Source organism: Natator depressus, chromosome 9 (assembly GCF_965152275.1).
Source record: "Natator depressus isolate rNatDep1 chromosome 9, rNatDep2.hap1, whole genome shotgun sequence".
In the NCBI taxonomy this organism is placed as follows: domain Eukaryota; kingdom Metazoa; phylum Chordata; order Testudines; family Cheloniidae; genus Natator; species Natator depressus.
This window is the reverse complement of record NC_134242.1, coordinates 77,327,992-77,400,080: the sequence shown is the minus strand read 5'-3', so window position 1 is coordinate 77,400,080 and position 72,089 is coordinate 77,327,992. Positions and strand designations below refer to the sequence as shown.

Genomic DNA, 72,089 nt, shown 5'->3' with positions numbered 1-72,089 from the left:
AGTGTAAGAAAAGACAGATTTTTCCTCAGAGAGTCTGGAAGAAGGTGTACATTATACCAGTTTCCTGATTCTCCTTTGCACCACTCTACACACCGCCTATGAATTTGGCCCTGGGTGTCTACACAGGAGTGTGCTTGGCATCTTTGATTTCACATCTCTCATGAGACTGCTGGTTGGGCCCTTGTTCCCACCCTTGCCCACAGTATTAGTCAGGGGATCTGGTTTCCCTCTAGTCCCTCAGCCTGAGATGCACACAAACCACCAGCCAGGGATACATATCCACTTCCTTCTCACCAGAGCAGTTCCAGGTGCATTTCCCACCAGGGAACAGAAGTCTTAAGGGTCAAAAAGGCAGCATTCCTCACCTAAATCCCTTACTACTATGACCCTTCTTTGTCCCTCTCATGTGGCAAGACCATTGTTGTAGCAACTGGGCTTTGCAGAAAGGGTGCAGGTGGGTTCAGAGGCAGAAGATCCATCCTCATCGCCAAAATATTGTAGCAACCAGGCAAGGTACTAACAAACTTCAACAGGACTTTATTTTTTAAAGTGGAAACCTCTTTACCAAGCTGCTGCTGTACCCTCGGTGGCTCTCACTCCGCCTCCTCAACTTCCCCGCCACCTTCCTGTTTCCTGTCCTTTCAGACTCCCAACAGCCAGTGCTCCTAGTTCTAATAATTACAAGCAGCATCTAAAAACCACAACCATACATAGAAGTTTCTTAGTCTGTCACTGCCTCTGAGCTAATGGAGCTGATATTTGGCTTGTGATGCCCCAGGTTTCATCCCCACAGATGACCTGTTCAGGGGCATGAGTAAACTACTTTTAGCGACTTCTCATTTGGGTACGTCACATCCATGGAGGGCCCTATGGTTGCAGCAAGCATGTGTTCCCAGCTAACAGTCTTCAGACCCAACTATCTTAGGTTCCAAATCTTCCCCCAGAGACATCCTTGTCTCACAGGAGGCCAGGAGACGTCACTTCCCTAGGTCCCTCCAGGAGACTCAGCAACCTAAAGTGGATCATCCCAGGGTACCAGGCAGCTTCCTTTGGGAGTCTGGGATCAGCTCTGGGTAGACATGAGATTCATTCCTTTACACTGGTCCATTTGTGACCATGCTGGAAATATCATATGGTCAGCCTTTCCCAGAGGAGGGCAGCACCTCAGCTGTTTCCTCACTCAGAGGGCCAGGGTTGTGACCTTGAACTAAGCTGAAGGTTCAGGCTGGTTGGTCATTGTACCTCCCCCTAACTGTGACACTGCCTTGCAATGCTGCAGGACTCTTGCTCTTCCAGTGAGCCGGGGTGAGAGGGTGTGGGCATATCAGGACTGTCACCCGCAAGTTATGGGAGGGTAGTGACTGAGGTGAGCCACATCCCCTGCGTATGCCTCTTTTAGAGAAAGCACCCATTATCCCCCACCCCCACCGTCCCATGGCAGTGCTGTCAGTCCCTCGCTGTCACAAGTGCTACATTCAAAGGCAAGCTACTGGGGGCACAGAAGAACGTTATGCTCTGGCACTTGGGAGTTGAGCTGAGAAGATTTCATCGGATCCACCTGAACCTCTCTGGTTCCCCAGAAGCCCTCTGCCCACTGATATCACTGGTTGCTCCAAAGCTACCTCACTAATGGCCAACTCCCCACACCACCCGTACAAAATGTTCTGGTGCTGCGCTTCCCTCCAGGAATGTGGCTGCACTAGCTGGATCTGCTGCTGCTGGGGTACTGCTGGTGCTACTGTTTGGGGCTGGAGTGCTATTCAATTGACTTAAAATTCACATTAAGCCTTTCTTAAAATCCCAGAAAATTCAGTCTGGGAGAAAAGTGATAAATGACCCAGCACTCATTTTTGATTCAGATTCATTCTGGGTAGAAAACAGACCCAAAGAGCATTGCACCCCCTTTTACTGTGGGTGCATTTAATACTGTGATCCTGCTTCTCCATTAACACGTGTCATTTACCTCTGTGCACAGTGGGTGTAAAATCCAATCACATTGGGATACTCCATTCATTTACACTGGTGGTAGCAGCGTGCACTGACTTGGAATGGCTGAACAACAGGATGCGATGCAAGGCAGTGGTGAATCAAGCCCTGTAGGTTTGCAGCACTGCATAAAGGAAGGAGGAGTGTGTATTTCAGTAGCTTTGGCTTGCGGAGCAGTTAGCAATTGGGGAAGATGACTCCCTGAGTGACTGCAAAGAGAAATAGGCCTGGGCCTGCAGCCTTCTGAAAGTCCTCCAAGACCCTTGCCATTCCATCTAAACGGGGATTATTTTGTCCTCTGAGAATGGCTTAAGCGCTAATAAAAGCCATTAAAAATTAATTTTCCACGCTGTCTGTTGGAGTTTCTTCCATCCCTGGAATGCGCTCAACAAGCAGAACTGATAAGCAAAACCTAAACAACGTCTTCCATGCTAATGATTCTTTCCCCTTTGCCACCCCCATCACATAGGCACGCTCGCACCAGCCAGGATTTCATTATTAGGGGCTGCTGTGCAATTATTAAAATTCCATCTTTCTTCCTTTCTTATAAAAAGGAGATTTTGTTGGCAGCTCATGCTCCTGAAAAACAGCACATACTAAGGAAATTATATATATACACACACACACTGCGTCTCTGCCTCTTTGATAGGTCTTTCTGCATCTCCACACTACCAGGAGGGAGTTTCGCAGAGGGTAAGGTCTGCAGAAGGAGAAAGGAGCAAAGGAAACAGAAGGGTCCCAGTGTCAGCCATAGGGCTGTGCTACATAGTTCTGCACAGAGAGTAATATTGGCTCAGGTGGACTTTTCATTATGTGTGTTAACAATCCCTGCCATGGGCCAGAAACGCTGCAGGAGGCAAAAAGGGAATCTCCAGCATCCCCATTTGGTCAGCTCTAGGACCAATGTTAATGTCCTCTTTAGCAGTCTGCAAACTGCTCCTTCACACAGAGGGAAAGTCTGCTGCAGTGATGAGAGAAGGTGGAAATAGGGATACTGCCCCTTCAACATTGGCCTTTGGGCTGCACAGTTTAGTAGCAGATGTGAGTAAGTAGCAAGCAGGAAGTGTGAACAAAAATGTCTTTTTTAATTTGCAGAAGAGTGGAAAAAACAGTGACATTTCGTGCACACGAGCTCGCTCAGGAAATAGAAAAGGCCTTGAATTCCCTCTTGTAGCCAGAATAGATACTGTTGTATCCCAGTTCCTGAGATCCTGGTGTAAATATAATATGACTCAAATAACATAAAGAACAGGGGTGGGTCAGGATCACTGTCCCCATTTCTACTGATAGAAAAACCAAGGTGCAGACAGTAGGAAGTGGCTTCCCCCAGGCTGCACAGTCACACTGTGACGAGTGCAAAAGCAAATCTCCCCGGCATAACATCCCCATTACTGCCAGTTTGGAAAATAAAGATGAGTTTTTGTTCACACATTGTATGTGTGAGGGAGGATATGGCAAAAGTTGGTTTTGCAAACATGGCAAACTTTCTCTTTCCTCAAGACACCCTCCCAGGAAGGGAAAGCAACTGCCTGGGCCCAGCTTTCTTGCCTTCCCCGCTAACTCCTTTGTAAAGACTTAGGGAGGGTGTACAGCCAGGGAAAAGCACAGATACCCTATTCCCAGCCATCACCATTTCTGAGGCTGCCTCATTCACCTTGGAGCAACCCAATTAAAACTAATTAGCTTTTCCGCCATAAAACCCCAAAGAGGGAATGGAGAAAAGCCTCCTGCCTTGGACAGTAATGAAGTTAAATAGATATTTATTTATCCTTTTATTAGACAAACCAATTATAATTTTACGCTTGAAAAAGCTAATTTTTAAATGTGGTGTCTGAGCATATGTACATACTAATGTAATATATAGCCAGACGTGGCCTATAACAATCCTGCCTCATTAACAGCATGGTTACGTTTATATTTAAATATACTCTAATGCACCCATTCATAAAACGATAATTAAAACTAAGCTGAAATGCAGCTATTAAGACTAAAATCTCCTTTATGTATAGCCTCTGTTTTTCTTTTGGAATGATAAAACCTGGAGTAATTGCCAGTGTTGGGTGAAGTTTTGCTTTCCCCACTGCTCTGACCTTCTGCGCCTGGGAGATTAAATGTTGCTCTTTCCCATAGATTTTGTTATTGGTCTGATAAAAGATATTCTGCACCTAGGTAAATCTATTTGTGAATATATGCATGGATTTGTTTAATGTATATTTAGTGCTGGTGAAAGCTGCCATATTGGCAGCCCTGGAGACTGAAAGGGCCTGCCTGTCACTTGTTTCCTTTCTGCATTTGGGTAGGAACAGAGAGGGGTAGTATTCTCCAAATGCTACCTGCCTCAGGACTGCTCTAACTTACAGTCTTTTTCCTGGGGCCTCTAGAAGCAGAGAATGCCCATAATGCTCCGGCCATGTCTCTGAGATATCCCTACAGTGGGGCTGGGAGGAGGGCCATGTTAAGTCCTCATGCTCATTCTACACCTGCCACAGAGCCTCCTTGCTCTGGGAATATTCTCAGGGGGCTGTTTTTGCCCACTTTGAGGCCTAAGGGGGCATTAGGGAAAATGAGGGTCAGGCCAAAGGTCTCTAGATAGTCACAGTACAGGAAATGCAGTGTGAGCTTCTCCCACCAATGTGCCTTCTTACCTGCCCTGAGGGGAGAACTCCTAGGTCTGGGAGAGCAGTCTATTCTCCACAGAGCATTTAGTCCTTGGCCTCCTTGTTGAGAGGCCCAGTGAGAGGCACAATTAGTGCCAGCTGTGGTGGTGGCTTTGGGATGTGGACACGCATCCTGCTAGGAACTGACTGACACAGCCAATTTATCTTGCATAGGGGCCACTGAACAGTCATCAACTGCTAGTCACTATAAGCTGTGGATTCATAGGCATCGACTCTGTGGGTGCTCTGGGGCTGGAGCACCCATGGGGGGAAAACGGTGGGTGCTGAGCACCCGTCGGCAGCCCCCCTATCAGCCCCCCCTTCCAACCCCAGCACCTCCTGCCGCCGGTGGGCCCCGCCGATCAGCACCTCCCCCTCTCTCCCTGTGCCTCCTGCCCACCGCAATCACCTGTTTCGCAGTGTGCAGGAGGCTCTGGGTGATGGGGGAAGAGCGAGGATGCAACGCGCTTGGGGGAGGGGGCAGAATGGGGCGGGATGGGGGTGGAGACTTGGGGGAAGGAGTGGAGTGGGGGCAGGGGCTGGGGCAGAGCTAGGGGTCGAGCAGCACATGGGAAAGTTGATGCCTGTGCGTGGATGGATTTTAAAATGAACCACTTAGAGGGGAAAGGCATGATCACCAAACCCAGCTCTAGAATAACAGACCAGCATGTCTGCCTCAAAACTCATCAACAACCTCACAATAACACACCAGTGTGTGAAGCCCAGTACTTACGAGCGACCCAGCAATAACAAACCAATGAACACAGCCCAGGGCATATGAATAACAAGCCAATCAGCCCTACAATAACAAACCAATAACTACAGCCCAATGCCTCAAGAGTGACCGCACAATAACAAACCAACATGTACATACCTAATAGAGAAAAAACATTCCTGTGAGACAAGAAATTTTGGGTTCAAGTTTCCAAAGGTCTATTCTACACGCCAGCAGGTGAAGCAAACATGCTTTAACAACGCTAACAAAACACCTGAATAGTGAGTCTATTAAAGAAAAAAGAAACAGAGAAAAGCCTGTAGATACACAATGTGTTGTTTTGAAGCCTGCAACAAAAGGAATAAGAGAAATGATAATTAAGCCACGCTGGCCCTCAGCATTTGCAAATGCCTAATTGGAAGCTGGAGGCAACTGGTAATGAGGGGGTTTGGTTTTGGTTTTCTTTCAATAATCACATGTTTAGTGTGTCTGTTCCAGGGATGCTGCGCCTTCACCTTTCTCTCCAGGTCAGTGACCAGACTGGCTTGGAGCCAGAAGCACAGAGTGTCTTGGGAGCATAGATCCACTGCATGCTCAAATGATCTCTTCCCGGCACAGACATTGAAGGGGCAGGTCAGTGCACAGAAAACAGAGCCCACAGTACTGTTAGAGTGTTGCAGTCTGGCAGCTGCATTCCTCAGTCATCCGCAGCATTTGATTCCCCATAAAGCACTGTGTCTGGGTCAACAGGCAGCATCCTGGCCTCTGGGGCAAAAAGCGATGAATTCAAGTCCCTGCCTGGAGCCAGGGTTGCTTTCCAATGCTGAAAATATAGGGTAGCACTTTGCAGAGATGCCTCGCTGACAGCCTTTTGGAGCACCTCGGTAGAGCTGCCCAGGGACCAGTTAAAGATCTGTAGGGCACTTTTTGTACAGCGTGAGAGATAATCCTGTTGTCCTCCATGGATCTCAATCAAACAGTGTCTGATGTCCAAGTCCCTGTGTGAGCTATGGCTGAGCACTCAATGGCTGCCACTGACTCTTTGCCCCCACAGTTAGACACTGCCCTGCCAGAATCTGACTTGTGGCTATGAAGATACCTCAAACATGAAGAGCACTCTGTTAACCAAATTCTATTCTGAATGGGGACCTGCAAGTCAGGGCTCAAGTCCAGCTTGAAGTCTTACATGAAATGAGTTTGATGGTCTCAGCTCAGCCCACAAGAGACTTGTCAGATTGGCATCTCTTTGCATAGGAAACTGTGATGGTGGGAGGAGAACTCTCTCTAGCCCTTACTGAGTGTGGAGTCCAGACATAGAAGTGTTGTAATCATTCTTTGCCCAGGATAGAGAAGCTCTCGCTTCCTGTATCTGACCGCATTTGTCCTATGGGAAATAACAGGGAATTAAAACTTTGACTGATGCCTTTGGTTTCACAATTTGCACAGACTTGCTGCAGCTGATCTCATCGAACCTGTGGGCCTACCTCTGTTTTCCCTTCCTGCCCTCATCTTCCCACAACTATCGAGCACTCCTCTCCATCTGGTCACTCTTGGTGAGAGAGCCTTCTCCTCTGCAACTTCTGGAATGGCTTGTCTGCACCTCTCTGGGTCAGCAGCTCTATTTCGTTTTCAAATCTCCTTTGCCTCTTTCTCTTGGTTTCACCCATCCTCAGCTCTCATTTATTATTAAAGTTGTCACTTGCATTATTTAGCTCCGTAGAGCCTTTTGTAAAAGTTTGTAAGAATGAAGACAGACCAAATTAATTGTGTTTGCATGGAGGCTGGTGAAAAGCAGAGAGACCATGCCAGGCCTTGCAGCCGGATGTCACTGTGACTGGGGCACAGCTGGACTAGCACGATGCTGTAACACGAACCGACTTTGATTTTCTTCTAGGTCATCGTTATTTCTACATGTTCGCCAAGTAGTTTAACTACATAAGTATTAGGGTTATGGATTGTTTGGGAACTGTTCGCTTGGACTATTTGCTATTTGCATCATGTGGTGGATCACCTCATTCACATGGCATTGTCTATCGCTCCTTCACTGGATGAATGAAACCTTATAAGCAGACATTTAATGTGGCCAGCATAACAAACAATCCTTCCCTGTCCCACCTCGCAAAATGTACGTTCTCTTATAGAAATTTTTGGATCATGCCTGAAACTTCTGGGATTCACAGACTTTCCCACAAGTACTCTGTGGTTGTACAAATCCTCACAACTACCCATTAACAGTGCGTGAGCAGTAGGAAACAACTCAGAACTTGTATTTGTCAAAATATGACGAATCGGGTTTTCACTATGAGACCAGCTCTCCTGCCTTTGCAGGGTTATTACCCTGCCATGCAAAGGCTTTCACTGCAGTGGGCACTGTTGCTACCCAACACGCAGCTGTTTTGTGACTAAAGAAAGGACTTCACATCTACACAGCCCATGGCAGTGGGCCTCCCAGCCCGTCTGACAGACTTGAGTTTGCAGGGCTCACACTACCGTGCTAAAAGTAGCTGTGTAGATATTGCAGCTCGGGTGGGAGCTTGGGCTCTGAAGTCTAGAGGAGGGGGTGGGGTTCAGAGCCCAAGCTCCAGCCTAAACTGCAACTTCAAAGTGTTGTTTGCACAGCTATTTTTAACGTGGCAGTGCGAATCCTGCGAGCCCAAGTCTGTTGACCTGGGCTGGGAGATTAACTGCCACAGGCTGTGCAGATATACTCAAAGTTCAGGGGTGCTGGAACAATTTGTATAGTGGAGGTGCTGAGAGCCATTGAACCAAACTTTAAACACTGTATATAAGTGGTGGGCAACCTGCGTCCCACGGGCCACATGCGGCCAGTCAGGGTAATCTGCTGGTGGGCCATGAGACAGTTTGTTTACATTGACCATCTGCAGGCAAGGCCACCCAGAGCTCCTAGTGGCCACGGTTCGTTCCCGGCCGACGGGAGCTGCGGGAAGCGGTGCGAGCCACAGGGACATGCTGGCTGCGGCTTCCCACAGCTCCCATTGGCCAGGAACTGTGAACCGCGGCCACTGGGAGCTGCAATGTAAATAAACTGTCTCGTGGTCCGCCAGCGGATTACCCTGACAGACCACATGCGGCCCGTGAGCCACAGGTTGCCCACCACTGCTGTATATGATGAAAACCACTTCAGGCCAGGGGCTGTGGCAGCACCCCCAGTTCCAGCACCTATGCCTAAGTTATAGGGTTGTTGAACAGAAAAAAAGCTGAATGATAGGTCACCTTCTGAGCCGGCCAAGCAAGTCACTATTCCTATCCCATTAGGCCATCGATGCAACTTGCTCCCTTCAAAGTCAGGGTGAATGTGTGTTTCAGTCATTTCCCCCTGGCTGGATTTCCTGCTCCATTTGCTTTCTCTCTGTCTCATTCCAAGGTACACCTGTAGTTTCTCCAGTCCGTGACCCCTCAATCCCAGTTTGGCTGGAGAGAATTCTAATCTCCTAGTGTTTTTCTAACTATTTATACCCAGCTGTGTGGATGTGGGGAAGGGTGGTTGGAGACTATCTAACGTCTCAGCCAAACATGAGACATTACAGACTGTCCAAGAGATTTTTGTAAAATTAATTTTGTTGGCTATAAAGCTCCAGAGAGAGTAATTCAGTGCTCAGCTCAGCTGGCCACTTCTGTTTAGGGCAGCTCCAACGACAATGATACAAGAACACGAGACATTTTAGGGACATCAAGGTCTAGTGGGTCCAAACTTGAAAGCACAAATCCCATCTAGCTCATCGTAGAGGTCCTGTTTCTGCATGATCCTATCTTCCTGCCCTACACCAGATCAGTTCCTCCCTTGAAACAAACCCAGGGATCTCTTGCACTCACTTCTACCCTTTGCTTCACTTTCCTTCTCCAATGACTCATTCCCTGTCTTCACCCTCCTGTGCAGTTAGTAGTTCTGCCTGAATTCTCCATTTTCCTCATTTTGAGATGATGGAACCGAGTTTCTAACCCCTCTTCTCCTGCTGACACCTCCCGTCCCTTTTGTGAAAAATGCATTTCCAACACCTTTCCACATCCCCTTTATCTATGTGAATCCCCTGGCTCTGTCACCCTCTTCTTTTCTAATGAGAATGAGTTTAACTACTTTTACATTTCCCTGAAGCTTAGATTCCTCTGTTCGTCCTCTCTAGGGCAATGATCACCTCTTTGTGGGATAAGGCTTAGTACATGGGTTCCCAAGTGGGGTCTAATAAATGCTTTAGAGTCCCAGTATCACTTAGTTTAGGTCTATCCTCATCCTTCTGTTCATGCAGCCAAATATCTTGTTTGCATTTCTCGTGCATATACGCCCTGAGCTGTTGTTTTAATAATTTCCCTTCTAAAAGATCCTAGTCCTTCTCTTTATCTGTTTGCTCACTGCCCATCAGTTGGCTCACTGAACGAGGTGCTTCCTCCGCTACGTGACACGTATGGAAAGAACACCGTGAAAAAGGGGTCGGGAGACCATGCAGACTGCAGAGGTGGCTATGTGGCTTCCTGCAGCCCATCCTTGTGCAAGCTCAGCACCATGTGACAGGCGCTGTGGCCAGCTGGCGTGCAGGTGGATTCACGGAAGTATGAGAATATCCACTTGGGTTTTTTTCCCCCTCTGGTTATTTCTTGCTTCTTCCTCCGCCTCTTCCTCCCTACTCCATCACTCTCAATCTAACAAAGGCCAAAGAGCCTATTTAAAAGCATGTGTGTGGAAAAAATCCCTCAAATCGATGAAGGAGGGAAGCACCACTAGTCACAGAAATCATATGGAAGCTGGAGATTTGAGAACTAGTTTTGCTTTATGTTACAGGACATAAGTATCCCAAACAGACTCTCCAATGGGAATTCTCTAGGGTTTACTGTGTGAGAGCCAGCAAATGTCAACTTATCTTCCCACTGCCCTACAGCAATTCCAGTCCTTGAGCTCCTGTCACACAGCTCTGTCCATGCATTTCAATCCTGACCAATAGCACCCCCATGCTATCCCACTCATGGGGCTCTCCACCCAGCTATACCAATGCGCCTCAGTCCTGGGCTTCCCACACAGCTCTACCCAGACTCCTCAGCTTTGTTCTAGAGCTTTCCACCCCATTTCAGACCTGCAATTCATGTATAACCTAAATAGGTCTGAGATCCCCAGACATGGTGCGGTACCATCACTTTGTTAATTGGCATCCCGAGTGGGCTTGTTCTGTCTCAGTTGTAACTATTGAATCTATGCATAAATTGATAAGTCACCTCCCAGTAAGTTTTCATCTGGCGAGGCGATGTTAGGAGACAGGTGTCTCCCTTCCTGGGGCTGCCTTTTATCATTTGATGTGTTCACTTGGGTTTGGTATCATGTCCATGTTATCTCTCAGCTTCTGTCAGCCTCCGATGGAGATCTGCTTTTGATTATGACAAGAAGTGCCATCGGCATGCGTTGCAATCAGACACACACCCGAGGGCCTGTCGGGGGGGAAGGAGGAGGGATGTTGTAATTAGAATAATTCTTCAGGAGATGTTCCAGATCTGCCCATATGTGACCACCCGGAAGATACCTTGGTTGTAGTGATTTTAATTGCCTAAATCTCTACTACTTACATTTTTGTGAAAGCAAGCAGCCGGTAGCACTGGCTGGAAGCAGACACAATGAAAGCAGATCCTGGGTATATTTCCACACACTGCTCTGTCAATGCACCTCACTCCTGACCTGCAACAGCTGTTGCTGGGCCAGTCCTGACCTGCTACCCACAGCCAGAGCTCTGCCATTGCCCTCGATCTTACCCTGCTAGACCATTCGTAAGCTCCCCAGTGCAGGTCTGGTAATCCACCTTGCTGCTGACTAACAGTACCCCAGTCCTGTACCCCACAGGACTGAGCCTGTCCTGCTATTCCAGCCCTGTACTTTTCCTGAGCACAATCTGCCTTCAGTTCTAAACTGCTTGAACATTTTGTGGCCTGGTCTAATGTTCTTTAGAGCGAACCTTCTTTTCACTTAGGACCTATTTAGGATTTGAGCCTAGGTCTCTGTAGAGATAAAAGCATTAACCTAGTGAGACACCCACCCTCTTTTGCCTGTTCTGCCCCTGTCCCTACATGGAGTGAAGATGGGAGGGAGCATGATGTCGAAGCCTGCACTTGATTCAGGGGAAGCACTTGTTGCTGGTGCCCCTTTTCCATAGATGTAGGCCATAGCAGCAAGGGAGGTTAGAATTCCTTTTAAACGTGTGAAAGGTGGTGCATACAGCTCTCTCTCTCAGTTAGAGACTGGCTGATCAGCACACCAGCCTCCGTGTGTGTGTGTGTGTGTGTACGCGCACATGTGTGTGTATTGAGATTGCGCAGACCAATCAGTTACTGTTGGGCACTATCACTCTTCCACACAAAAAGAAAAAGGAAGTTTTTAAATGAAAAGGGAGGAGGAATAATACCCTCTCCCAAAGGAGGATCTTTGGGTCGGGCTGTGGGTAACTGGCTCTGCAGCAATGCAAGCCTTGAATCTTGTGGCTGTTGGGCAAGGCACATTCAGGTTAGTGGGGCATGAACTAATCTGTGGGGTTTGAGCAAAATCAAATCAAATGGCAGTGGATTAACTCTAATTCTGCTCTACTGTGGTGCAGCCATTTTTGACCCCTCTGTCACTTCTTTGCACTTCTAAAGAAAGTATCAACAAGGGCTTCACAAACAGGAATTTAATCAAGGCTCTTAGCTCCCCCCGCTCCCCATGAGGTACTTAATGTATTATCCCCCTTTGACAGTTGGGGAAACTGATGCAGTGAGTTTAAGTGAGTTTTCCAGAGTGATACAGTAAGTCAGTGGCAGAGTCAGGAATAGAACCCAGGAGTCCGGACTCCCAGCCTCAGTCAAACCACTAGTCACTCAATACATTTCCTATTGTATTCACTCCAGGCAGAAATCCACCAGCTTTACGTCCTCCTACAGAGCACAGACACACACCACTTAGTGAGCTAAACAGGAACTGCAACGCATCATTTATTAAAGGGATGCTGTCAAGGTTGACAAGCCCCCAAATTAAGTACCTTAAAAATTCCATTAGCTCAGGTCCTTCTGGTGCTGTGTCCTATCTTGCTTTTGTTTATCACCCTTCACGGTTCTGAATATCTAGCAGCAACTCAGCTGTATCAGAACACTAAAGAGCAACAGGAAAAGAGAATTCACACAGAGCAATGAGCAAGCACAAGGATTTTACTACAGTGGTGCACTGGACCCTAGTAACATCAGCCTGTAAAACCATGTCCCCTATTTCACAAATAGAAGCAGTAAAACAGTAGTTTAGATGGAGAAAAAATTCACCAATTTATTGGGGAAGTGGTTTCAGTTTTAAGTTTCCAAGATTCTGAAGATTGCGATCCACACGCCACCGTTCCCTTTGGAGATAGCACATCCTACCCTGAGCCTGAAGTTTCTTGGCACACCGGGTTTGTTAGCACCACTACCTATCCCTAATATAGATGTGCTGCATTCGTTTCAAGCCAAGGTCCGCTGCAGTGATGCAAATCACAGTATACAATGGTGCAGCGTGCCTACAGCAGGCACAGCTCTGAGACTTGCAGCACCAAAAATAAAAGGAGGACTTGTGGCACCTTAGGGACTAACCAATTTATTTGAGCATAAGCTTTCGTGAGCTACAGCTCACTTCATCGGATGCATACTGTGGAAATTGCAGAAGACATTATATACACAGAGACCATGAAACAATACCTCCTCCCACCCCACTCTCCTGCTGGTAATAGCTTATCTAAAGTGATCATCAAGTTGGGCCATTTCCAGCACAAATCCAGGTTTTCTCACCCTCCGCCCCCCCACAGACAAACTCACTCTCTTGCTGGTAATAGCCCATCCAAAGTGACCACTCTCTTCACAATGTGTATGATAATCAAGGTGGGCCATTTCCTGCAGAAATCCAGGTTCTCTCACCCCCTCACCCCCCTCCAAAAACCACACACACAAACTCATTCTCCTGCTGGTAATAGCCTATCCAAAGTGACCACTTTCCTTACAACCTGCATGAAAATCAAGGTGGGCCATTTCTAGCACAAATACAGGTTTTCTCACTCCCCCACCCCCATACACACACAAACTCACTCTCCTGCTGGTAATAGCTCATCCAAAGTGACCACTCTCCCTACAATGTGCATGATAATCAAGGTGGGCCATTTCCAGCACAAATCCAGGTTTTCTCACCCCCCCCCCCCACACACACAAACTCACTCTCCTGCTGGCAATAGCTCATCCAAACTGACCACTCTCCCCACAATGTGCATGACAATCAAGGTGGGCCACTTCCAGCATAAATCCAAGTTTAACCAGAACGTCTTGGGGGGGGGGGGGTAGGAAAAAACAAGAGGAAATAGGCTACCTTGCATAATGACTTAGCCACTCCCAGTCTCTATTTAAGCCTAAATTAATAGTATCCAATTTGCAAATGAATTCCAATTCAGCAGTTTCTCGCTGGACTCTGGATTTGAAGTTTTTTTGTTGTAAGATAGCGACCTTCATGTCTCTGATTGTGTGACCAGAGAGATTGAAGTGTTCTCCGACTGGTTTATGAATGTTATAATTCTTGACATCTGATTTGTGTCCATTTATTCTTTTACGTAGAGACTATCCAGTTTGACCAATGTACATGGCAGAGGGGCATTGCTGGCACATGATGGCATATATCACATTGGTGGATGTGCATGTGAACGAGCCTCTGATAGTGTGGCTGATGTTATTAGGCCCTGTGATGGTGTCCCCTGAATAGATATGTGGGCACAGTTGGCAACGGGCTTTGTTGCAAGGATAGGTTCCTGGGTTAGTGGTTCTGTTGTGTGGTATGTGGTTGTTGGTGAGTATTCGCTTCAGGTTGGGGGGTTGTCTGTAGGCAAGGACTGGCCTGTCTCCCAAGATTTGTGAGAGTGTTGGGTCATCCTTCAGGATAGGTTGTAGATCCTTAATAATGCGTTGGAGGGGTTTTAGTTGGGGGCTGAAGGTGACGGCTAGTGGCGTTCTGTTATTTTCTTTGTTAGGCCTGTCCTGTAGTAGGTGACTTCTGGGAACTCTTCTGGCTCTATCAATCTGTTTCTTCACTTCCGCAGGTGGGTATTGTAGTTGTAAGAATGCTTGATAGAGCTCTTGTAGGTGTTTGTCTCTGAATGGTCACCTTTGCTAGCTGATCTTAATAGACCTACCCGTTGGAGACACCTGGCCAGGCACGCTTGTGGGTGGGGTTGCTACCTCTCCTCTCAAATCCAATACACAGGATGTGGAAAGAATTCCACGTTTAGTTAAGGAATGACGTGGCATTAAAACATACCAAAGCATGATGACAGTGTCTCGTCTGGGGATGCTGCTGCCCCCCTTGTATTATTGGACTGTTGTGACGCAAAATGGGATGCTATTGGCCCTCAGAAGTAAGAAAGAAAAGGGACAGCATCCTATTCAGGGGATTCTGAAGTCCATTTCTATGGTCAGGAGCAGGGTTTAACTCCTTTGGACTGCAAAATGGTGTGGGCAAAATCAAGGCTGGATTTAGGGGCAGATGATTTAGGGGTGACTGCCTGGGATGCCAGGCTTGGTGGGTGCTGGGCTCAGGGAGCTGTTTTTGTTGTTAGCAACAAAACGGAACACAGAACAGTTGAAGTAAAATGTTTCAGGCATTCTATATGTGGATTCATTTTTCACTAACCTCCTAGAATGTTCTGGACCTTTGTAGAATCTTGTGGAATCTTCCAGACTTTCTGAGAATTACATTTTCCTCGAACCTTCTGGAATGTTGTCAGCCACGCCCTTGTGGGTATATAAGGAGTGGGGTGTTGCCAGTCAGTTGGTGAGATATAAAAATGAAGTGAAGTGAAGTGAGAGCCCAGCTGCGATGTTGTGCATCTTGTTTTATTGGGTAATTGTGAAAGTGTACCTGTGTTTTAAGACTTGAAGAGTGTAAGTAGCTACTAATAAAGGACAAAGTTAATGAGACCGCCAGAGATCAACAATATAGAAGAAATACTGTTACGTGTTAAGCATGGCAAAAGAAGTAACGTTTGCTGACTTTCTAAGACTGCAGAACATGGACTTTTGCTCTCCCTAATACTGTCTTTTTCAATACAAATAACATAAAAAATAAGGTATTCAAAAGGTTAACAAACGGGGGGGGGGGCGTGAAGATACTCCTCGTCTGGGGCACCTTTGGTTTATGGCCAGCCTTTGGCAAGAGTGCCACTTTACTGTGAAAATAATCTGGCATCATCACAGCAGCTATGAAATAACTGATGGGGTGTAGCCAGTAGATGTCATCTCGTCCATAGCATGCCGCTTTCATTTCTTGGGGGAACATTGTGTTTGGGTCTTTATTAGGTCTTTCATCAACACTTGCTAGATGTCCCTGTGTAACTGCACGTGAAGGGCTGGAGAACATACTATGTTTATTATAATGGCAGGTCTGTTTGGGATATTATGGGAATATTGTGGGTTGCAAGGAAGGGGCAATGGCTAAGCTGGTGTGTTCACAGACTTCAAATTGCTACCTGTATGCCCTAGAAATAACATGCTTTGATCTGCCATAGGCTCAAATTATATAGTTTAGCTGTAGATTTTTGCACTTGCCAATGTGGTATAAAACTCTCTCTCTGTACGGTGTATTTCTGAAATACAAACTTTCTAACTGCTGTGAAATGTTCAGCCCACTGCACTGCAATGAGGGCTGGTTTAGTAAGTGCTGCTGGAGGAAGCCGTGTGTTTCTCCTCTCTGAGCTGCGACCAGGCTGTACTCACCAGTACTGGTGCTGAGTTCACAGAGCATGGGCAGGTGAGGGATGGATTACAGAGGCAAGTATGCATCCGTTCCCACTAGCACAGTCCACTCTCAAAACCCAGAAAGGGAGACCTCAGGGCTCCTCACTTGACTGAAAACAAAACCTCTCTCCCAAGCACCGAGGAGAGAGACCGCAGACACAGGTGACTTTGAAAAGCAACACTGGCCTGTTAGAAATTATTCTGTTCCCCTCTCACAGAGTTCAGGTGCTTCTCTTCCTTTCTATTTTCATCATCTCTGACAGTTTCATACAGGATATTGATCCTTTAACTCCCTCTGCTCCTGCTGCTTGTACCCCATCCTGCATCTCTCTGGGTCACATCACTCTAGGGAGTTCTAGAAATGACTGTGATGTCCCAAATGGAGGGAAGAGTACAGCTAAGAGCAATCCCATTCAGATCAAGAAACCAGCCTGACAGTTTGCCCCAGAGCTCAAGCTAAACCCGCCCCTAGATGGTAGCAAAAATACTAACCAGAGGCAGCAACCTGGATGGACTGTGGAAACAGGGCTGCACAGAGGTTTTTGGAAGCCAAGGGCAAAATCTGAAAGTGAGCCTGTCAAGGCTGAATCCACACTCTGGCCCCTCGAATGCAGAAGGTGAGGGCCCGCAAGGATTTTAAAAATTAATATGTGCCACTCCAGGCTTGTATTAAACTCCCAAAGTTACAGCTTCTCTCTGACCGTGGCTTGGTAAACGCTGCCACCACCCTTTGAGCACAGGAGGGAGCACTTGGGAATTCCTTCCTGTGGGGTACCCTCAAGCCCTTTCACCCCCCCCCCCCCGGAAAGAGCTGAAAAAGAAAACAAAGGAAATTAGCTGTGGCTATCAGCTAATCAAACAATATGCACAAACCTCTTAGGACACCAAAAATCCAATCCGGTTCTGAAAAAAGGTAAATTTTATAAAAAACAAAAAGGGGAAAAAAATACATCTGGAACTTAGGCTTTTTGCTAGATCTTAAAAGAAACAATTACAAAAATTAAGCACCCAAAATAGCTTTCTTGGGGGTTCAGCTTAAAGGTTACAAGCAAACAAAAGCATCTGGGGTTAGCATAGAGGCGATCCACAAGCCAAAATAAGAAATAAACCTGATAGCGTCTAACTAAACATTCCCTATCCAAATTATTTCTTCTAGGCATGAAAGATGAATTTTTATACCTGGTTCAAGCCTTACACAGCATTCCTGCTGCCCTCTGGTCCCCTCTTTCCCAGAGACACACACAAACAAAGGGAAGTCCCCCCCCCCCTTTAAAAAAGTTCTAGCCGCCCCATTGGCTCCTTTGGTCAGGTGCCAACACTTTTTCCTTCACCTGGGAACATCTGTTAACCCTTCACAGATAAAGCAAGCAGAGAACAGCTATCAAGAGGGACTTTATAGCTAACTGGCTGGCTCCATGTCCACAAAAGGAAGCTACCCCCACCTGCATTTATTACAGAGCTGTTCCCCGCATCCTTCCCCACCCTGAAACTCAGGCCTTGAGGGGGTGGGAGGTTGGAGAGCGAGTCCACCCTGCACTCACCCCACAGCAGCAACTCCTGTCCAGTGGGGCTGGGGCCAGATCCCTGTTGCGGGCAGTGAGACCTGGTGCATGGGATCACAGCACTGGCTGTGAGTGCGGAGGGGCAGCTGGCCTAAATTTGAGTGAATGGCATTGCAACATGGCACTGCAACCTGGCGTGCGAGGTCATGACGCCACTCACTCAAATTCCATGGGTCTTTAGGCCCTCTCCGATGGTGGGTCCTAGGGCAAACTGCCCCCCCGCCCCAATACTCCCTCTGAGTGGCCCTGACTGGGAATATTGTAATTGTCTCCTGAAGGCTTATTCTCATATGATTCCCAACCTGATTTCCAGACCAGGAAAAACTGGATGCATTACGATGATCAACCAAACTTTGGATGCTTTTCTAAAACATTGTTTATTTTTAAAATGTATTTGTTGCACCTGTTCCTACTCTCTAAAAGCAAATACAATGGCAGATCTAAATACAGATCATATTAGTAATTCAAATGAGTGCCATGTAAAAAAGCCTTAAGCCCCCATTGACAGAACTACCTGACTCATTAAAATCGTCCTTCCTCAACTCTCCCTCTCTGAAGAAGCATGAGGGACTGCATGGGTCCTGTAAGGAAGGTCCTATTCCTGGACAGTCGGTACATTGGGCTTTATGGGCCCAAGATGGTAGTTAGATGCAAATCTGAATAGGCACCATGAGGAACGCTCATTCCCCATCCCCTGGATTTTGAAATCTAGGGATCAGAGCTCTGTAACTAACTCCTAATAAGTCATCTGTTTGTCAAACTTCTGGCTGAGAAATTCAAATGTTTATTGGTTATTCAAATTCTTCTAAAGTGAGCACCCTGATTTTGTGAAAGGTACCTGATCAAATGTTTCTGGCCAAGTTTTCATCTTAATGAAGTGCCCACTGACTTTAATGGGCATCAGTGGGGTCAGGATTTGGCCCTTAGAGACTAGGGGCCATATTCTGCTTTAGGGTTTGCAGAAGTCAAACTAAGAGACGAATTTGACTTAAATCCTCGCCACAGCACAAGTTCAGCACAGGGAACAACTTTGCAAGCTTCTTCCTACACACTTTGCTGCCAGCCAGTGTGCCTCTACCCTGACTTGAAGACACCATCTCTAGGGCTGGGACAGGAGTTCAGTCTCCATGACCCATTAAGCAATTAAGATCTCTGCTGAGGCTGCCAATTTGCAGTTGGTTTTTTCCATATGGACACCTATCACTAAAACCTTGACTGAAACTCACCACATGACTCATCGAACACCCATCCAATGGGAACGTCTTCAGTTGACTAATTGCGCTGCGTGAAGAGCAGAAAGGCTTATCCACAAACATTCACTAAACCCCCATTCATTCTCCTGAGAAAACAAGGTTTGTTTGCATGGGTATTTGAGTGGGATATTTGCACAGTTGTGGCTATTTGTGCACAAATGAGTGTATGTGTGCAAGCAGGAATCTATTGCTCACCCAGCCAGCCTACCCATACACTCAATTACTTGGTATAATGTGTTGAGTAAATGGAATGCAAAATTGATTAGATAGCAAATACATTTGGGTCATATCCTTCCCTATCCCTCAGGCAGGAATGGACCCAGCTATTTTTAAGTTCAGCATCCACATATAAGGCCAACTATAATGCTCTTTCTTGTACAAAAGAAACAGGAGAAATGGTTTATGTCCGAGATCTGCCTATTCCCTGTATTTCACTTCCCAGCCTCTCTCTGGAACACTTAAGGCCCAAATGATTTCTCTCAAGGCACTGTTCCTGCTTATAAAATTCACATCAGCCAAGCAGGAAACAGAAACTAAACCATGTGACTTCAGTGGCCAGTCACACAGACCGAATCCCAAATGTGGCATATTTGAAGGAGACCCTCTCTAAAATAGCTTGTGAAACTGTGACAGGGTGCTGGATAGGAAACCCTGAACATGAGAACCCTAGACAACAGAGCCCAGAGAGGATAGACAGAGGGGAAGGAGGAGCGAGGGAGATGGCCAGCCCAAGCCCCGTGGAGGGAGAAAAGGGGCAACTGGAGCTCCCCACAATACAGCTCTCAGGAGAAGAAACAGGGACCCTGCTTGGTGGCTTGGGAGAACCCGAGGCCCGGGGTGTCCAGCAGGAGGTCAGGATTGGTCTCGACCCCCTACCGAAAGAAAAGGGAATAAAGGAGACGGGATGCCCGCAGGGGTGCGATTGGAGTGAGGACGAGCGGGTGGTGGCAGAGCTATGGGGACATCCATCCCCCGATGAATGTACTTTTTCCAGGTGGGGGATGAAGGCACCTCCAGGAGATGACACCGGTGATCACCCGAAAGAGGCGGAGAGGCTTCCCTGGACAAACCCCACTGGATGGGGGTGGAGAGGCTGAGGAAGGACGAACCTGGCGGTTCATAAGTGGGGAGGTGTGTGACAGGGTGCTGGCTAGGAAACCCTGAGCCAGACCTCTGTCACGCCAGCTCCAATCAGGAAAGGAGAATTGGAGCTGGCTGAGTAAGCCCAGACCTAAGTGGCAAACAGGGAACAGCTGCCGGCCTTCTTAGCCCGGGGCTACATAAAGGCTGGCAGGAAGGAAGCCAGAGGGAGAGGAAAGGCAGGAGCCAGGGAGTTAGCAGTAGAACCTAGCAGTCCCCGAGGCTGTGAGCCTGATGCTGTCTGTAGCTACAAGGTGGTGGTCACTTGTACTGTAAATAAAGAGATGGGTGATTGCACCAAAGTAGAGGTCTCTTGCTGGTTTGTGGGTGAAGAGGGGGCTGAAGATAGAGGGGCCCACCTGCGTCTGTTACCGAAACCCACTGACCCAAATATTTTGATTCAGAACTATTCATTGGGCAATTAGGAACAACAAACAAATGAAATGGTGAAAATCAAATGAATACATTATTTGCAACTAATAATCAGAAGAGTTCTAGTTACTAGTATCATTGGGCCCAGTTCAAAGAGGTGCTGAGTGCCTTCTGCAAGGTGCTGAGCACTATTTGCTTACACTGGGGTCAGCTGGAGTTGAGGTCCCTCAGCTACTCTGATGATGGTGCTCATGGTAGTTTTATAACCCTGCATGGGAGGCACAGATACTGCCCATGCTAATGAATACATCAGAGAGAAGGGAAAGGGGAATAGAAAACCTGTGTTAACCCAAGTCCATTACTCTTGCTGCTGATGCCTGTAGAACTTAGGGCAGCTTGTATTTTTGGACAAAAAGGGGCTGCAGGCTGCAGCGTTCGAGCCGAGCCAATGGAACTATTTGTGCCTGGGATTATTGCCTCCTCTCTCGGAAATGATCGCTTCTGACAAGCTCGCTGCATGAACAAAGCAATGTGAAATTGACCTCATCACCACCAATCATATCAGATTGTTTAGTACAGTGGGAATGTTTAGCCTGACAATGACCTAGTTAGTTCCTTAAAGGAACAGTATCCCCTGCTATGGGAAGATGGCAAGGGACGGAGATTGAGGGGAGGAGGAGAGGGAGAGACGAGGAAGTGAAAGAAGCAAGACATTATGAAATATAATTGCCCCAAATTGTTTCTTTAGAACTTGTCACTTGACCTTTAGCTCCAAAGGGTCTCTTGGTGTGTCACAGACCCATGGGAATTGGCACTGGGAAGAGCCGGATGCTCTTGAAATGCACAGAGAAGTCTGAGAATTTTAAAGCTGAAACCTAGAACAAATTTGTTACCCAAGAATCTCCCTGAGGGGGCAAGCGAGTTGGGTGATTTTAAAAAAGATCAGATGAGATGCCACGAGGGGGTTGGTGTAAAGGTCAGGAACATTCTCTGCCTGGCAAAGAGGAATGTGCGGTGTCTTTGTCCTTAAGCTAAGTCCTTTAGTCCTTTTCAGGTGCTCAGAGCTAGCCAGAGCAGAAACTTGGGGGGCTGACTCATTCATCCTTTGAGAATGGCATTTGCAGAATGCTGCTCCCCTACACTGTAGGAATGTGATCGCAGTGTGCATACATGGTGGAGTAGCTAGTATGGGTGGGAAGGGGCCAATGCCGTCCTAGCTCTAATCACAGAGCAGCAACACCTCTTGAAGGGTTCATGCCGCCCTGAGAGCTACAGCCAACCAACCCTGTCACTCCATTCACTGACCCTTCTAAATGGATGATGGCTCCTCTGGCATAGAAGAGGTTCTGTGACAATAGCTCATTCCTTTGGATTGTACCAGAGAAGGGTTTGGTTTGGCAACAATGGTCTATTACACTTGAATTGCTTTGAAGGGGCATTTCACTGGGATTGCACCAGAAAGACCTTTGGTATTAATTGTGCATTCCAGTGACACTGCATCCAAAGTGTCTTGGAGTATGTCTACATGGCAAAAGCCCCACTGTGGCAGCAAGTCTCAGAGTCCAGGTTCTCACCGTGGTACTAAAAATAGCAGTGTAGACATTTGGGCTCAAGCTGGAACTCGGGGCTCTGAAGCCTGGGGACGGGGTGGGTTTCATAGCCTGACTGTAGAATGAACCACAACATTCTTCCTTCACCTCTCCTTCCCATGTAGTTTCTATTAAACTTCATATATTTTAGTTCTTAATAAAAAGCAGTTGTTATTTTTTCCAGTTCACCTCCAGAGTGTTATTAACAATTATATCAAGCACAACATAAGCTAAATAAATAGAACCATGTATTTTGCTGTTGTTTATAATTATTAGTCATATTTATTATGATACCAATCAAGCCAATCAAGCATGGGGCCCTATCACGATAGGCACTGTACAAACACAGAATAACAGACAGACCCTGCTATGAAGAGTTTACTCTCTAAATATTAAATGTAAATCTTGCTCCAATAAAATTTCCTTAGTATATTAGAAGATTCTTCTTCTGTTTCAGGCACTGGGATAGACTCACTTTTCATTGTGATTCTCACAGCCTCAGCACTAGAGCTGAATGAAAACCTGGAATTATTTTCTGCAAAAATTTCACATGAAATGAAAATTCTTATTTTGTTTGATTTGTGTGCTTGGATTTTTCTGATGTCTCAATAAAACAATTGAACAAACACTCTGTTTAGAACTGATCTGAATTGAAACATTTTTGTTTCAAAATGGAATTGAAATGATTTAAATATATATATATATATATATAGTTTTATTTTCCTCTCTTCTCTCTCTGTTTTTCCTTTAAAGGAAAAAAACGTTTTTTTTTTGTTTTGATTCCACTCAATTAGAGCTGAAATTATTTGTTGTTAGAATCTTTCCGTAGAAAAATCAGAAAGTTTCAACCAAAAATATCCATATAATTTGAAAAGCCATTTTTTCATCAAAAAACCCTCTCTGATTAAATTTTGTCAGCCACTTGTAAGGAGCACATTGCACACAGGGCTCTCCTGAGACAAATACAGGAAGGGGAAGGGGGATTCTCTTCTAGCAATGTAAGGAAGTCTCCATCACTGAAACAGGGGACACCCCTCAAATCCAGTGGAGCACATCGTCTTTCTCAGGGTGCTCCAGATGGCCAAGGATATACTGGGTTAATGGTAACTACTCTCACCGTGGCAGGCAATATCCAAATATTTCTATGAGTATCTGTTGTTAAAACCAAACCACATTTGCCACAGGGTAATCTATTTTTTTCCCTGGAGGGGGTTGGATGGTATTAAAAAAATTTAAATCCACTCACTGATCAACCCTGTCCTCTGAACTCCCCAACACACTTAAACAAGTTTTCTTCACCCACCCTTTCTGTCCTCTCTTCTCCTTGCTAACCTGCTCAGAGATGTTTCAGAGTAGCAGCTGTGTTAGTCTGTATCCGCAAAAAGAAAAGGAGTACTTGTGGCACCTTAGAGACTCACAAATTTATTTGAGCATAAACTTTCGTGAGCTACAGCTCACTTCAGCGGATGCATTCAGTGGAAAATACAGTGGGGAGATTTGTATACACAGAGAACATGAAACAATGGGTGTTACCATACGCACTGTAACGAGAGTGATCAGGTAAGGTGAGCTATTACCAGCAGGAGAGCGGGGGACGGAAACCTTTTGTAGTGATAATCAAGGTGGGTGATTTCCAGCAGTTGACAAGAACATGTGGTTTGAGCATTGACCTGCTAAACCCAGGGTTGTGAGTTCAACCCTTGAGGGGGCCATTTAGGGATCAGGGCAAAAATTGGGGATTGGTCCTGCTTTGAGCAGGGGGTTGGACTAGATGACCTCCTGAGGTCCCTTCCAACCTTGATATTCTATGTGAAGAACAGTGGTGGGGGAGAAAATAAACATGGGGAAATAGTTTTACTTTGTGTAATGACGTCAGAGATATCAGTTTTGTGCTGTGCTGCTTGACCTAAAAAGACACAAGCTCCCTGTTGCATGGAATCCAGCTTTGTTTATGATTAGGGCTGTCAAGCGATTAAAAAAATTAATTGCAATTAATCACACTGTTAAGCAATAATAGAATACCATTTATTTAAATATTTTTGGATGTTATCTACATTTTCAAATATATTGATTTCAATTACAACACAGAATACAAAGCGTATAGTGCTCCCTTTATATATTTTTATTACAAATATTTGCACTGTAAAAAACAAAAGAAATAGTATATTTCAATTCACCTCACACAAGTACTGTAGTGCAATCTCTTTATAATGAAAGTTGAACTTACAAATGTAGAATTATGTACAAAAAATCACTGCATTCAAAATAAAACAATGTAAAACTTTAGAACCTACAAGTCTACTCAGTCCTACTTCAGCCAATCACTCAGACAAACAAGTTTGGTTACAATTTGCAGGGGATAATGCTGCCCATGTGTTGTTTACAATGTCACTTGAAAGTGAGAACAGGCGTTCTCATGGCACTGTTGTAGCCAGCATCACAAGATATTTAAGTGCCAGATGTGCTAAAGATTCATATGTCCTTTCATGCTTCAGCCACCATTCCAGAATACATGCATTCTGCCCAGTAATGATCCAAAGCAGAGCGGACCAACACATGTTCATTTTCATCATCTGAGTCAGATGTCACCAGCAGAAGGTTGATTTTTGGTGGTTCGGATTCTGTAGTTTCCACATCAGAGTGTTGCTCTTTTAAGACTTCTGAAAGCATGCTCCACACCTCATCTCTCTCAGATTTTGGAAGGAACTTCAAATTCTTAAACTTCGGGTTGAGGGCTGTAGCTATCCTTAGAAATCTCACATATTCTTTGCGTTTTGTCAAATCTGCTGTGAAATTGTTCTTAAAACAAATGTGCTGGGTCATCATCCAAGAATGCTATAACATGAAATATATGGCAGAATGCAGATAAAACAGAACAGGAGACATACAATTCTCCCCCAAGGAGTTCAGTCACAAATTTAATTAACACATTATTTTTTTAACGAGCATCATCAGCATGGAAGCATGTCCTCTGGAATGGTGGCTGAAGCATGAGTATAATAATATAAAGTGAGCACTATATACTTTGTGTTCTGTGTTGTAAAAGGAATCAGTATATTTTAAAATGCTGAAAAACATCCAAAAATATGTAATAAATTTCAATCGGTATTCAATTGTTTAACAGTGCAATTAATTGCGATTCATTTTTTAATCACAGTTAACTGCAATTAATCGACAGCCCTATTTATAATCATTGTACTTCATATCGTAATTTTAGCAATTGTATCAACTGTTTCAAAACTAAAAGAGTTAATTAAATATAAGAAGGAAACAAAGTACTCCTAGGATTTTAAAACAAGTCACCTGTTCTCCATTTGCCTGGTAGTGAATCCCCAAAACCAGAGTGTTTAAAATATAGATAGGCAAGACTACCATGATATATATAAAATCAACAGGAAATGGCAAGGGTTAAATGCTAAAAAGAAACGAGGATTAAATTTTTAGGTTTTTTTTTTTACAAAACTGAAAAGGCAAGAGACAAACTAGGCATAAAAAAAGAAAATGGCAAATGCCAAAAATAATTGAAAAAATTATAAATTAAAATGTAGAAAACCCAAAGGGCAAAAGGAAAATGCTAGTGTTAATTATAAACAATGCAGAAAAATGTTCTTTATATACACACAAAGTATATAGATACAATTAGGCAAAGGAATAATAAAGAATTGTATACACACACAACTAAATAACCAGCCGTGAGTCTGTATTCACACTGAGCACTTTGCTTGTCTGTTGTATCCTGCTCGCTCTCCCTTCCTTTACTGGTCTCTTTAGACCATGATCCTGCCATCCTGCCTGGTCAAACTGGTGTGGATCTCTCCGCTCATATGGAGCCCCACTGACTTTAAAGGGGGTCTGTGAGGGCACAAGGGTCTGCCTGTGCCACTGTGATCACAGATCTGGTGTGTTCGAGGCAGGAATCATGTTTTCCTATGTGCTTGTGCAATGCCCAGCACAATGGAGCTCTGATCCTGATTAGAATCGTTGGCTGCTACCGCAAAATAAATAATAGAAAACTACTCAGGATGCTGGGAAAGGGGGAATCTGTTCTTATATAGGTTTCAGAGTAGCAGCCGTGTTAGTCTGTATTCGCAAAAAGAAAAGGAATACTACAACTCACTTCATCAGATGCTCACGAAAGCTGATGCTCAAATAAATTTGTTAGTCTCTAAGGTGCCACAAGTACTCCTTTTCTTTTTGTTCTTATATAGTTATAGCCCTGACCTGCCTTCTCTCTCTGCCTGCCTGACCCTGCTTACCTTTCCCCTGCTAATGAAAGCCTATACTGACACCATTGCTGTAACATACTTTTGTAACCCTGCTTATTATCGCTACATTTCCCTGATGCTTTAATTTCTTCCCCGTCTCTCTTCATTACACTCAAGGGCTGTGCTTCTCCCAGCAGGGAAACGGATCCTTGCAAACATTAACAGCCATTTACATGGAACAAATGGCCTCAGAGTTCACGTTGTAGTTTGCTGACATGATCTCAGTCTGCGGCACCGAGGTAAAATGTACACACAGACTAAAGGAAGGGGAGATGGCCTTGTTTCTGGTCTCCTTTCCATGTTGGAAGCTCCTGTTTTCTCAGCAGAAAAACTGCAATGAATCAGAAAACCAACATCTAAGAACCGCCAGGCTTGGAGTTTTGGAGGCTGGTGGTAGCGGCCATCTTGATGATGTGAAGAAACAACATGCATGACTCCAGCAGTGCACAGTGGGGGCCTTGTGTATCTGAGATCTGAAAGCAGCCTCCCTGCAAGCTGCAATAGAGGCTTGGCAAACAGAGGAAAAAAGTTACTGCGTAAACATGGAAAGTCGTTACTTAAACATTAAGAGTTCTTCTTGTGATGTTCAGCCAGAATCCCAGCTGGATGGAGACACGTTTACACTAAGGATGGGAGGAACAGCTGGGATAAAATAAGGATTGATCCGACCCTGCATCCAGAGCTTAAGATGGATCCTGAATGCGTTCTGAGCTTCACAAAATTGCACTTCAATAGTCCTGTCTGTTAGTTTTAAATGTTACCCTGAGCCGCTGTTTGGCTCGGTTTCTCCTGGGGTTGAAGAACAAATTTATGTGTGGTGACAGAGCCTGTTCTGGAGATATTCCCAAGGCTCAAGAGGTTCAGCTGTGCTTCAGCAAACATCCCATCTTTTGGTTTCCTCTCTGAAGCATCCAGAGCCTGCAAACATTCAGAGGTTCAACTCTCATGAGCCTCCAGTCTCTGATGTCACATATAATGTCACTTTTATCATTATTTATTCTTTGCATTGCCGTACCAACTACGAGCCTCAGTCACAGACCAGGACCAATTATGCTAGGTACTGTACAAACACAGAACAAAGAGATGGCCTCTGCCCCAAGGAGTTTACAATCTAAGATGAGACAAGACACAACAGGTGGATGCAGACAAACAGAAAGGGCTACACAAAGAAACAATGAGCCACATCTCAGTAAAATGGCCACTGCCAGCACAGATGCCCTCTATGAAAATACAATCTTTGTTAATTTCAAACACACATCACAGATTAGAGCTGTTCACTTTCCTTTTTTTTTTTTTTTTTTTACAGAAGTTTTTCATCAGAAAATGAAGTTTTGTCAAGACCAAAACATTTCACGGGAATATGTTCATTCTGACAAAATTTCTGATAGGGAAAATGTCAATATGAAATGTATACTTTCTCATTTTGTTCTGATAAGGTAAAAATATTTCATTTCCACTTTATTGATCTGATTAATTTCATGTTTACTATTATATTAAATATTAATTGTAATTAATTATTACAATTGTAATTGTAATTAATTAATAAAATATTGTCCTTGTCTAGGTATTATATATTAACTAGATAATATTATAATTCTATGTTATATTTAATATTATATAATAATATTTAGACATTGCCACGAAAGGTTTTTACCTCATCAAAATGAAATGATTTGACATTATTGAAACAAAACTTTTCAATTGTTCCAAATTGAAATTTTTCAGAATTTTCATTTTATGAGAAATGTTAGCATTTTGTTCTGTTTGGAACAAAGAGGAATGTTGACATGTCTGAATTTCCCCGTGGACAGAAATACCACTTTCTGACCAACCCTTTCACAGGGTATTTATTATACCTGCCTCTGCCCCGTGAAAGCAGCCCGCTGGGCTTACTGAGACAAGCGCAGCCTTTCCCCTTTAACCAAGGCAGGAAACATGGCTCAGGACCCCATTTAAATCCCTTTTGACATTTAAAAATGCTTCCTCACAAAATAATTCTTTCAGAGACAATATAATTGGGTTTCTTCCTAATCAGCAAGTTCTTCATTATATGAGACTGTAGGACACCATTGTTATGAAGATTTTATTAATGTACATCCTAACCTTTAAGGAAGATACAGTAGGCTCTTTTCTTCTCTCTCCACCACGTGCATTCTCTTGGGGGAACATACAGTCACTGGATATTGAGATATTATTATTTAGCTCAGCTAAAACAGACCAAAAAATCAGCTGGAGATTTATTTAAAGGGACTCATACAGTCTCTTAAGCTCATTTTGGTCTTCCTTAAATTTGTGCTGATGTAGAGGGAAACTGTTCTCCTAATTTTAGCTGCTTCATCATTAATTATTATCATTACAAGCATTTGTAAGGTGCTGCTCATCCTCCGTATTTATTTGTGTATTCCCCTCCATGTAATCTAATCATGTATACCTAGGGCCCTGATCTTGCAAGTGACTGTGCAGATGGACTTTGTGCCTATGCAGAACGACTTGTAGGATTGGGACCCCAATTCTTATCTTGGTGCCCATCACCTTACTATCTGAGTGCCACCGTGCACAGAGAGGAACCCCCTCCACAACAGTAACCATTGTGGTGGCTTGTGTGCAGCGTGAACACGCATGCGCACACACATGCCCTTCTCCTTGTGATGCAGACCCATCACTTTTATTCTGTTTACAATGCGACAGACATACCTGGTACTGTACAAATAAATCAAATACTAACCCCGCTCCCACCCACACTGAGAAGCCAGGTGGGATCCCTCTCTGCTTGCCCCAAATTACTCTTGTCTACATTTTACAGGCTCTAATGACCAATAGAGAATTAAAAATATACAAACTAACAAACCCCCTCAAATCGACTTTTCTTTTAAATTACATTGGCTCTTTAAAAAAAAAAATTATGCTTACACACATTGGTTCCAAATTCAGGCCACTCTCTTCAACCCTGATACCCAGCAAGGAGGGCGCAATCTCTGGCAGTGGTATGTTCAGCCTCAGAGTGGAAGAAAGCAGAACCTCACAACACTGATCTCTAGCAACCTCTTCTGGTGACTTGGGAACACTGTTGCTGCTCTTGGTGTCCCGCCTAGGAAGATGGGAAGGACGGGTTAGCATACCATGAAACCTAGAGTGGGCAGGTCCAGAGGGGAAAATGAGGGGTATCCAAAAGGCCTCCCCCTTTAAAAAGAAAGGAGGAGGGAAGGGGTTAAATCAGATGAGACATTTATAGATCCCATGAGCTTTTTAAATGCTAAGTTTCTGATGATCAAGTGCCTGAGATCTCCTTTGTAAACTTTCTGATTTCAGCGAACAGAAACTGAACTCAAGTGAAACCAGAAGTGTCTCTGCCAGCCACTGAGTTTTTCAGGGCAAAGCATCTCACTGACCCCTCTTCCTTTGTCTTCCTTTCTGTTGACTCAGGGCATTTTTACATCCCCATTGACAACGTGTTTGGGACGTTCAGACATTACAGTGACAGTGGCATTTCTATGACCTGAAACCAAAGACTCTGTTGTTGCGGGCTTTGAAGACATTAGCTGTCCATAATCATGAGTTAGAATTTATCAGGCTTTTAAAAAGCACATGATGAGAACAGCTAGTGACAAAGTGTTTCTACAGAGAGTGATCTGGCCTGGCAGTGTTTATCTCTCCTAGCCCTTGGAATTTGCAATATTCATTAGGAGTTGGGGAAAATGTGCTTCCTTTGGAACAATGCAAATTCTTAAAGAGAACCTTTCTCACTCGTAAGCCCTGGAGTGGTGATTCTGGCCGTGGGGATGGCAGTGTGTGTGGGGGGGGAAAGCAATTAAAAATGTTCTAGCCCATTAATGGCCTAATTCATTAGATATTGTTGTTATTTGGAATGGGGCACTTTGTGGTGGAGGCAATAGAATGGGATGAAAGCATTCGAAAAAGGAAAGAAGCGGCACAAAATACTACTTACCAAATAAATAATACAAGAAGGAGAAGTAAGGGTTTTTTGCTTCTTAAAGGAGCCCTCCACCTATGTTGCTTGGTATAGAGAAGTCTGAGAGTTCACATGATTTCCTGCAAAGGGCTTGTCATCAGGAATAAACAGTAAAATGTATTTGACAATAAAGTGTTTAATTGCAATCAGGGTGTCAAAGAGCCTGCGAGTGGCTGCAGCCATCTTGGTGAAGTTGACATGATCGGTGTATGTCAGGGGATGACTGGCAGTGAGTAGGAAGCCCAGTAGCAGAAAGTATTAACCAGATTCCAACTGGCTTTGACAATGGTTTATAACTAGACAATTAACTGTAATGTGAATGACCTTACATGTAGCTTCAAATCGGAGGATGTTTGAAGATCTTTATAAATTAGAAACAGCAATAACTATCCCATCCCCAACTGCTTCTGGGGTGGAACACAGCAGATACTTAACGGTGCACAGCAACGCCAGCCAACAGCTCAGGCAAAGAATGAAGAATCACATGTCCAACTGAAGTCACAAGGGTGATTTTAGGATACAAACTGCAATGAGCTGAGTTTGAATTTGGCCAGAACAGAACAGAATCACTGTTGTGATTAAGGCATTGGACAAGGACTCCAGAGCGGGGTTCTATTAACAGCTCTGCCAGTGACTTCCTGCGTGCTCTTGGGCAGGTCACTTAGGCCCAGATCCACAAAAGTATTTGGACTCCTAACTTCCATTTATTTCAATGGAGCCTAAATACCTTTGAGGATCTGGGCCTTAATCACTCTGCTGCAGTTCCCATCTGAAAAATAGGGATCCTAATACTGCCTTTCTGTCTACTTAGATTGCAAACTCTTGGGAACAGGCCCTGTCTCTGATATCTGCAGATACCATGCCTAGCACAATGTGGTGCTGATCTTGGGCAAAACCTCTAGTGTTAAGAACCACCATCAGCCGAATGCCCCCTAACTCTCACAAAGAGCATCACAGGATCTTTCATAACCAAAATCGGTTGGCAGAACCGTGGCTTTACAGCTCATCCTCTCATATGCAAGACGCACTTCCTTAAGGACAGCACAGCTAAAACTACCCTAGGGAACCGGTTCAGTAATGAGTCAGAGAGAAAACTGCCACTTACTAAATTAATATCAACTCCTACAACAGCTAGTCCTATGCGGTCTCCCATCCAAATGTTCACCAACCCTAACCCTGCTTAGCTTGGGGGGACCAAACACAATAACAAGTTAAGGTGGTATAAGTGCAGGCCTGTGTTAAATATTTCACAAGGATTTAGCTTTTAAACATGAAAGCTATTTTTTGGATTGCTGAGCCAGTAGGATCACAACCAGATGGAAACTGGTTTTGATTCTCTGACATTAGGGCTGCTCCATGTCACGCACAACATCACTTTGCAGCAAGACGGTGGCCACCGGACTCCAAAATGCCATGAAGCATTATTACCAAAGAATGGACATTGCACAGTTGTCTCCTGATGAGACAAGCTGTTTAGCATGGGAACGTTCAGACCCAGCCACACTGAGCAAGTTTTGGGGACGTTTGCTTATAGGGAACTTTCCTACAAATGAAACGATAGATGAGTTTAGCTGTCAGCCAATCAGACAGGCCTCCTTCCTTCCACACGGCTCACTCCTGCCTGCCCGGGGTGCTTGTGCAGATGATTGTCTTAGCGGCTGCCAACATTCTGGAAGATGTGGGTGGCAGGATTTTTGCAGGGAAGCTCTCCTTCCACTCCCCCCACCCCCCAATTGCTTGCCTCCACACCCTGCTACCAGATGTTTGATTTTCATCTTTTATGTACACTGTGACAGGGTCGGGCCAGATGGCTATAGGAGAATAATAGAAGGCAGATATATTAGCCCCAGGCTAAGTAGGTCCCTTTTCCCTGGGTAAGGTAACAGGGAAGGTTCCAGAACAATCAGGAACCTTCTGGAGACAATTAAGACAGGCTGATTAGAACACCTGTAGCCAATCAAGAAGCTGCTAGAATCAATTAAGGCAGGCTAATCAGGGCACCTGGGTTTTAAAAAGGAGCTCACTTCAGTTTGTGGTGTGTGTGTGAGGAGCTGGGAGCAAAAGGCACTAGGAGCTGAGAGTGAAAACGCATACTGTTGGAGGACTGAGGTGTACAAGCATTATCAGACACCAGAAGGAAGGTCCTATGGTGAGGATAAAGAAGATGTTGGGAGGAGGCCATAGGGAAGTAGCCCAGGGAGTTGTAGCTGTCGCACAGCTGTTCCAGGAGGCACTCTAGACAGCTGCATTCCACAGGGCCCTGGGCTGGAACCCGGAGTAGAGGGTGGGCCCGGGTTCCCCCCAAATCCTCCCAACTCCTAGTCAGACACAGGAGGAGTTGACCTGGACTGTGGGTTCAGAAAAATGGCCAAGCTGAGGGCTGCCATGAAGCTCCAAGGCGAGCAAATCCACCAATAAGCACAAGACCCACCAAGGTAGAGCAGGAACTTTGTCACAACTGGTGTCGGAAGTGGGATCTGGTGTCCACAGCGTGGCGGAAGAAGGAGGGTGTTTGGAAGGAAGAAAAAAAAAAAAGGGAAGAGGGTCTATTTTTATTTTTTTCACCACAATGGAGGAGGTAGTGCAGGCACTGATACAAGCCACGGGTGCCCAGCAGGAGGCTACTCGTATCCAGGCAGCCGCCCAACAGGAGGCAGTGCGGCTGCAGCAAGAGACTAATTGCCTGCTGATGGACCAGGCTGCTCAAGACGGGGCTATGTTGCGGGAACTGGTAAACCAGGTAAGGCCCTTACAGAGCTGACCCGACCAGTTAAGGAAGAAGCACCCCGGGTTAAACTAGCAGCACCAAGCCCTAGAGCTCGGGTGACTGGGCCACCAGGATAACCCAGTTGGAAAAAGAGAGGGGCTGGAGGCCCACCAGAAGCCACAAAGGGTCGGAGCACTGAGGGGGAAGAGGATTGTGATGTTAGACTACCCAAACCAAGAGACCGGGGAACGCCTAGGGCTCCATACAGATGTTACGCCTGCAGGGAGTGGGGACACATAGCTGCACAGTGTCCCAATGCCGAGGAGCCTATGCAGTGTAACCTGGGGAACTGGGCAGACCCATGCTCCCTAAGCCACCTTGTGGGGGTCTCACTAACCCCAAATATGTATGCCCCAGTGAATCTAAATGGGGTAGAGACCACAGCACTAGTTGATTCAGGGAGTGCTATCACGCTTGTCTTGGGGAAGCTCGTGAAGCGTAGTCAGCTGCTGTGGGCTAAGCGTACGTGGATAACATGCGTCCATGGGACAGTTGGTTACTACCCCACCGTCCCAGTAAAAATCGAGATTCAGGGGAACACTACTGAGGTAGCAGCAGGTGTAGTCCCTAAACTCCCATACCCAGTGCTCATAGGGAGAGACTTCCCAGGGTTTGGAGACTTATTCCAGGTAGGAGAATTGGAGAAAGGGGGAAGCCCTGAAAGTAGTGAGGCATCCACAGTAGACTGTCAACCCCCAACCTTCTCTGAAATATCCCCAAATTTGTTCTCCACTCCCAGACAACGTAGAAAGACGAAAAGGGAAAGAAGGGCAGCTAAGGCCTTGGGAATCTGAGTACTGGCCCAAAGCCAGAGGGTCGCTCTTGTAGGTAGGTGGACCCGAGCAGCTGAAAAGGAGGCCACCCAGGAGGGAGAAGCATCCGAGTCTGACCCACACCCTAACGCCTCTGAGCCAGTAGAGGCAACAGAAACTGGCCCCCTAGATCTTGGGCAGATTAGCCCCAGGAGAGGAAATTTTGGACCGGACCAGGCTGAAGACCCAAGGTACAACAACATTAGGAAGGAGGTGACTGAAATAGATGGGGACCCCGTGGAAGGGAAAACCGAGGGACCAGGACCCTACTTCATAATGAAGAAGAGTCTCTTATACCGGGTTGCACCAGTAAAGGGGCAGAAGGTACAGCAGATCCTAGTACCTCAAAAACACCAGAATTCTGTATTAAGTCTGGCCCATAGTCATCTTTTTGGAGGGCATTTGGGGGTAGAGAAGACCCTGGCACGGTCCTGCAACGATTCTTCTGGCCCGGAGTACATGAAGAAGTGCGGAGGTACTGTGCGTGCTGCCCGGAGTGTCAGCTGCACAGTCCCCGTCCCCACTTAAGGGCACCTTTAGGACCCCTTCCCATCATAGAGGTCCCCTTCAAGCGAATAGCCATGGATCTAGTGGGACCCCTGGAGAAGACAGCCCGGGGCCACCAGTATATACTTGTCGTTCTGGATTATGCTACTCGCTACCCAGAAGCCGTCCCCCTGCGGAACACGGCCTCTAAAACGATAGCTAAAGAGTTGGTGGAGATCTTTGCCCGAGTGGGGCTACCAAAGGAGATATTAACAGACCAAGGTACCCCATTTATGTTGAAGCTAATGAAGGAACTCTGTACGCTGCTCCATATACATACCCTGAGAACTTCAGTCCGATGGGCTGGTAGAAAGGTTTAACCGAACCCTCAAGGCAATGATAAGGAAAGTGGTAAGCTGAGACGGGAAGGATTGGGACACCCTACTACCCTACCTTATGTTTGCAATCCGGGAGGTACCTCAGGCCTCCACTGGGTTTTCCCCCTTTGAATTATTATACGGACGCCACCCCCGTGGCATACTAGATATTGCAAAAGAAATCTGGGAAGAGGAACCCAATGAGGGAAGAAATATAATTGACCATGTGTTGCAGATCCGAGAACGGATAGCCTGGGTCACCCCTATTGTACGGGAACATTTGGAAAAGGTGCAGGAGGCCCAGCAAACCCATTACAATCGCCAGGCAAAACTCCGACAGTTCCAACCAGGGGATCGGGTGATGGTGTTGGTACCCACGGCAGAAAGCAAGCTTTTGGCCCAATGGCAGGGGCCCTATAAGGTGGTTGAACCCGTGGGGAAGTAACCTACAAAGTGTGGCAGCCAGGACGCCGGAAACAAGAACAAATTTATCACATTAACCTCTTAAAGCCTTGGCACCAACGAGAGGCGTGTGTAGTGACCCAAGAGACCCCGATCCAGGGAACTAATATGCAGGAGCAGATCAGGATATCCACTGATCTGACACCAAACCAGAAGAAGAAGGTGACTGAGATGATCAACCGATACCAGGACGTGTTTTCAACCAAACCAGGCCGGACCACCGAAGCATATCACCACATTATCACAGACCCTGGGGCAAAGGTAACTTTAAGGCCCTATCGGGTCCCAGTGATAAAAAGGGGGGAGATGAAGGCAGAGGTAAAAAGGATGTTGGAGCTGGGAGTCATCAAAGAGTCCCACAGTCAGTGGTCAATTGTGTTGGTGCCCGTGTTGGTGATTGTGTTGGTGCCCAAACCCGATGGCACCACTAGGTTTTGTAATGACTTTCGCCGGCTGAATGAGATATCCAAATTCGATGCATACCCCATACCCCGTATCAATGAGTTAGTTGACCACCTGGGCAATGCCCGATTTTTGACCACCCTTGATTTAACAAAGGGATACTGGCAGATTCCCCTTGCCAAAGATGCGATAGAAAAGACGGCATTCTCTACACCAGAGGGTCTGTTTCAATATACTGTTCTTCCTTTTGGACTGCATGGGGCACCTGCCACCTTCCAGTGTCTTATGGACAAGCTCCTACGGCCCCATACCAGTTATGCAGCGGCATACCTGGATGATGTGATTATTCACACCCCCGGCCGGGAAACCCACTTAGGAAAGGTGGAAGTGGTTCTGGACACGCTAAGACAGGCCGGCCTCACAGCCAACCCAGCCAAGTGTGCTATAGGGCTAGCCGAGGCTAAATACCTTGGCTACATTATAGGAAGGGGCATGGTCAAGCCCCAGTTAAACAAACTAGAGGCTATCCAAAATTGGCCCTGGCTGAATCGGAAAAAGCAAGTCCGGGCATTGCTGGGTGTGATGGGGTACTACCGATGATTTATTCCCCATTTTGCTACCAGAGCAAGTCCCCTGACAGACCTGATAAAAGCCTGGGGTCCAGACATGGTGAAGTAGACAGGTGCCACAGAGAAAGCATTCATGGATCTACAGACAGCCTTCTGCAGTAACCCCGTTCTTATAACCCAGAGTTCAACAAAGATTTCATTTTACAAACAGATGCATCTGAAGTAGGATTGGGAGCTGTCCTATCGCAGATGGTCGGAGATGAAGAACACCCAATCCTCTACCTCAGCAGGAAACTCCTCCCGAGAGAGCAGAAGTATGCCGTGGTTGAAAGAGAGTGCCTAGCTGTGAAATGGGCCATGGAAACACTACGTTATTACCTTCTGGGACGACGGTTAACCTTTCAGACCGACCATGCACCCCTCCAGTGGATGCAGCGAAATAAAGAGAAGAATGCAAGGGTGACCAGATGGTTCCTGTCCCTACAACCTTTCCAATTCACCATACAACACCGGGCTGGAAGCCACCATGGCAATGCAGATGGCTTGTCACGAGTACACTGCCTGACGTCCCAAGTTGCCCAACCCCGTAGTGTTGAGCAGAGCGGGGGGATATGTGACAGGGTCAGGCCAGATGGCTATCGGAGAGTAATCCCCTATTGGGATCTGGGAAGTGGGCGGGTGAAGCCCGTCCACTGCTAAAGGATCCCCCCCGAGCCTAAGAGGGGGATCCACAGGACCTGGATACCAAATAAATACGGGGGACAACTAATGAAATAACAGGGACAGGAGTGTGGTCAAAGGGTCAAACGAAGGGAACCGGACAGGGACACCGAGCAGAGAACCCCGGACAGTGCCCACTGCTCTTCAAAGGCGTCAAGGGAGTCAGTGGATGGTGCCCAGAGGAACTCTGCCCGGATACGTGAATGGACTGAGGAGCGGAAATAGGCACAACAGTCACAGGAGACTCCATCGGCCAACATCCTCACTCTGGTTTTATAGATTGCCATTTTAGCTAGGGCCAGGAGGAGGTTAACCAGGAGATCCCGTGACTTTGTGAGGCCACGGATAGGGAGTGCATAAATAAGAAGGTGAGGGGAAATGTGCAACCAAAAACGTAATAAAATATTGATGAGGAGCTGGAATAGGGGCTGCAGCCTGGCACACTCTAAATATATGTGTACCAGGGTTTTCCTCACATTGCAAAAAGGGCAAGTATCTGGGATGGGGGTGAACTGCATCAAAAACACGCCCGTGCTCACAGCTCCGTGAAGGAGCCGCCAACTGATATCCCCAGCAGGCCTCGGGACCAAGGTGGAGTATAGGCTGGCCCACCAGGGCTCCTCACCCTCCAAAGGTGGCAGGAGGTCCCGCCATTTTGTATCGGGGCGGGACACTAGGGTGAGGGCGTGAAGGGTGTGGAGCACGAGCGTGTATAGATGTTTCCTTGGCGCGGTTTGGAAGCAGACCGACTGCATCTCGTGCAGCCGGCTCACGGTGAAGGGCTGAGGGGGTCAGTTGGGTCCACGGGATAGGGGCCCAATTAAAAGGTCCAGCGGGCCTGGGGTAGAGGGAGGGCGGGGCGCGCCCTCGTGCAGGACCCGGTCGAGGTATACCCAAGCAGCGGGCGGCAAAGTAGTAAAGCGGCCTTCACCTCTATAGGCTATAGGAGAGTCTTTTTTTTTTTTGAAGCAGAAAAGAGTTTTATTTGTGTAACACTTACAAAGAATCACCAAAAAGGATAAAGCAAAACTATGCAACAAAACAAAAAGCAAACGCAAGGTATAACACAGCAGCCTTTGGAGGGAGAAGTGTTCAGGCTAGTCTGGGCCCAGAGCTGGGGGCTTCCTCGACACTCGTGGTCTTCCACCCCCTCGAGTTACCTAGTGCCACGCCCTGTGTCACCGATTATTCCTCTCCTGAGAGTGACCAACAAGATGGGCATGGCTGCGGGGTGGGCAGTTTGGGGGGGGGCGTACACCCATGTGTGATAGGACCCCTCCTAGGTGACGGTGATGATGGTATCCACAGCGGCAACGGCTGGGGCTGGGGTCTCTCGCTCTTCCCCTCAATCAAAGGGTCAGATGGAGGGAACCAGACGGGGTCACCGAGCAGAGAACCCCGGACAGTGCCCACCGCTCTTCAAAGGTGTCAAGGGAGTCGGTGGACGCCGCCCAGAGGAACTCCGCCCAGATACGTGAATGTACTGAGGATCGGAAAACGGCCCTACAGTCGCAAGACACTTCATCGGCCAACCTCCTCTCTCTGGTTTTATAAATGGCTGTTTTAGCTAGGACTAGGAGGAGGTTAACCAGGAGATCCCGCGACTTTGTGGGGCCACGGATGGGGAGTGTGTAAATAAAAAAGTAAGGGGAAAAGTGCAGCCGAAAGCGTAATAAAATATTCGTGAGGAGCCGGAAAATGGGCTGCAGCCTGGCACACTCTAAATATACGTGTGCCAGGGTTTTCCTCACATTGCAAAAAGGGCAAGTATCTGGGATGGGGGTGAACTGCGTCAAAAACACGCCCGTGCTCACAGCTCCGTGAAGGAGCCGCCAACTGATATCCCCAGCAGGCCTCGGGACCAAGGTGGAGTATAGGCTGGCCCACTGGGGCTCCTCACCCTCCAAAGGTGGCAGGAGGTCCCGCCATTTTGTATCGGGGCGGGACACGAGGGTGAAGGCATGAAGGATGTGGAGCACGAGCGTGTATAGATATTTCCTTGGCGCGGTTTGGAAGCAGACCGACTGCATCTCGTGCAGCCGGCTCACGGTGAAGGGCTGAGGGGGGTCGGTTGGGTCCACGGGATAGGGGCTCAATTAAAAGGTCCAGCGGGCCTGGGGTAGAGGGAGGGCAGGGCGCACCCTCGTGCAGGACCCGGTGGAGATATACCCAAGCAGCGGGCGGCAAAGTGGTAAAGCGGCCTTCACCTCTATAGGCTATAGGAGAGTAATAGAAGGTAGATATATTAGCCCCAGGCTAAGTAGGTCCCTTTTCCCTGGGTAAGGTAACAGGGAAGGTTCCAGAACAATCAGGAACCTTCTGGAGACAATTAAGACAGGCTGATTAGAACACCTGCAGCCAATCAAGACGCTGCTAGAATCAATTAAGGAAGGCTAATCAGGGCACCTGGGTTTAAAAAGGAGCTCACTTCAGTTTGTGGTGCGTGTGTGAGGAGTTGGGAGCAAGAGGCAGTAGGAGCTGAGAGTGAGAATGTGGACTGTTGGAGTACAAGCATTATCAGACACCAGGAGGAAGGTCCTATGGTGAGGATAAAGAAGATGTTGGGAGGAGGCCATAGGGAAGTAGCCCAGGGAGTTGTAGCTGTCGCACAGCTGTTCCAGGAGGCACTCTAGACAGCTGCATTCCACAGGGCCCTGGGCTGGAACCCGGAGTAGAGGGTGGGCCCGGGTTCCCCCCAGATCCTCCCAACTCCTGGTCAGACACAGGAGGAGTCGACCTGGACTGTGGGTTCAGAAAAACAGCCAAGCTGAGGGCTGCCATGAAGCTCCAAGGCGAGCAAATCCACCAATAAGCGCAAGACCCACCAAGGTAGAGCAGAAACTTTGTCACAACACATATATGTATATTTGTTGGTTTGACCTTGGCTTTCCCCCCAGCCCCTGCAGAAGGCTTGGCAGATGTGACTGTCATTTCCATAATGAGTGTCAAAAGGAATGAACCAGGAAAGGCTGAGAAAACTTTTCATCGAAATGGCCTTGTCTCCTGCTGAGGCATACAAAGCCTTTTAGCGTTTTCCAGCCCAGGCTTTTGGAATTTTGTGATTCCAACAGCTGCATTATCCAGCTGCACCCTTCCCTCAATGCAAGGAATGGCTCCTGATTTTAACTTCCCTGCCATTCTGCTCAACCGACCTGGCAAGATTCCAGCATGGGACAAAGAAACAAAATATGGGACATGAAAAAAAAACAACATCTGAGTGAGGAGTTGGGAAGGTGGTGGTGGTGCTGGGGGGTGCTTAGGAGGGAGGGGTCCATTTTCTATCACCTTCGTTTCCTGATGACAGTGGTTTGTAATAACAAACAGTTTGAGAGGCCACTGTAGGTCTGTGCCAAGCAAACGTTACTTTGAGATTTGATTCTGTCAGTCGGTGAGTGTCTTAATCACTATTTTGGAATCAGTAATGTCTGGTCTGCACTACAGAGCTATATCGGTACAACGATGTCACTCAGGGGTGTGAAAAATCCACACTCCTGAGCACTGTAGTTGTATTGACCTAGCAGCTCCCCATGTCGGCGGGAGGGCTTCTGCTGCCAGCAAAGCTATCGCCTCTTGGGGAGGTGGATTAACTAGGCCAATAGGTGCAGCTGTGCCGATGCAGCGATTTAAGTGTAGCCCTGCCCTCAGAGCACTGTAAAGACATTAGCACATAACCCCACTGACAGTATAATGGCCACCATTCAAAATGTCTGCTTTTCCGATGGGGAAACTGAGAGACAGAGCAGTGCAGTGACTCGCCCCTGGGCATGCAGCAAGCCAGCAGCAGATTCACTATTATATCTCAGAAGCTCCTGATTTCCAACCCGTGTCTCATGCCTCTATATCAAGCTACCTCTTGTAAACGTTTTATCTAATGGAATATCTGGAATACCCCATCACTCCTTGACCCCCTCCATACAGGAGTGCAACCTTCCATAGCTGATTACATCATCCTGAATTGTCTTGGTGGGCTGCTGGAATGGGCTGCATTACCTGTCGGCAGCTCTTGTGTGGTTCTCTCTGTGTCCTCTTTCCCATTTGGTCATGTACAATGTGCAACCTGTGTTGCATGATGGGCCAGTGGCTCCATCTCAGGCGGCATTCCTGTGCAGATCCCATCTCTTACATGGCTACTCACCTTTACTCATCAGTGACATTTCTCCTTGTTCAAGCATCCCCACAGACAGCCGCCGACAGAGGGTGGAGAAGACCTTGTCTGGAATAACACACATACTGGCACACAGGTGAGGCTGAAAATTGCTGCAGATGAAACCTAGAGAAAGGAACCCCACAAAGAAACACTGGACTTGTTAATGGGTTTGATACCATGCACTGCACACACAACATGCTATGCTATCTCTAGAGGGAAAGGGAATTGGTCTCAACTTAATTGGTCTCCATGATAGTTAATATACTGTATGTGGTTCAACACTATTGATTTTGATAAGTGCTCTACAAAATCACTTCCCCTTTCCTCTTCAGACTCATGCCCAGCTGCTCTGCCGCCCTAACCTTCACCTTACCTCTTAGTTCTATGCGTGCCTACTCCCCCGTCTTCTAACTCTGCCACTTAGAACCTTGGCACCACCTCTGCCTCCTCCCCTGGACTTTCCACAATGATGTGTTTTGCAACCTTCTCTCCCTTTGTTTACCCCCTCTCCTACCATCTCAGAATTTCCTCTTCCTTTCCTTGGTGTTTTACCTCTGAGACACGCAGTGAAGTATTTTGGGATGCTGTGCATGACACACAGACATTGTGCATATTTCAAACAGAAGAGAAAATAACCCAGTTTCACAATATTTTAATATCTAATATAATACCAGATGCAATTTACATTTGACAGTGTCCACAAATTGTGTACAGTATCTGATATGTGAACACTAGACAGATAGACAGATCATGTGCATCTAAATGGAGCAGGAAATGAGAGCCCGACTGCAGCCTAATGGCTGTTGGTGATTGCTGTATCCTTCTTCCCACCTACGTCTGACAGAGGGTCAAGTCTCTAATTTTCCTTATGAAATAACTAGAGCTGGGTGAAAAGTAAAAGCCTGATTCACAAATTTTTGGTGACTAAAAGTGTCAAGTTGGGTTTGCTGTGATTTGCAGGGTCCTACTAGTCATTGTTCAAGAGCGTTCAGACTTCTGCTGGATATCTATGAAAATAATCATGAATCCTGAAAGTTTCCCAAAGCTGGTGGAGAACTTTGGGGCTACGACGTGCTGCACTTGGGGAATACATATGAACCGCACATGCATTCATCAAGGCTGGCTCATGAATGATTCACCAAAAGAGCCAAACTTCCAAAACACCATTCTTCAAAATGAATAGTTCAACCCAGTCTAGAAGTTACTGCAGGATGTGGGAGCCCACTGGACCTTCCTGCTGGCTTTCAGTGAAGTCATATGCATGCTTAAATAGTAAACACATCAGGCCTGTCAATTATATTTAAGTATAAACACCCATGACACAATAGCAGTAAGTTCCTCTCCAGGCAGCACAACCCAGGGCAATGATACCACTTCTTGGGTGGTTCTCGGGTTCTTCGGCCTGGTGCTTTATAACATGCCCAGAGGGGTGCTAAAATCACCCAGAACACACAACTGTCATGTCTGATTACTGGATTGCAAAGCACCTTGCGAGGCAATGCCAATCAGACCCCTGCATATTTTTAACCCTGGCGCTTGGCACGAAGGGGCAATCTCAGGCCCCAGAGTTAGCTGCTCTTTAGATAGTTCTACTCTCACTGCTGGTCTGTTCCATTCAAAGCTTACATTGGAGCGGCGTGGGGAGAAGAAAGCATATACGCTTACCCCGTGTATGTTAGCTGATTTCATATCACTGACTTTGTTTTCTTCAAGGAGGACATTAGTATTTGCTGGCCCCACAGCCCCTGGATTTTCATTGCAGAGTGTGTCCCATACTCAGCAGGTCCCAGATAACCACACCTCATCATCAGTGCATGCACAGCCTGCACTGTAATGATTCGATGCCACTTCTGTTTTTACAGTACCTACCATTAAAATATAGCATTTGCCATCAGCTACTGTATAACACAGTGGAATCTGGCAGATTCCTCTTATGCTTGGGATGGGAAATAGCTGTGTGCTGCTTGTTGGTAAATGTTGACAGTTTAATGGTGGTCTCCATAACATCTAGAAAGGAACAAGCTGTCCTCAGACGCTCCAGTGAGAGCTCTGAACCAATGCCATAACCTGCCATGAGGGTACCAGTTAGGACTACACAGCCCCTTCACCATCTAGATCACTGTGCTGCAGCCACACAGGGGAGTTTTTAAAATTAAGCAAAATTTTTATCATTTATTTTTAATTAAAATGTCCTCAATTGAAATCCTTTCCCCTTGTTCCCTCGCTGTAATAAGCACACTCCTGTGAGCAGTGATGAACTGCCAGAAGCTGAAGAACCGGTTCCTTCAGTCGCTCCGGGTCTTCGGCAGCACAGAAGGGCCTGCCGCCGAAGACCCGGAGCGACTGAAGGACCCGCTGCCGAAGTGTTGCAGAAGGACCGCAGGGCCGCCGGGTGAGTAGAAATTCTCAGGGGAGCCTCCCCAGCCGAGAGCTCAGGCGGGACGGACAGGACGGTCCCGCGGACCGCATATGGCCTGCGGGCCAGAGTTTGCCGAACCCCTTTAACAACTGGTTCTAAACCGGCTGCAAAATTTAACAACCGGTTCGCGTGAACTGGCTCCAGCTCACCACTGCCTGCGAGTGAGCGTGTGTATGTGAGGCAAGTATTAAAAATCCTTTTCTTCACCTCTGACTCCCCCTGCCTTCTCCCTCCCTCAGTCAGGAAGGCAGATCAGAGGGTGTCAGGGAATTAAATCACCTGTAGTTATAGCTGCAGACCTGTGGATGCTACAGGCAATTAGAATGGTTGCTTGATATGTGTCTGGGGCACCCAGTTTTCCAACTATCATGCTACTGAGCCTGTAGTGCTAGCGTGCAAACACACAAGGAAACTGTTTCATTTGGTGCATGATATTTTGCATATTTGGCTTATTTCAATGTTTTGAACAATTTCTTTCTTGGTGCTCCATAAGCCATTTTCTAAGCACAGGAACAAGACGTGTCATAAGCACAAATTCTAAGGCGTGTGAGTGTCCATCAGCCAATAGACACCCATCCATTCCAAAACCCCATGCACCCTGCTGCCCTTCCCATAGGTCCAAGTGCTCAGCAGAGCTGTCCACCCACAGCTCCCGTTGGCTTTCTTGATTCCTCTCAGGATATAAACCACTGTCAGGGAAAGGGTTAATCTAATTCATTGTCATAGGGTTTTGGAAAGTTCCTTTTGTCCAGGAGGCTGCCTGACACACATTGACAGAGGCCTTTCACTTGAGCACAAAGGCAGCCCTCTCCCCTTGCCCTCTCCATCTCTCCCAACCGAGCCAACAAGCGGCTATAATCTCACTAGCAGAGGCTTTTACCGCTGTCAGTTTGAGCCTCTTTTGCAATGTGAGTAGCTCAGATCTCCAGCAATGCAAAAAGCTAATGAACTAGTAATAAACAAGTGTAACCAAGCAGAAAGCCTGCATGCAATGACATCTGAGCCAACTCAGCTTTTAGGCAAAGCTTTGAGACATGACCGACAAACATATATCTAATTATAGAAGATCTAATCTTCACTGGTATCCAGAGATAGAAAGGGGAGATGGAGAAACAGAAGGAGAGCAAGAAACTGACTGAGAGAGAGAGAGACAGAGGAGGAGGAGGAATTGTGAGGGTAAGAGCGAGTGACTGAGTGAGGTCAAGACTGGAGGACAAAAAGAGAGGAAGATAGGAGCTTTTATGCCATGTGTTTTATATTTATCCCATTCTTCTCCCAATAAGATGGAGCAAAGCTAGAGATTCATTCTAGGTGAGTCAAAGTATCTGGGAGCGTGTGTGAGGTATCTGAGCTTGGCATAAGCACTGGTCAGATAAAAGCTGACCAATCAAATAAGAATGTGGCTGGATTCTTTTCTCAGCCCCCCAGGCTCTTCCTTCATCAAGGTCTCTTCCCCTTCCCCTGCTCCCATTCCTCCTCCCCAATAACACTGGGATGGTGTATTCAGCAGGATGATGCATTATCAAGCCCGCAAATACGGTACCATTGCGCTAGACACAGCTTGTACAAACAGCAGTGACCTGATTCTGTTTTTGGCTCCTCGTTGAGCTGAATTGATCACCTCTAGGGACCAGCTGCAATGTGCTAGCACAATCAGTCATATTTTCTCAATGCTGATAAAGAAAAAAAACGAACAAACAAAAAAATAAATACAGGCTGTCTGGCAAAGATTTAAAAACCCATTAAAGTTGCCTTCTTTCTTCTTACTAATCGTAATTACTCATTACAGCCCTTAGGGGTTAGGGATCACCAAACAAAGGGACTAGTTCTGCTTATGTCAGCAAGCCCTAATTGTCTGAGTTTTGCTGCTGTTGATCAGCTATTCCTTCAGCTGCCCCTAAGATGCTCCTTTATACGATGAGGAATAGAATCTGCAGCGATACCAGCTAAGATAACAGATGACAAAGGCTGTCCTGGCATAAGCTCATCTCCTGGAAGTGTAGCACAGGGGTTCTCAAACTTCATTGCACCCCCCTCTGACAACAAAAATTACTGCACGACCCCAGGAGGGGGGACCGAAGCCTTAGCCAAAGCCCGACCTCTGCCGCCCCGGGTGGGGGGTGGCAAAGCCAAACCCCAACCCCCACTGCCTCAGGCAGGGAGGCCAAAGCCTAAACCCAAGGGGTTCAGCTCCAGCAGGTGGCCTGTAACCTGAGCCCCGCCGCCCAGGGCTGAATCCCTCAGGCTTCAGCTCCGGAGAGTGGGGCTCGGGCTTCGGCTGTGGCCCCTGGCCCTGAGCAATCTAAGCCAGCCACTTTGGGGTCCCAACCCACAGTCTGAGAACCACTGGTGTAGCAGATTCTTCTGCACCACTTCCAGGATATTTCCTACATTAGAACCACACATGCACCTCTGTGCTCCTTGCTTGTACCTGCATCACAACCCAATATAAGGGAATCTTATGCCTAAAAGCCAATTGAAATGCTTTATAAACCCTGGACTAATAGTCCTTGACCCACATAGCTCAAACTCTATCTGTTTCATCTCTTCCGTAACACTGATTTTAAAAATAGGGTCAGAATGGCATGAGAGAGAGAGACTGAAACTTTGGGAGCTCTCTTAGACAATGACAATCTTTTAACATTTGATGAAGTGGCACCCATGTTCCAAGGCCAGATGTCACAATGTTTTACCTAATTCCCACAACTAAAACAAAATTGTACCCCAAATTCCAACCCCCTTGAAATCAAATCACTTAAAGAAATGGTTGATCTTGTTACCACAGACTGAAAGTCAGAGAAAAGCAAACTTGTTGCATCAACTGTTTACAAAAATCTTGATATGGGAAGCTGAACAATTTGAAATGCAACTAAAAAGATTTGGGAAAATAACTTGGGCCCTGATTCAGCAAGGTGCTTAAGCACAGGGCTAACTTTAAGCATGTGAGTCGTCCCATTGAAGGAGGGCATTGAAATCAATGGATCCAGTTACATGATTAAAATTAGGCACATGCTTACGTCCCTTTCTGAATGGGAGCCTCAACAATTAAACAGGCATGGACCCATCTCAGTGAAATGGCCTCCAGGACGGGTAGGGGCTTCTCTTTCTCATCTCCGATGATCAGGTTCTACAATGCATGTACAAGTGTCCCCTCCACACGTGTGGTATATTCCAACCAAACTAAACTGAACTGGATTATCACAATCAGAGTTTGTTGACCATATCAAGAAGACACTGGGCCCTTTTTTAAATGTGTGTTCTGTGAATGGAAAGTAGTTCCTGGATGTGGGATATGATTTTACTCTCAGCCTCCCTGGATTTTGAATCCTACATTATCTTCTTCAACAATAATTGTAAGATGAATTTTCTCACCGATTCAGCCATTCCTACTAAAAATGGGTGGACATTTTTATAACAGCTGCCCAGTGAAATGTACGGAGAAAACTGAAAGATGAATCTAAATGATTGGCTACTGAGTGGTTTAATAAAAATCAGCTTAATGCGTAGGTAGGAAAGTAGCAGCAGAAAAATGTTACCACAATCTCTGTTACTTGAATCTGGAAATGTCAGATTTCAGAGAAAGAGAAAGAGAGAGATTACATTTGGTATTTTTTCTCTAGTTTTGTTTAGCCTTGTCCTGGGTGGTTCTCTCTTGGTAATATGTTTTATTATATTTATAATTAAGTTTATTATTATTATTATTCAAATCCTGAAATCTTTACTCAGTCCTAATTCAGGCAAAACTCTTCTTGACATCAAAGGCGGACTTGCTTGAGTTATGTCTAAATGAAAATTGAGTAGGGAGTTCAGGATTTGGCCCTTTGGAGTTACTTTCAGAAAAGCAATATGAGCCTATGGTTAAAGCATACAATTAAAAATATCTCTGACCATTGCACACAGATGAGCACCTTTTGGAACTACCGGGTGACCTCAGACAACTTCTGAGACCTAGTCTTGAAAAAACATTTCTGGGTACAGGAGCATTTGTGTTGTAGATGGGTTCTAAAAAGAAAATGGATCTGCTGTAATTGGGTAATTCCAATGTATTTAGAAGGGACCAAATTCTGACCTCCCTCTTCCCAATGGAGTCAATGAGAGTTTTGCCTAAGAAAGATTAAATAGAAAGTAAGAGCCTCAGAATTAGGGCCCAGATTAACAATGTTTAGGTAAGTGACTTGACTGATATCATCTCAGTATGAAGAAGAGAAGTGAGTATTTTTTCTTTCTAGTCATACCAATAAGCCATCCAGCATGTGTGGGAGCTCTCAGGGACCCTGCAAGCTCTGCCCCAGGAGGAAAAAGAGTTAATAAAGCTCCAAGGAAAGCTGTACTCTTGAGTGTCGTTATGCATGATGGTGAGGCACTGAGGTTAAATTGTGGTCTGGTATCAGGCTAATGGTTAGTAGGAACCATCTGCTCCTCCATATCCTGTCCTCTACTCAGTGGTTATTTGGCACAAAATTAGACACTTCATCCTTTCAATTTACAGAGGAAAAATAGACTGACCAACATTTCCTTAAAGTACATCTAGAGTGAGTGATGTATCTGTCTGCAACTGATTCAGCCAGGCCTGGGAGAGTTAGTAAAGAGGGCTGGGCTTCCTATAGAATATTAAAAGACAAATGCTGACACTCATTTAATGAGCTGAAACACTAAGAAGTCAGGAAGTGAATAAGTTTAGCTTCTCAACTCCTCCTCTGAACATCAGCTCAGTCCCATTGCACATGCTGGATATTTCATGGCGTGTAGATGTAGCAATGCACTTACAACTATATTTAAGTAGGTATGTCAACATAAAATGTGTGCAGAAAACAACTTCTTTGCAACACAGCTGACATCTCTGACAACTTTTTCCTTTTGATTTCCCTGTGTTTCAGCATTTAAACTCACAACCTGAGCAGTGAGCATTAAGCTTGTTTCCTGAGTTTCTGTATTTCATTTTTAATCCAAAAAATCCAGAGCTTGACTTGAAGACAGAGCTATTCTTAGGGTACGCCAAATCGTGGCGACCACTCCGGGCCCCGTGCTTTGGGGGGCTGGCATGATTGGCCAGTGTGGTCAGCCCCAGAAGTGACAGATTCACCACTTCCGCCCCAGGCCCCGGGCACCCCTAGGGATAGCCGTGCTTGAACAGACTGTAAGCTCCTTGAAACACATCTAGTGGGCTGGCAAAGTGCGCAAACTCCTCAAGAGAAACAGCTCCCTTTTGTAGCAGAGGTTCTAAGCAGAGCAAATTGCAACTTGTTTCTGTGATAAAATCTGGCTGCAGGGAAAGTTATCTGCATTGAAATCTTTACCCACAAATATTATCTTTGTGGCTACCTTAGTGCCATAGTTTGCACAGTTTCTCCCAGCTATAGCTAAAATTACTGTTGTTCATGCATGAACCCAGTTTTTTTAATGTTTACAACTCAGTTACTTTTCATTTGTTATGTACTGCAAATAAAGAAAGGAGCCCAGTGTCCAGAAATGAGTAGCCAGTCTGAAATTTGATGATGATAATTGTAATAATATTTATAATAATGCCAAGAGGCAGCTAGATCCTTCTTCACAGAAACAAGGAAGACCATGAGATTCAGACACAAAATAACAAGCAAGGGTCATAAACAGGCAAAAGAGGGGAAAGGAATAGGAAGGATGACAGTAATAGGTAGCTCAGTTAGGGGCCTGATCCAAAGCCCATTGACGTTGGTGCGGGTCTGCCCATTGATTTCCATGGTCTTTGGAGCAAGCTCTACACAACCCTGTTGCATTGGTGTAGTTTAACTCAATTCTTGTGGGTGACACAGGAAGAGTGAGTTTGGAGGAGGGATCTGAATGAGGAGCGGCCATTCCAAGCTTAGGGGACAGAATGGAAGAAGGTGTAGAGGTGGCATTCAGGGAGCACAGGCTCCCCAAATTCCATTCTACTCCACACAGAAGCACCACTGCATGTGGGGACCTCTAAACTGGGGGAGGGTTGGGGTGCTCCTGGTAAGCAATTCCACTCCATGCTCTTGTTAAATCCATTGTGACCACCCTTCCCTGTTGAAATTCCACTCCCAGTTTTTCACTTTCTTCCACTTCCCTAGCCTGCATGCTTCCAATAAACCTGGCTTAACCACAGACGTAGGCCACCAGGGAGATGCCTCAAAAACGTCTGTTCCAACAACCTGCAGGTTGCTACACAGTGAATTGACGGAGCAGCTCCGCTCATTCAGTGGGCCGTGAGACTGAGGATCACTTAAGCATCAGTCCAACCAGTAGAGGGCAGCAGTCTGTACTCCCAGTACATTGCAGGCTATTTTACCAGGACCACAGCAAACATTATTAAGAAGAGCTGAGATAAAATTCTTTGTCGTAATGCAAACGTTTCCAGGCTCAGTCCATTTTCATTTATCACATCAGCATGTCAAATGTCATTCTATTTGTCAGGGAACCTTGCAGTTTGATGCCTGGACCAGCTAGTCACCTTCCCCTGGGACAAGCTTCTGAGAAAGCAATTTAGAAAAATAAGTTGTTGCAAATATTTCTTACATGTTTCTTCTCACAGAACTTTGGTAACGGTTATTATTATTATTATTATTATTACTACTACTTATTATTTATATTGCAGTAGTAGCCAAAGGCTCCCAATCCCAATTGAGACCCCATTGTGCTGGGTTCTGTACAAACACACAGGAAGTCATAAACCCTGCCCTGAAGAGATCAGAATCTAAATACGCAAGGCAGTCGAAGGGTGGGAGAAAAGGAAGCCCTGCATCAGCTCAGTCATCAGAGTGACGATTGTCCTTTTTATATTTAAAAAATATGCAGGGGGGATGGTAACTGGGAACAGGAAGAGAAGGAAATGAATGGGAGATACCAAGTTGTGGGGAAGGTGAGATGGGAACAAGCAGGAGTGAGGCTGGCAGCAGATGGATTGGGCAAAAATCAGCAGAGAGTAAGGATGTCCCAGTCACTAGATTTGTGCTCTGTGTTATATTCAGCATCATCAGCATTAATGAGCTCCCCGCAGGATCTGAACTTGGGGCCTTCTGCTTCAAACAGATCAACCTCTAGCGCTAAAGCAGCAAGTCCCCCGCTGAGTCTGTAGAGCCAACAACAGCTCTCAGTAACTCTCAATAGTGCAGTAGAAGACAATGGTCTCTCTCATACACACACCAGCCAGTCTGTCAGGATGTGTCATTCACACAGCAGGAACCCCTGTGATTGCATTTCGTTTCATGCCTTTTATCTGGGTGGCCACTGTCACCCCACTGGAATTTCAGTGTTACCGTTGCAAGTTTCTCTGGCTGAACTCTTGTACACCATGATGGGTGCAGAACACTGGACCCCTGCCTTGCTGCTCTCTCCATGAGCAGTAGAGGCTGGACATACTTGCACTACAGGCTCTGCTAATGTGCCGCTCAGTTGCTTGTGATTGCCCTGAATAGTCAGTTGTTTCATCTCTCTGGGAGGTTTGGAACCACTGACTCTGTGACCTTTTTGATGTGCTTCCTCCCAGTTCCTACTCATTTGCATACCTCACATCCTTGGTGTCATGTGACAATGGCAAAGCATCACAGAAGGAGTTGCTCTCTTCTCACACTGAACAAGAAACTCTGTCAGAATGAGGAAAACGGCACTATACCTAAAGCTATTTTCTCTCTCTCTCTCTCTCTGTACTTCACTGTCCAGAATCTTCCACAGTGTCTCTCCCAGCTACCTGTTTGTTATAGACTTAAACCACAAAGTTATAGGCATATGACCACTCCCACCTATCCTCAGCACATGACACTCTCCTGGAGACTTTACTTTTGTTCTTTCTCATTCTCAGTTTAAGATAAAGGCTGTTCCATCCATTAATCCTTTGTGTTTGGCAAAGCAGAATAGAATCTGCTCAGCTAAAGGCCACTTGTTACTGGATGAACTGAAGTAGCAGAAGCCTGGATAGAGAATCATGACTGTTCACTGTCTGTGTTCCTCCAGCTCCCCTGAACTGACACTCGGAGGGCCATGGTATGCTGCACTGAGACCATGGGGTTAATGTTTTATGGCAACACCAGTGAAGGGGGAAAGAGGAAAAAGGTTCTTAAATGTCAACCAAAAAAAAAAAAGCTATCTTGTACAAATAAACATAACAAAGGGACTATCCAGTGTTTGCTCTCAGAGAGGAAGAATTGTTTGCTCAGAGAATTGCTGGAATGCCTCCCTAACACAGGACTCTCCCAAAAGCCGCTGGGAGTCTGTGCTTGTATTCCACAGGGTGCTGGCTCCAACCTTCTTCGCTTTTTGCCTTGTGCTTTCAGAATAATTTGCCTCAAGTTTGTTTTCCCAGACTGTGCTCTGGGTACATGCATGCTGCATGATAAAGACACTGGGGATGTTTCAGCCATTCACATCATGCAGATGTCCCAATGTACTTCTCTCTGTTGTTTGGATAAACAACAGTGCAAGACAGGACTTTGGTCGGGCACCTTTGGCCTGTGCAAAAATCATCCCTTTAAAAGAAAAGAATGAGGAATGGCCAAGGAGAACACTAGGGCTATAATAACCAACCAACCAAACAAACAAACAAACTCCAGTGTAATTAATTTACCCTGCTGTCTGAGGACTTCAAAGCACTTTACAAACACTGATTAATCAGTATAATTTATAAGTATAAATTAATAATAATACATAGCACTGACTCTCGACAGTGCTTTATATTCTCAAAGCACTGAACAAGATTATCTGCAACCTGTGGGGAAGTAGGTCGTTGTTATCTCCATTTTACAGATGGGGAAACTGAAGCAAAGAGAGTGGAGGTGACTTGCCCAAGGCAGCTTGTCTATCTGAGAATGAAGGGAGCCCAGGGACTGCACAGGGTTTCATCTGCCCCCGGCTCCAACCACTAGATCACATAGGCTGAAAAAGCTGGGATAATGGCAATTGCTGCTTGAATACTGGTTAAAACCTGAGATGGGCTGGAACCCAGAGATTCTGTGGTGAGCTGCAGGGAGCCCTGATCCTCAGGGACGAAGCCCTGGCAGCGGGGGGTTACTCCAATTTCTGCTGCTGCCTGTAATGGAGCTTCCACCAGTGGAAGATCAGGCTCAGTGGAATGCCCTGCCCTGGAATGCCCCGCCATACCTCTCCCCTCTATCTATGCCAGGGAGGGTCTGGCTGGCAGTGGGGGTGGCAGAGTCACCTTTGCTAGCTTTCCACAGGGGAGTGCTCCTCTACACAAGAAGAATTCCACACTGGCTATGTTCAGAATTTTTAAGGCCACTTTGCACTGAGCACACTGGAAAATTCAGCCTGAATGTTGAGATCTGGATTTGAATCTGAACTTTAGCAGAATCTGGAAGGCTCCAGATTTGAAGTTCCAGTTTGGCCCCAAGTGGTCCTAGCTGTGAAGTCCGGATCTGAATCTGAACTTTGAGAGCATGATGACAGGTTTCAGAGTAGCAGCCATGTTAGTCTGTATTCGCAAAAAGAAAAGGAGTACTTGTGGCACCTTAGAGACTAACAAATTTATTTGAGCAGAAGTGACCTGTAGCTCACGAAAGCTTATGCTCAAATAAATTTGTTAGTCTCTAAGGTGCCACAAGTACTCCTTTTCTTTTTGAGAGCACAGTGGGGCTCAAATCCAAGGTCCATCTCGAGCTGGGAGATTTGTGATAGGGTGAGAGGAGGCAGCATGCACAGGCCCTGTCCCCACTGCCTGGCTCAGACCACCAAGTGCATTAAGATTCATATGATTCAGATGGGATTTCCAGCTCACACAGATGTACCCCCACTAGCTCTGCTCCAACTAGCATGCTAAAAATAGCACCGTAGCCTGGGTAACAAAAGCAGTGGCTTGGGCTAGCTGCCCACATACATACCTGCCTGGACCCCCTGGATACATACGTTGACAGATAGCCTGTGCCACCTGCCATGTTCCCCAGCAACACTGATGTTTGTAGCACACTAGGCCAAGCAGAGCTAGCATGGGCACGTCTATGTGAGCTGGAAATCGTACCTCCTGGCTCAAATGTAGATGTAGCCACAGACACGCACCTTTATGTTCACGCAAACACATGTGCACTACAGCAGGATATATCCTAGTGTGTTATACAGGTCAGACTACGTGATCTCATGGTCCCTGCTGACCTTAAAATCACTGAGCCTATGAAACATGAGCACACGTGCACAGTTATGTTTGCACACACAATGATCACAATGGTCCCTTCTGTGAATCTAAAACTATGAAACATTGTTTGGATGACATTATGAAGGGTGTCATAAAGCACACTGCACAGCTCTGGTGCTATATAACTAAGAAGAAGAGCAGCTGATGTGGTTTGTGTGACATCATGGTCCCCCCTAGACTTATTCACAGTTTCCCTGTGTTGTATTTAATAGAGTTAATGGATCACACAACATTTTAACAACAATCCCTCTGTGTTTTTATTAAAACCATATACAAAAATCTCCCTTTGCCCTAGCCCTCCTGCAGAGTTACTTCTGCTGAGATTCTGTTTCTGTTCAAGACAATCAAGGGGGAAAACAAAACAAAAAAGAAAGCAGAAGGAAAATTGGGGGATACTTGGTTTCTTTAACACAAATAAACCTACAATTTCATAGAAACAGTGTTTGTTCTGTGGGTAGCGAACAGGAAAGGGATAAAAGGGGGTTGGGATTGTGACCTCAACAATGACCCAGCCAGTTATCAGAGAACATTTGACTATAGCTCATTGATGCAGTGAAACACCATTGGTTAAAATGATGCTAACGCAGTGTCAGATTGTTCCCACACTTTGAATCATTTCATAAGCTATAATGCCACATCTGTATGTTATGATCTCCTAATGAGAACACAGAGGGGAATGGGATTTTTATAGTTGCTGTCTATGATTTATTTGCTATATCCATGAAACTTAAAAGCAATGCCACGGGAAGAAGTGTTTCCTCATGCCTTGATGTATGCCATCACCTACCTAATCTTATATTTTTAGTTATTATTAAACATTTAATAGTATGTGTGAGCTGGGGCAATTCACTTAGCCTTTCTGTGCCTCAGTTCCCCATCTGTAAAATGGGGATTACAGCACTGTCATGCCTCACAAGGATGTAGTGGTGATAAATACATTAAAGACTGTGAAGTGCTTTAGAGTCACGGATGAAAAGCACGACATAAGAGCTAGGGATTATCATCATTTATCTTCTAGTTGCATCTGGTGATAAAACAGGTTTGGACTCTGTTGTTTTAGGTGCTGCACAAACGTGGTCAATCAAGAGTCCCTGTCCCAAAGAGCTTAGTTTTCACCTCCATGCCACCTTTCACGTGAGGCACTTCAGAAACTGATATATAGAAATCTTTTTACCCACCAGTGAAATGCAGCCACCCCAGGAGAGGAGCGGAGTACTTGTTTAACAGTGCACAGTCACACCTGTATAAGAGTTTAGGACAGGAGGTGTAGAATACCTCACTCAGATTTTTAAAAATTATTATTAAATTTAAGCAGTGTGGCTGTGGCACAGGCGGCCTGAGTTGTGAAGCTGCCCTGGATAACTGGGCCGCCTGACAGCCATTTTATCAATGACATAACAGAACAAGATGAGAGATGTGCTGTGTGTCTGCCACTTCCTCTGGGCTGTGTGGAGGAAGGAGCTATAATTGACTGAAGGGAAGTTTAAAGCCTTCATCTGTCAGGAGATTCCACAGACACTAGCTGTGGCACTGTGGAGGGGCCAGAACGGGACACCAGAAAAAAGTGCCCAAACTTTAGAGAAATTTGGCTTAGGATACAACTTTGAAAATTAACTTCACACAACGCTAGCTCATCGTCACATGAAACAGTAGGGCCTCTTCTCCTCAGGAAAACTCTGTGCCTGTCACTTTAAATTCTCTTGGGGCAGCTGCTGACATCTTTGATGACTCAGCTGGACTGAACTCCCCCACCTTCTGACAGGTGCAGTGCAGCAGATGCTGCAGGGTTAATAGCTGTATGCGTGTCACCTGAGCTTGTCACAGGGCCCTTTGCTACTTGCTTATGGGCAGCACTGACAGTAGCACAAACCTGTCTCTGAAACAAGGCTGGGGGCACGTTGGTTTCCTGACTAGTTCTGAAACTCTGAACATTTTATTAAAAGCTATAGACCAGAATTTTCAAAAGGGACCCCTGACAACTAGGTGCCTCACTTTCTGGGTGCCCAGCTTGATACACACAGGTCTAAACACTAAAAAGTCTTTAAAAACCAATATTGTTTTTTATAATACGTCTGTCATCTATTTATATCTATCAACAGACTGGCTGACTGTCTCTCGATCATGTAATGGAGTCTTGTAGACTTGGGTCTGAGATGTTGAGGGTCAGATAGGAATTTATTTGAGGTAGAGAATTGAGTTTTGAACTGGAGTTTTGAACCTTCCTCACAATTCCCAGGGACTCTGACCAGATGATCCCATCAGTCAGCACCCATAGCCCAGCAATGGGGTTTGCTCGTCCGTCTGTTTCACTGTCCCAAAGAGCGTGATGATGGATTGGATATTTCAGTCTTTCTGGTATTTGGGTATTCAGAGTGGAGAGGCTGATATAGACATGCCATATCATGCCAAATGTTATGGTTCCGAAGGTAAGGGTGCCCTCCTGTAGCATCAAGGAAATGACACAAAGCATTATGGGTAAAATATATGCATGACTGTTTGGTCTTTAGTTTGCTTTGGCAGTTGCCCCTTTGATTTGAGCAGGATATTAAGAATTCGTCAGCACTGAATATGAGCTGTAGAGCTCAAGACCATCACAAGGTTCCCTATGACCAGCAGATTGCAAAAAGCTTTTCACAGTAAATGCTCTAAGCACATATTACTCTTGGGGAGAGCAGATTGGTCTCTTGGGTTTTTATTTTCCCATTAACTCTCTTTCTATGTGACTGTGGCATGTCTGTTCCCCTCCTTCTATATGAGGTCTCAGAAATTGGGGAGATCTTCTCAAAGACTTTAGAGGCTCCATTAAAGAATCTGATTTATGCCACTCTAAAACTTGATTGAAAATATCAGGAGAAGACCATCATATCTCCCCTGCCAAAGTGGTTCACTAAACCCTAAATCAAAAGAGATTGTTTCTTACCTCCCCTTTTCCTATAACAAATCACAAACCATTTCCATTTGTTCTTAGCCAGCATGCTGTTCTTCTTAATGCGCTAAGCTTCCCAACATGATGTTTAGCACATGTTCTTTCACACTGCCCCCCTCTGCTCAAAGGCAGCCTTATAGTTTGCAAATGGGATGAAACCACTGTGCAGCCCGGTGTCTTGGCTCGGTTCCTGCTGTACTCCACTGGTGCCAGAACCTTTACTGTACCTTCCAAGTTGTTATGTGCGTTCAAAGCCTGCCAGAAAAACCAGGAGGATAAAAGCAAGTAAAGAACTAAAGCACATAAAGGAGAACCACTGTAACTGAGGCATAACCTCCATGGGGGAGCTTTACCTGCAGGTTTCTTGCCTGCAGCCATTGTTCCACAACCTTCTTCAGGTGGGTCTCTTAAGAAGCTTGCCTCCTGGAGAACAAAAGGCATGCTTGCCCTGGAAGGAAAATCACCCCGATGGATTTTTCTAGGATGGTTGCCATGATCAACATACCTGAGTCACTTGTGAAAGCCTTAGAGGGATCTGTCAGGGGAAGATATGAACCTCTAAGCTTAGGGTTCTGTCCCTGCTTAGACAATGAGACCTTATCATGGAGGGCAGAAATGCTTCAAAGGAGCTTATGAAAGCAAGTATATTGAACTGTGGCTGCATACATACAGACAGACGCCTCAGCCATCATCAGGGATCAAAGGCAGGGTATTCACCACCAAAACCACAGGCCTCTACCACTTGGGCTAGAGAAGAACTCCTTAGCTGTAAGAAAATAGCAGGCTGTTGTAGAAGGTGAGGCCAGCTACTAAAGGGGGAGAGACAATCACACGTGATCACACCAACTTCTCCATAGGCACCTCCTTCCTAATTGTTATTTATGTTGGAGTTGTGCTCACGATGTGCTGGGCTCTGCCCACACACATAAAAAGAGATTGTCCCTGTGTGGCAGACTGTAGAGCCTAAAAAGACAGAACAGATGCGGAGAGGGGGCCAATGGGTACAGCATATCAGCCAAGTGACTAGGGAGATGATGGGGCTCATGGCAGGATAGTCCCGTTTTCTCAGCACAGCATGCCCGTTTTTGTTAGTTTTCTTTTGAGGGAGAAGGTGGGGGGAAAGGAAGGAGAAGCATTCAGGGGGTGAGAAGGAATGTGAGCTGGGGAGGATGGAAGGTAGCCTGGCGAGTGGAGGGGAGTGTTGCTGGCAGCGAAGGGGCTGTGAGATAGATATGGGGAGGAAGTCAGAGCACACGGCCACTCAGCAGACAGAGAAGAATGTCCAGAATTCTGCCAGTATCTCTGGGGCCCAGGGGCTGAGAAAATGACTCAGCACCACTCACCTTTCCACTATGGAAGTCTACGCGCTCCTGAGGGCTGGTTTCACCGCCAGCACATTGCTAATGGACTGGGTGAGAGGGAGGCTGCTTGGGGCCTGCTGGCCACTAAATCTGTTTCTGGGGGAATCAGGGGAGCATGTCTAGGCCTCAATCCCACCCTACCCTACTGTGCCAGCTTTACCTAGATAGCAGCCTACAGCAGACTGCGCTAGTCACCGCAGGATCGGACCGCCTGTGCCTCAGCACCCTGAGGGGCCACCCTGAGCGTCCTGAGGGGAGTTCAGTCTCTGAACTTAGCGCCATGAGTGGAATATTGTGAGGGGAGTTCTTGGCCTGCAAACAAAGGGGCCTGCTGGTTTCTGTGATGTGCACACGTGTGCACTAGCAACGGGACTGACACCACTGACCCATTTCACATACAGTAGCTGTCAGATGAGGACAGGCCTGGTCACTTCTTGCCTGAGGCCCTGGACTCATACCAGTGACCTGGAGTTGTTTTGCAGTGTTCCTAAAGAAGACCAATCTCTTAGTGCCCACTGAGCAGCTGTATAAATGTTCTGTGACATTTTTGCGAGGGAATAGATCATGCTGGCTAAATCTCTCCTTACAGAAAGCTCCCAAATAATACCTTTTGCAATTTAAAAGAACTTTATTTGCTTTAAAGATTTTATGATAATTTCCAACAGATGCCAGTAGACAGCCAATCTGCTTAACTTCTCCCTATCTCCGAATGCTCCCAGCATATCCTGCATGCCTATGAAACCTGTCCTCCCTCACACCCACTGCTCTGCTACTGAAACCTCCCCAGCTTTTTAAAATCTTTCCCAGTATTCTGTGGCTATTTTAGTTATTAACCAGCCCTTTCCAAATACACACTAGATTTGATTCCATTTTTCCAGCCTCTAAAATGTTTGCCTGCCCTATTGTCTCTGGGCTGTGGACAAAAGCTAAAAACAGCACCAAATCTGTGAACTGGTGTTAACTACAAACAGAGGACTTTGCTTCCAGATTAAGCTATTCCATATCACATCAATGTCCTGTCATCAAACCCTTGGGCAACGCCTCCCCTCCCCCATGACAACAGATAGCTTTACACTGGCCTAGAAGGTCAACAGATTGGACTGTGTTGTAACAATTGGAAAATTAACTCTAGAATTGGGGTCCTCTGCTGTAAAAAACCCTCGAAACGTACAAGCTGTTAGTACAATGCACAGGCTAATCTCAACTGCCAGGCATTGCAGATGGAGGAAGACTAATTCTCAGCTAGCTGAGGCCCAAAACTTGTATATAAAGATCTATATCAACCTTTACTGTACCTGAAAGAGACTAGGAAGCCAGTGCCATCTTTGGAGCACGGGGATAATGTGCTCCATTCTGGCCAATTAGGTTATGCAAGCAGGGCCACTCTGTCTGCAGTGGGTGCAGCTCCTGAGTAGCTCTCACTTCAGCAATCAAATAAGGGTTTGACAATGGGCCTTGATAACTGTGATGAGGTCCTTGCACCAGAAAGAACATGCCTCAGTCACCACAAACTCACGCAGAGAGGGCCGCTCTGCCTCTCAGTATCACGTAGGACTGCAGGAGAAATCAGAGATCCAGGGATCCCTTAAACTGCAAACCTCTTTGACCAGGAGCGGGCAGAGCCACTCAGTCTTGGTGGAAGATGCCATTTCCACCCTCGATGCTTCCAAAACCTGCCAGACCACCTTGTCTGGATTGAGCCTCGCTCAGCTTGCCCTCATCCCAGGCACTGGGGAAGCAAAGACAGTGGCATCATCCACGTTTGATGTACATGAGATTAGAGCTGTGTGTTATTCTCATACTGGGAACAAGGCTTGCATGCATTGCAGGCTGTCAGCACCCCGGGTGGGTTTGGTTTGCCTCCTGATTTTCTGGAATCCTGGGGACTGACAACCTGACCTTGCCATCTGTCAATAAGGCCGCTGCTCTGGGCCCATCCCCAGCTGCCTCCAAGAGGATGGTGCAGTCATGCAAAGCTCTCCAGCTGACAAACTCACCTCAGTGCACCATGGCATCTTCTCTGCTTCTCCTGAATGATAGAGAAACACTTCCCTCCGTGGCAGCCAGAGCTACTGTCCATGCAGTAAACTTTTGTTACACTCTGCTATGGTAGGTATCTCCAGGCGGTGCTGTTATACACGGCCTTCCAAGTTCTAGTTCTTAGTGTGCAAGTGAGCTTTGACCCTCGGGAAGACGTGTTGTTAGTTTTGAGTTATGCAAGATTCTGCTTAGCAGCAGCTTTGGGAGAGCAGGAACTGTGCGAGCAGTGGGGAGGTGGCTCTCTGCCTGGGTCTTTGATTACAGTCAGAGCTGCTCCCTGGGAACAGGGCGTTGGTGTTGGGGTGAGATTCCTGGGAGAAAAGATCCCTGCATGCATGCTGCATGACCATCTCATTTCCTGGGTGGTGCATGTGTGTAAATAAAGCAAGTTCCTTTAGAGTGTCACTGATTTCTCTTCCTCTAGGATGCCAATCTGCAAGGCCTTGGGAATCTGCTACCACTGAGAAAAAGGGCAATGTTGGGGTCAGAATGGGACACCGGCATCAGAAGAAGTGGGCAACAGTACTAATGAAATGGCATTAAGGGGCAATAATGAAGCTGGGACTTCTTTGCAAGCACTTTAATCCCCATCCTCTGCTCATACCCAGCCATTAGAAGGGGACAGAAGAGACCTCAGTCCAATGTTTCCCACAGAGGACAGCACTTCTGACAACACAGCACATGTAAGAGCACTGCATCAGTGTCGGCAGTGGGGCTGTACCCAAGTCCTGCTAATGGGCTTGAACCATGACCTCATTTCAGAGACAAGAGAGCTGCCCATAGTACCCCTCTGACACAAGAAGCAAAGCCTACTGAAACAACAAAGGCAGCCAACAAATACAGCCCTGGCACTTGCAGGCAGTGAGGGGAGCAGTAGATGGAGACTGGCTATGGGTTAGCAGCATTCACAAACAATTCATATGCCTGCCATATGCCATTATTCCTCCAGTTTCCATGTGTGGACCAGGGGGCATATTAGCTGTATGTTTATTCCAGAATCTTTTCTTTTTTCTTTTCCAAAATATATTCAAATTCATTATTATGAAGTACAATTATTAAAATGTATTCTTTCCCCAAAGCTTTTAAAGCAGGGAGAAGAGGCTGCTAAATGCCGAAATATGGACTCTGCTTTTACAAAATATGCGCTATTATTGAGCAACTTTCAGCTGTGTTAAAGTGATCACTTCAAGACATTGTCTTGGCTAAAACTGAACCTGCCCTAAAATGACTTATACTCAGGTGGGAAATGTAACTTAGATGCTAGCTTCTCTTTTGAAATAAATCATAAATGTTGCTGAGAATTTGCCAAACAAACAAGTCGTTTGTTTATGTAGGAGCTACAAATTGTGAGCACCCTGGGGCCGTCATGAAAGGAGCACAGCTTACCGAACGAAACTTTTTTTCCAGAGCTGTGCAGTCACCATAGATAAGAAAACGACTCAAATGAATTAAGAGATGCAAAAGGCCCGCTTGTCTATTTCCCATCCTCTGCCTCTATTTCCCATTGCCAGGAACCAGTGTTCAGTTGTTCTTTACAATGAATCCTCCAGGGCTCTGGCCAATCCATTTTTAAACTGCTCATTCGATTGGTCTTTCAATATAGCCCTTTGCAGACTATTATATATCATGGATGATGCTGACGCTAGGCTGGAATGATTCTCGGTTGCCATGCAGACAGTATTTTATGTCCACTGCTCGTGTGAAGGTCCCTACAGTAGCAGCAAAGGCTGGGTCTTGGGGAGCACTTACCACACATGTGAAAAGAGATTGCTAAAAGCAAAGTAACAGCCTGGAAAGGTGAGAGATAGAAAGGGGCCAGAGGGAAGTTTGCAAAATCATGAGGAGCGGAGGGAAAAGTGATCAGTTCCTTCTCTCCCATCCCATAATAGGCAGGAGGGGGATCACTCATTGACCCTCCCAGGCCTCTTTTCCTGCAATATGGGTAGTGGACACCCCAAGGGAAACTAGACATTTTGCACAATTGCACAAAGATTTGGAGTCCTAATTGGAAGTGTCATAATTTAGTGAACCAGAATATTTGTTTTAAAGGGAAAGACACCTTTTTCCCTTCAAGGGCTTTGAATATGTGGCATTGAACCCTGCCAATGACACCAGGAGTGATACGTGCAGGTGGCATGGAAGCCATGAGCCCCGAGAGCAAGAGAAATAGAATTAGGAGAAGTAACAGGCCCCTGGAGCCTGGAGAGCCTGGAAACGCTGCTCAGCAAGTCTGGGGCTGAAGGTCCTGAGGTGGATTTGTGAGGCAGCACAGCCTAGGGGACTGAGTACAGGGCTGTGGGACTCAACCACACTACTTATCCCTGGTTTTGCCTGCTGCCCTCTCCTGGTGTTCTTGACCCTGCTGTTTCAGAGAAGATGCCAGTGATTTGGGGGAAGAGGTGGCAGATAGATAGATAGCCCCACTTGGTGTTGTAAAGTGTGGCTGCCCTTGCTTCAATCAATCAATCAATCTTGTCTGCCTTCCCTGTCTGCAATATTTCTAATGCACCTGTGACTGAAGCAATTGGCCTCTAGTATCTAGTAAACCTTCCCCACATTCTGCAAAGTGCTAGGAAGATCAAGACATTCAGCGGCTGGCTGTATCGCTCAGCTGTGCTCTGAGGATATGATTTTAGCACAGAATTTTCTTGGGGCCTTGGGTGAGGTTTTTTTCAATAGCTTTCCCAGCTGCAAGTGAGACTTGCTTTCCACATGTAGACAAGAAACAAAGAATGATTACAGGATCCCGCAGCTGGCGTGAAAAGATTTTCCATTCTATAGGGAGGCAGTGTAGCCCGGTGTATAAGGCACTGGTCTGGGAATCAGGAAAGCTGGTTCCTGGCTCTGCCACTGACTTGCTGAGTGACCTTAGGCAAGTCACTTCATCTTTCTGTGCCTCAGTTTCACATCTCACCCTTTGTCTTGTCTATTTGGGGAAGGAATTGTTTCTCACTATCTGCTTGTATCGAGCACAATGGGCCCGCAATCTTGGTTGGTGGTGCTAGGCTTTTGTCTGACCAGTTTTAAGAATAGGTTAGACAATAATCTGTCAGGGATGGTCTAGGTGTACTTAATCCCGCTTCAGTGTTTGTGTGTGTGAGGGGGGGTTGGACTAGATGAGCTCTTGAGGTCTCTTCCAGCCCTGTCTTTCTATAATTCTGTGAAGTATAACTAATAATGATCCTACTCAAGTCACAGAATTTGGTTCTGGATATAAAAGTGGATCAGAACATCCCCAAAGTTTTACCAGTTCTGATCCAGTGTCCTGCCTTTAATTCCTATATTTCCCATCTCCTCGAGGCAATGGGGAGAGCTATACCCTTGACAGCTATCAGCTGCTGCTCCAGCTAGAACTACTGGTGAACCCCTTGACATGTCTTGAGTGTGAGGGAGGTGTGAGGCAGGAAGGAGGAAGAGAAACAGCCAAAGGAGTGAAAAAGATGCCAAAAAACTAGAGAAAGTCACCCAAAGAAAAGCAAATCGGAATGGCAGACAGACAAAAGAGGGTTAGTGGCAGTGTTTAAAAACCAAGAGGCAGCCCAGAAGGAATGTATACAAAGTGCATGAAAGTCTCTTTTCCTCTGACAAAGAACATTTTCCATAATCTCAGCTTCATGCAGTCTCTCCCTCTCCTGTGGCTCGGGGGAAGGGAGGCAGAGGGCAGGACTGTAGGCATGCCAGCTATTGAAGTTCCTTCCAACAGTGCCACAAGCTTTCTCTGCTAGTAAAAAGCCCAAATCAAAATTTCATAGGTTCACCCATCCCATCACGAGTAAAAAGAAAAAAACACTGCATGTGCCCCAGCCCCCCTGAAAATCATCCTGTGTGACAGACAGCAACCCACAGCTGGGTGCTTTGAACTGAGTGAGAATTCCTTTCCTGTCTGAAGAAGCCCTGCTCCATTTGCTAGTGTTCAGAGAGCTGGGTTTAAACAGAGTCCCTTCCTTCTCCACATTCAGCCACCTCTCCATCTTTCCCAGGCATTGACTTTTCCTTTCCTCCTCCTCCTCCTCAGGTGCAGCACTCCTTGCCACCTCTTGAGGCCCTTTTCCCTCTGGGATTGCAGGAAGATTTCTCATGGGAGAACTAGAGTCTTTGGAGTTCAAACCTGTTTGTCTGAATAATGGGTTACAGCTCCTGATGTTCAAACAATTCACCCTCCTGTTTCAAGCAGGGCTCAGAAAGGCTTCCATCACTCCAGCAGCACAGGTTGAGACAGAAATACCAGTCAAGCTCCCAAGCAAATAGCAGCCAAGGGGAAATAGAGAATATGCCTCTGAATAGAGGGAGTATCACACACAGGTGTATCTCCAGTTTGTTCCCTTGTGAAAGCCCCTCTTCCAACACACTAGACATTACCATCTGCTGAGGATAGGTTATTTTTGTGCGCATCTGAAATTTGTGCTGGAGTAGAGAAGCAGTGTGCACTTCATCTACTCTGCCGTCTGCCTCAGCCCTGATCTGGAGAGACTATCTCCAGCAGCCAAAGGTGAGTTCAGTGACCTCTTTACTGAAATGGTCACCAATAAAAATCACATCCATGATGTAGACACTTGTCCACTAAATTAGGACTGAGATGTGTCCAACTCATTTCCTATAAATAAAGATTGCCTGAAACCATAAAGTTCAGATCTTTATTGCTCAACTGTTCTGCTCCACCTCATTGTCTGTATCTAGGCCTTTGAACAGTCATCAGTTAGTAACAACTTTTGGTTATTATTCTGGGCTGCATTTGAATCAGCAACAGTGGTAACATGGTCTTAAAGCCATTGGCAATTCCCTGAGCCTTCCAGCCACCTTAGATGGGAAATAAGTCTGACCTTATGGTGAGCAAGCACATGACGGAGGTTCACATTTTGAGAGCCAACATTCTCATTTTTTGTTATGGAGTCTTGATAATGCCCCCAAAGCAAAGTTTGTAACTAGCTTCCCATCATCAGCCCAGTTTAGAAGCTCCTCCAACTTCCTCAGCAAGGCTGCCTTCCAACCTGAATTTTTTCAAGCATGTCCTCTAACTAGAGGATAATTTTTTCCTTCCAAGTTTGAGGTTAATTGGACAAGGCATCTTGGAGATTCATAAGTCTGAAAGCTGAGACATTTGTCACTCTGGGAGAAGTCTTCTAACATTGTTTTGGAATGACATATGTCAGACCGCTCAGTCTAGAAACTCTAAATACACTTTTTGAAGTTGTCCTCAGTGTAAGAAAGTGCCTAGGTGTATCTTTTAAAAGTTACATGGTTAATTATAGACTTATTGGTTGTGAATCTTTGAAAAAACTCCATCAGGTGTTGTCAGAGCAGGTCATCTAGATGGTTAACTCTCTAGATGTCATGGCTAAAAATCAAAAGTTATTCCTGCTCCTTTCACAGCTGACCCTTCCTCTCACCTGTTCTCTCTTCAGGTGCCAGAGTACTTATTGGGAATTTCTGCTCCTGGCTACTGGAGTTTTCACTACATAGATACGTCCCACTAGGAAGGGAATTTCTAACTCCACAATTCTAGGCAGATTCTAACTATGTGCAATGCACTGCTCCCCCAGCAGCACCAATGATATGATAAATATGCCAGTCTGGTGGACACCTTCTTCCATCTCTTTGGTGCATAAGTTACATCACCTAACTCCTTTACATTGCCTTAGTCTCTTTCACACCCACTTACAGATTTGCAGCGTACACTGCTTTATACATCACCTCTGGCATCACCTAGGATTTAAAGGTTTTTCTCTGTAATGTGTCATCAGAGGTCATTTTCAGGATGGCAATAAGTTCCAGATTTCAACATTCAGGAGACTTCGGTGATTTCCTTTACTAAAGAGCCTGTCCAGAAAAAAAATCCAACATTTCTCTCCAAAACAAGAGCTCGTGTTTATACCTAGAGCAGGACAGCGAATGACGTGGACTCAGAATTAAAAACCTATGAGCACTCCTGGAAGAGGGTAGAGAACTAAGTGTCCTGAGCAGGAATCACTGGTTTCTCCCTTATATAGTATTCTATAGTGTTTCTCATTCTAGAAACACAGACAGACACGTAGATAATAAACAGGTAACCATGATTTGTTTATAAGTTTGCTAGAATTTCATTAATTCACAAGGTTGAACTTAATTAGAAGAACTCATTAATTTCTCAAATGCAACCTATTTGCACTGACGTGGATGGGGAGCTGCACTAATTATTAATGATTATTTTGAACAGTTGCTGTCTCTTGGAACTTTCATCAAAGGTGCTCACACAGAAGAGCTGCCTGACAGGAATATGGAAGTCACAGCTGACCCTCCCAGGGCATGTTTACAATTATGCCTGATATTATTACACATCCTGCGTCAATCTGGCTTTCCGACACATCCTTCCCCTGACTCTCCCATGAGCTTAGAGACATCCACGTAGGAATCGTTTGTCTGGAGATGGTGTCCGAACTCCAAACACTTTGCAATAGTGCAGCAAGGAAAAGGTTTCACCTTCAGTTGATCCTCTTCCACCTGGTATTTGAGACTCCCACAAAGCATACAGGCCCCTGTTTGTATTTTTAAGTGAATTTAGTGCTGGTGAATAATGCTATGCAGACAGCTGAGAAGGCTGAAGTTCTCTATTTACACTCACAGCACTGGAACATCCCAGGCCCCCCACACCACCCTGCCACTGTGCCTTAAGCCTGCCCTGGAGCAACTCCCTCTAGGGAAGAGCCAATCACTCCTGGGTCTCTCTGCTGACTGCTGTAAAGAAGATAAAATTTTTATGTAGGCGCCTGATTGGGAGGAACTGGACTGAAACACACAGTGTAATATAGGCCCTAGGACAGTCAGTAGCAGTCTTCTGTCACCACCAGCAAGGACCAGCAACCAAAAAGTGAAAGGTTCCTTAGCCCTCTCCCAGTGCCTTGAGCCAGATGGTTCCCAAACTGCACCATCTGCTTTTCAATATGTTTGGCTGACTGATAGCTCTGAAGAAAACCTACCAGATTAAATGGCTGATGCAATGGGATGATAGCAGCAGAACTATGAATGGGTCCTAGTGTGGGGATATGCAATGTGTCTCTAAACTTAAACAACAGAAACGTCATTGACCAGGAGAAGAATTGCCTCCTGCGAGCCTGAGTTACATCTGAGGGGCTGTTACGGATGTATAATTTTTAAATTATAGAACATAACAGCTGCAAAATAACAAACTGGACAAACACTCTCCAATGCACTTTAGTAATCTGTTCCTTCCCCACTCTCCCATAATGTTCAGCTTTGTTCTAGGTAGCTCACTGTGGTGTAGATTAACAGAACCCACAACCCCCTCCCAAACTATTACCTGGATGAATAGGTTTGTAGCACTGAAAGATGTCTTCATTTTAATAACTGAGCGCTAAATGGATTACAGCCATGAGACCAAATTCAGGCCGTTCCCAGAGCGGAGGAATGTCACACATGTGTGTGCCATTGGAGTCATCAGAGATCAGAGCAAATTTGTCAAATATTAACGCCCCCCCTTGAAAGTTAATTAGGTCCTGAGGGTGTCTTGGTGCTGGGTCTAGCAACAGAATGGCCCAGATGCTACAGCGGATTTAACGCATTCATAGAATCTCCAATCCAATGGTTGAAGCTACTGTGAATGTATTCTGAATGTTACTGCAGGTCAGGATCAAAGTGAATAAGCAGAGCTGGGTAGGCCCAGAACACAATGAAGGTCAGGACTGAGGTACATTAGCTAAGCTATAGGAGGTGGGGGGGGGGGGATCCTAGGACTAGAATAGCAGTGAGAGGCTATAGGCTGGGCACATCAGCAGAGCCATCTGAAGGACCAAGGATGGGAATAGCTGGGGGTATTGAAGGTTGGGACTCAGGTGCATTGCCAGGGCTAGCTGGTAGAAGCATGAGTAGCACCTGGCATGCCCACTCTGTTCCTGGCTTTAGTTCTCAATGTGGGTTTTACATATATGAAGCCTTAGTGCAAGAATTTCTTAGGAGGCTTCAGTCTTTCCAGTCCACTCCTCTCCTGCCCCACCAGGGATAGCTTTCTCTCTCTATGTGTTCTTATGCTGGCCCCATCACTGTGATATCTCAGTGGCTCCTGCCATTCAAACCTAGTATCTCCAGGGACTCTTGTCATTCTCACCCCTTATTAGCTTTTCCCTATTTTTTGTAAAAGCACGCAAACACAGTCCATTGCCCCTGCTTCTCAGTCCAGCACTTTGCTCGCCAAATGGGGCTGCCACGTATGACAGACTCCTAGCAAAGCTCGAGAACCAGCTCTGCCCCCACATGTTTCATGTCACTGAGCATTACGTGTCCCCGCTGGAGGTGATGAAACTCGCACTGGAAAGCAACCAGAACGACTGCCCATCCCAAGGATGAGAAGTGAGCTACTGAGCCCTTTACCTGGGACACACATTCAAATCCATTGCAGGCTGGTAGCTTCAGGATAGACCTGGGCCATGAGATTCTGATTGGGACCCAGACCTCCCCAAAGTTTGCAGGGGGGTCAGATCTGTCCCTGTTTGGGCTCATATTTTACAGTGACTGGAAGTCACTGTCCTGTCCTGGACCTTTGGGCACCTTTGTGAAATAGGCTGGGAAGACTCATTAAATGAACGAGTGGGACTGGAAGCTTCCACTGCCCACGGCCCTGGCTCACTCCCTTGCTGGCAAGCTCAGCAGACTCCCTGCTTGTTCAGGCCTGTGACCCTTCCAGGTCAAGGTGGAGTGGATGAGCTTGCTTTGCTACAGCCCAGGCATTTGCTGGCCTGCATGGTGACAATTAGAAACCTGTCTCTAAATAGGATGTAACCCTCCACAAGCAGTGCCTACCTCACTTCTGTTTCCAGGGCTGCCAGTCTGGCACCTTTCACAGGACTGAAAACAACTGGAGCTCAGTCCCCATAACCTAATCCCAGTAAAGGTCCTCATTCACTCAGGGAGAAATCCACCCCCTGCACAGACGACCAGATTAAATCTCACTTAAGCATTTAAATTTCACTTAAGCCCTCAGATAGAGCTTAGGTGGTGCGTAGGATTCATGCTGGCCTTCTGCATGGGGATGCATTCTACCTTTGGTTCTGAAAGTGCTGGCTTATATATTGGACCTAGTTACAACACTCCACATCCCTACACCAAGAGGGAGTCTCCTGGTGTGTTTTCTGCTTCAGGATATAAAGCAGGCAAAATAAAGATGCTGACTTATTTGTTTCAAGTTGACACAAGTGTTTAGGATTTGAAAGGCCTGCCAGCTGGCTATCTCTGCAGGGCTGCCACTCTTCCTGGATTCACAGCCCCACCATTACCCAAGATAACCTGAAACAAAGACAAACAGAAGGAGAGTGAGCGCCAGAGCTAGCTAGCTAGATAAAAGCCGACAGATTAGAAGGTGTTTATGTGTTTGCAAAATTAAAGTCTTGGAGGTGAGACAGGTTTACACTGACAAAGAATTATTGGTTTGATGTAGCGCAAGGGGGTGGCAGGAACAGGGAGAGGGCCCATCTATCAACGGGTACTGATGGCATGAAGGAAGGAGATGAGAGCACAAATCAGGAGAAGTGCAGGAGCAAGCAGGATGGATGACACGCAGTAGTTGGTGATCTGTTATTGCCACATTTGCCAGGGGATGCAGCATGTGACTGGGCGCTTCTGGGTCTCATTGCCTTGAGCATCCAATGGGCAGCATCCAGCAGAGACTCTCGTGTAGGACGGAACCTCGCCTGTGCTCAGAACCTGGCAAGAACCTTGGGCAGGGACAGAAGCACACCCTACCTGCTTACCCACCTTCAGCACATGTCCTCCTGCGAGGTCCCTCTCCAGGCAAATGCAGGTACCATTCTGCTCAGGCATGGACGACAGAACCTGTTTGAGTTAGACAGAGCCAGAACACAGCATCCATCCCTCTCATTCTCTAGGGAAGTCTGTATCTGGATCCCCTCTCCAGTTTCACTGAGACCTCTGAAGGGCACCAGATGTAGCCACCAGTCTTCCTAGAAATCACCCCTCCTCCCCCCCCCCCCCCACACACCTAGGAGGTTTAACTCTCAGGTAGATAATGGCCTGAAATGGAGCAGAAGGCACCTGAGGTTAATGTCTCTCCCGAAGGGCAGTTCCATAACAGAGCTGCATCATGACCTTTTCCAGGACTATTGCCAGTGTCAGCACTAGGAAACGCTGGTCCCAGGGTTGAGCCTGGACCCTCTCTCCTCGGTCCTTTCATTCAGAAGCATGTTGCTAATTCAGGTGGTACGCAGGGAGGGCAGATGAACACAATGGGGAAGTTAAACAAACAAAGAAAAAGTCCCCGAACATTGCTGAACCTCTGACAAGGCTTGGGCCACAGCTCCAGGTTGGTTCTGATTTCAGGCCCTGTCTTTAGTTGGTGACCCTGATTCCAGCACTCTTGGGCCTACCTTATCTGGCTACACAGAGAGCTCGCACAGAGCAGCCCCTTGTGCTTTGCTGTTCTTCAAAGGGAAATGAAACCTTACACATTTAATTGAAGCCAATTTCCTCCATGTTGTCGGGTTGGCAGAGGGAATTAGCAGGGGCTGTGGCTCAGATACCCAAACTTTTCAACATGTACAGGCAGCCCTGGAAGGGATGGGGGGGGGGCAGAAATGAGGGGGAGTTGGAGGGGATGGGGATTGTCAGAAGCTGATGAGATACATAAATCTCCCCAGAACATTCAGGGCTTTATTATTGTTGTTATTATTAAAGCTGGATTTTCAAATGAAATCTGAAGCATATAAATTCTCTTTCATCAGATCCCCCGTCCCCTGCCTCACCTCCCTGCCAGTGATATCAGAAGGACAGGGAAATGGGATGCGAGGAGGGCTCCTGCAGGACACACTGTAGAGTAGGGATGCTGCAACTGATTAGTGTCACTCCAGCGTGATCACCGGGAGCCAGGCCTTTGAAGGGAATTGCCTTGGAAGCCTGGGGGTCATGGGTCCTTCTCTGGGGCCTGGCCTGCCCTCCTCCCCAGCTCTGGAGTTTGCCCTCTGCTCAGGCTGCAGTGAGAAACTGACTGCAGGTGCGAAAGCTGGGAATGGCAGCAAGCCTGGAAACTGTGGGAGCCTCTCATGTGGGCTGGGCCCTGGGGCGAGCAGGAGGGAGAGCGGAAGCAGGGGTGGAGCAGTGTGAGGAGAAAGGAGGCAGCTTTTGTGGGGAAGAGAGACAGGGCAGTGAGGAGTGGATGGGAGGGCAGGGCAGCTTTCAGGGGAAGGTACAAGGATCCTCCCTATCTCCTGTGTGGCTTCTCACTTCATACTCAAACATGACTAGCACCTCTCCTGAAAAGAGAGCTCCCCACTGCCTTCTCCCTAGGACACAGAGACTCTGGAGCATGGATCATTCCGTTTATCACAGAGACACCCCTGGTGGCAAGGGGCTGACTGGTCACAGGAGGATACCCCCATCCTCCTACACCTCCGACCCATCTGCTTCAAGGCCTTGTATCCTGCCAATCTTTCTTTCACCCAGGGCTGGGTATTCCTCAAGGTCATTCCTCAGCTGGTCACGAAGGGACATTGCAGAGTGCTGGGGGAGCCCTGGCCATTGCAACATAGCTTGAAGACCGCAGACCCTGCTAAGTCAAGTCTTACTGTCATGCCCACTTCTCCCCTTTGTCTTTGCCACATGAGACTCCTTCTGCAGCACCCCTAACATTAAGGTTCTTCCTGTAAGCAGTTGTGCAGGGGGTCCCTGAGGGAACAAGCCTACTCAGCACTTCCCTGTTTGCTATAAAGCAGATTTGGTGATAGATCATATGTTGGCCAGGAAAGCTGTGAGTCTGGGGTTTGTTTGGATGGTAGAAGGGTTACTCCAAGCATCCGGGAGACCCAGCTGCTATCAACAAAACACAGGCGCAGCCCCCTGGATGGAATGGGCCGGTTCTCTTGAGTTGTAGGAGGCCTGTAGTTTTGAAGCCTTCCTGCTGTCCTAAAAGCCTTCCCTCCTGGCTAGAGAGGAATTTTGCCTGCTGTCCTCCAGCCTTTACACTTCACCCCGGTTCTGCTCCCAGAGTCTAATGCTCTGTATGTGAAAAACAGCTAGTGTTTGTGAGGGGCAACATTCAGGCTTTACAAAACCAGTGCTGAGAACTCCTGACTCAGGTCTCAGGGCTGAATTTTTCACTGCCCTTTACTAGATCTGCCTTCTTCTGTTCCTGTGGCTGAGCCTAGTCAATTGGCCGGGTCTGCAGTCCTGTATTCAGGGAAGGACCTAGGACCCA

The 72,089-nt window shown here is 46.4% G+C and overlaps 2 long non-coding RNA genes across 2 annotated transcripts in view; one reads left to right on the top strand and one right to left on the bottom strand.

Annotated features, from left to right (window-relative positions):
* The window catches only part of LOC141993589 (uncharacterized), a 12,236-nt gene extending 10,118 nt beyond the window's left edge, over nucleotides 1–2,118 (top strand). Inside the window, exon 3 of the long non-coding RNA XR_012640896.1 lies at nucleotides 1,976–2,118. This is a non-coding gene — a long non-coding RNA (uncharacterized LOC141993589). The remainder of the gene's footprint in view (nucleotides 1–1,975) is intronic.
* A 26,335-nt stretch (nucleotides 2,119–28,453) lies between these two features.
* Nucleotides 28,454–60,001, bottom strand: LOC141993588 (uncharacterized). Its single transcript, XR_012640895.1, has 4 exons — nucleotides 59,854–60,001; nucleotides 41,001–41,135; nucleotides 29,211–29,388; nucleotides 28,454–28,476 (listed from the first exon to the last, which is right to left on the bottom strand). It is a non-coding gene; the product is annotated as an uncharacterized LOC141993588 (long non-coding RNA).
* Nucleotides 60,002–72,089: the final 12,088 nt, after the last annotated feature.